This window comes from Sceloporus occidentalis, unplaced genomic scaffold (genome assembly GCF_023333645.1).
Source record: "Sceloporus occidentalis isolate IW3139 unplaced genomic scaffold, rSceOcc1.0.p SCAF_98, whole genome shotgun sequence".
Lineage (NCBI taxonomy): Eukaryota > Metazoa > Chordata > Lepidosauria > Squamata > Phrynosomatidae > Sceloporus > Sceloporus occidentalis.
This window is the reverse complement of record NW_028317078.1, coordinates 1,188,652-1,260,740: the sequence shown is the minus strand read 5'-3', so window position 1 is coordinate 1,260,740 and position 72,089 is coordinate 1,188,652.

Sequence of the window (72,089 nt, the reverse complement as noted above, 5' to 3'; positions counted from 1 at the left end):
CTCTTACACTCTGCTACTCTCTCTTTCACTTTGCTTCTGTCTCTTACACACTGCTACTGTCTCTTACGCTCTGTTACTGTCTCTTACACTCTACTACACTCTCGTATACTCTGTTACTGTCTCTTACACTCTGTTACTGTCTCTTACACTCTGTTACTGTCTCGTACACTCTGTTACTGTCTCTTACACTCTGTTACACTCTCTTACACTCTGTTACTGTCTCTTACACTCTCTTACACTCTGCTGCTGTCTCTTACACTCTGTTACTGTCTCTTACACTCTGTTACTGTCTATTACACTCTCTTACACTCTCCTACACTCTCCTACACTCTTCTACTGTCTCTTACACCCCCTTACACTCTGTTACTGTCTCTTACACTCCCTTACACTCTGTTACACTCTCTTACACGCTGTTACACTCTATTACACTCTGTTAATTTCTCTTACACTCTCTTACACTCTGCTACTGTCTCTTACACTCTGCTACTCTCTCTTTCACTCTGTTTCTGTCTCTTACACTCTGCTTCTGTCTCTTATGCTCTGTTACTGTCTCTTATGCTCTGTTACTGTCTCTTACACTCTACTACACTCTCGTACACTCTGTTACTGTCTCTTACACTCTGTTACACTCTCTTACACTCTGTTACTGTCTCTTACACTCTGCTGCTGTCTCTTACACTCTGTCACTGTCTCTTACACTCTCTTACACTCTCCTACACTCTGCTACTGTCTCTTACACCCTCTTACACTCTTACTGTCTCTTACACTCTGTTACTGTCTCTTAAACTCTGCTACTGTCTATAACACTCTCTTACACTCTATTACTGTCTATTACACTCTGCTACTGTCTCTTACACTCTCTTACACTATTTTACACTCTGCTACAGTCTATTACACTCTGCTACTGTCTCTTACACTCTGCTATTGTCCCTTACACTCTGCTACTGTCTATAACACTCTCTTACACTCTCTTACACTCTGCTACTGTCTCTTACACTCTGTTACTGTCTCTTACACTCTCCTACACTATGTTACTGTCTCTTACACTCTCTTACACTCTGTTACACTCTATTACACTCTGTAACTGTCTCTTACACTCTCTTACACTCTGCTACTGTCTATAACACTCTCTTACACTCTGTTACTGTCTATTACACTCTGCTACTGTCTCTTACACTCTCTTACACTATGTTACACTCTGCTACAGTCTATTACACTCTGCTACTGTCTCTTACACTCTGCTATTGTCTCTTACACTCTGCTACTGTCTATAACACTCTCTTACACTCTGTTACTGTCTATTACACTCTGCTACTGTCTCTTACACTCTCTTACACTCTGCTGCTGTCTATTACACTCTGCTACTGTCTCTTACACTCTGCTATTGTCTCTTACACTCTGCTACTGTCTATAACACTCTCTTACACTCTGTTACTGTCTATTACACTCTGCTACAGTCTCTTACACTGTCTTACACTATGTTACACTCTGCTCCAGTCTATTACACTCTGCTATTGTCTCTTACACTCTGCTACTGTCTATAACACTCTCTTACACTCTGTTACTGTCTATTACACTCTGCGACTGTCTCTTCAACTCTCTTACACTCTTCTGCTGTCTCTTACACTCTGTTACTGTCTCTTACACTATGTTACACTCTCTTACACTCTGTAACTGTCTCTTACACTCTCTTACACTATGTTACTGTCTCCTATACTCTGTTACTGTCTCCTATACTCTGTTATACTCTCTTACACTCTGCTGCTGTCTCTTACACTCTGTTACTGTCTCTTACACTCTGTTACTGTCTCTTACACTCTCTTACACTCTCTTACACTCTCTTACACTCTCCTACTGTCTCTTACACCCTCTTACACTCTGTTACTGTCTCTTACACTCTGTTACTGTCTCTTAAACTCTGCTACTGTCTATAACACTCTCGTACACTCTGTTACTGTCTATTACACTCTGCTACTGTCTCTTACACTCTCTTACACTATGTTACACTCTGCTACAGTCTATTACACTCTGCTACTGTCTCTTACACTCTGCTATTGTCTCTTACACTCTGCTACTGTCTATAACACTCTCTTACACTCTGTTACTGTCTATTACACTCTGCTACTGTCTCTTACACTCTCTTACACTCTGCTGCTGTCAATTACACTCTGCTACTGTCTCTTACACTCTGCTACTGTCTATAACACTCTCTTACACTCTGTTACTGTCTATTACACTCTGCTACTGTCTCTAACACTCTCTTACACTCTGCTGCTGTCTCTTACACTCTGTTACTGTCTCTTACACTCTGTTACACTCTCTTACACTCTCTTACACTCTGTAACTGTCTCTTACACTCTCTTACACTCTGTTACTGTCTCTTACACTCCGTTACTGTCTCTTACACTCTCCTACACTCTGTTACTGTCTCTTACACTCTGTTACACTCTCTTACTGTCTCTTACACTCTGTTACACTCTCTTACACGCTGTTACACTCTCTTACACTCTGTTACTGTCTCTTACACTCTTACACTCTGCTACTGTCTCTTACACTCTGCTACTGTCTCTTACACTCTGCTACTCTCTCTTTCACTTTGCTTCTGTCTCTTACACACTGCTACTGTCTCTTACGCTCTGTTACTGTCTCTTACACTCTACTACACTCTCGTATACTCTGTTACTGTCTCTTACACTCTGTTACTGTCTTGTACACTCTGTTACTGTCTCGTACACTCTGTTACTGTCTCTTACACTCTGTTACACTCTCTTACACTCTGTTACTGTCTCTTACACTCTTACACTCTGCTGCTGTCTCTTACACTCTGTTACTGTCTCTTACACTCTGTTACTGTCTATTACACTCTGCTACTGTCTCTTACACTCTGCTATTGTCTCTTGCACTCTGCTACTGTCTATAACACTCTCTTACACTCTGTTACTGTCTATTACACTCTGCTATTGTCTCTTACACTCTCTTACACTATGTTACACTCTGCTACAGTCTATTACACTCTGCTACTGTCTCTTACACTCTGCTATTGTCTCTTACACTCTGCTACTGTCTCTTACACTCTATTACACTCTGTTACTGTCTATTACACTCTGCTACTATCTCTTTCACTCTCTTACACTATGTTACACACTCTTACACTCTGCTGCTGTCTCTTACACTCTGTTACTGTCTCTTACACTCTCTTACACTCTGTTACACTCTCTTACATGCTGTTACACTCTCTTACACTCTGTTACTGTCTATTACACTCTCTTACACTCTGCTACTGTCTCTTACTCTCTGCTACTGTCTCTTACACTCTGCTACTCTCTCTTTCACTCTGCTTCTGTCTCTTACACTCTGCTACTGTCTCTTACGCTCTGTTACTGTCTCTTACACTCTGTTACACTCTCTTACACTCTGCTGCTGTCTCTTACACTCTGTTACTGTCTCTTACACTCTGTTACTGTCTCTTACACTCTCTTACACTCTCCTACACTCTGCTACTGTCTCTTACACCCTCTTACACTCTGTTACTGTCTCTTAAACTCTGCTACTGTCTATAACACTCTCTTACACTCTGTTAATGTCTATTACACTCTGCTACTGTCTCTTACACTCTCTTACACTGTTACACTCTGCTACAGTCTATTACACTCTGCTACTGTCTCTTACACTCTGCTATTGTCTCTTACACTCTGCTACTATCTATAACACTCTCTTACACTCTGTTACTGTCTATTACACTCTGCTACTGTTTCTTACACTCTCTTACACTCTGCTGCTGTCTATTACACTCTGCTACTGTCTCTTACACTCTGCTATTGTCTCTTACACTCTGCTACTGTCTATAACACTCTCTTACACTCTGTTACTGTCTATTACACTCTGCTACAGTCTCTTACACTCTCTTACACTATGTTACACTCTGCTCCAGTCTATTACACTCTGCTATTGTCTCTTACACTCTGCTACTGTCTATAACACTCTCTTAAACTCTGTTACTGTCTATTACACTCTGCGACTGTCTCTTCAACTCTCTTACACTCTTCTGCTGTCTCTTACACTCTGTTACTGTCTCTTACACTATGTTACACTCTCTTACACTCTGTAACTGTCTCTTACACTCTCTTACACTCTGTTACTGTCTCCTATACTCTGTTACTGTCTCCTATACTCTGTTACACTCTCTTACACTCTGCTGCTGTCTCTTACACTCTGTTACTGTCTCTTACACTCTGTTACTGTCTCTTACACTCTCTTACACTCTCTTACACTCTCCTACACTCTGCTACTGTCTCTTACACCCTCTTACACTCTGTTACTGTCTCTTAAACTCTGCTACTGTCTATAACACTCTCTTACACTCTGTTACTGTCTATTACACTCTGCTACTGTCTCTTACACTCTCTTACACTATGTTACACTCTGCTACAGTCTTTTACACTCTGCTACTGTCTCTTACACTCTGCTATTGTCTCTTACACTCTGCTACTGTCTATAACACTCTCTTACACTCTGTTACTGTCTATTACACTCTGCTACTGTCTCTTACACTCTCTTACACTCTGCTGCTGTCTATTACACTCTGATACTGTCTCTTACACTCTGCTATTGTCTATAACACTATGCTACTGTCTATAACACTCTCTTACACTCTGTTACTGTCTATTACACTCTGCTACTGTATCTTACACTCTCTTACACTCTGCTGCTGTCTCTTACACTCTGCTGCTGTCTCTTGCACTCTGTTACACTCTCTTACACTCTCTTACACTCTGTAACTGTCTCTTACACTCTCTTACACTCTGTTACTGTCTCCTATACTCTGTTACACTTTCTTACACTCCACTACTGTCTCATATACTCTTTTACTGTCTCTTACACAGGTTTACGAGGTCTACGCGAAGAGATCCCCAAAGACGTTCACAGTATACTGAGATCATTCAGGACTATGTGATCCTAGAGGACGGTATATGCCATGTGACACTCTCTTACACTCTACTACACTCTACTACTGTCTCTTTCACTCTGCTACTGTCTCTTACACTCTGTTACTGTCTTTTACACTCTGTTACTGTCTATTACACTCTGCTACTGTCTCTTACACTCTGCTATTGTCTCTTGCACTCTGCTACTGTCTATACCACTCTCTTACACTCTGTTACTGTCTATTACACTCTGCTACTGTCTCTTACACTCTCTTACACTATGTTACACTCTCTTACACTCTGCTGCTGACTCTTACACTCTGTTACTGTCTCTGACACTCTCCTACACTCTGTTACTGTCTATTACACTCTGCTACTGTCTCTTTCACTCTCTTACACTATGTTACACTCTCTTACACTCTGCTGCTGTCTCTTACACTCTGTTACTGTCTCTTACACTCTGTTACTGTCTCTTACACTCTGTTACTGTCTCTTACACTCTCCTACACTCTGTTACTGTCTCTTACACTCTCTTACACTCTGTTACACTCTCTTACACGCTGTTACACTCTCCTACACTCTGTTACTGTCTATTACACTCTGCTACTGTCTCTTTCACTCTCTTACACTATGTTACACTCTCTTACACTCTGCTGCTGTCTCTTACACTCTGTTACTGTCTCTTACACTCTGTTACTGTCTCTTACACTCTCTTACACTCTGTTACCGTCTCCTATACTCTGTTACTGTCTCCTATGCTCTGTCACACTCTCTTACACTCCGCTACTGTCTCATATACGCTTTTACTGTCTCTTACACAGGTTTACGATGTCTACGCGAAGAGATCCCCAAAGACGTTCACAGTATACTGAGATCATTCAGGACTATGTGATCCTAGAGGACGGTATATGCCATGTGACACTCTGGTACACTCTACTACACTCTACTACTGCCTCTTTCACTCTGCTACTGTCTCTTACACTCTGTTACTGTCTCTTACACTTTGCTACTGTATCTTACACTCTGCTATTGTCTCTTACACTCTGCTACTGTCTATAACACTCTCTTACACTCTGTTACTGTCTATTACACTCTGCTACTGTCTCTTTCACTCTCTTACACTATGTTACACTCTCTTACACTCTGCTGCTGTCTCTTACACTCTGTTACTGTCTCTTACACTCTGTTACTGTCTCTTACACTCTACTACACTCTGTTACTGTCTCTTACACTCTCTTACACTCTGTTATACTCTCTTACATGCTGTTACACTCTCTTACACTCTGTTACTGTCTCTTACACTCTCTTACACTCTGCTACTGTCTCTTACACTCTGCTACTGTCTCTTACACTCTGCTACTCTCTCTTTCACTCTGCTTCTGTCTCTTACACTCTGCTACTGTCTCTTACGCTCTGTTACTGTCTCTTACACTCTGTTACACTCTCTTACACTCTGCTGCTGTCTCTTACACTCTTTTACTGTCTCTTACACTCTTACTGTCTCTTACACTCTTACTGTCTCTTACACTCTCTTACACTCTCCTACACTCTGCTACTGTCTCTTACACCCTCTTACACTCTGTTACTGTCTCTTACACTCTGTTACTGTCTCTTACACTCTCCTACACTATGTTACTGTCTCTTACACTCTCTTACACTCTGTTACACTCTCTTACACTCTGTAACTGTCTCTTACACTCTCTTACACTCTGCTACTGTCTATAACACTCTCTTACACTATGTTACTGTCTATTACACTCTGCTACTGTCTCTTACACTCTCTTACACTATGTTACACTCTGCTACAGTCTATTACACTCTGCTACTGTCTCTTACACTCTGCTATTGTCTCTTACACTCTGATACTGTCTATAACACTCTCTTACACTCTGTTACTGTCTATTACACTCTGCTACTGTCTCTTACACTCTCTTACACTCTGCTGCTGTCAATTACACTCTGCTACTGTCTCTTACACTCTGCTATTGTCTATAACACTCTGCTACTTTCTATAACACTCTCTTACACTCTGTTACTGTCTATTACACTCCGCTACTGTCTCTTACACTCTCTTACACTCTGTTACACTCTGTTACAGTCTATTATACTCTGCTACTGTCTCTTACACTCTGCTATTGTCTCTTGCACTCTGCTACTGTCTATAACACTCTCTTACACTCTGTTACTGTCTATTACACTCTGCTATTGTCTCTTACACTCTCTTACACTCTGTTACACTCTGCTACAGTCTCTTACACTCTGCTACTGTCTCTTACACTCTATTACACTCTGTTACTGTCTATTACACTCTGCTACTGTCTCTTACACTCTCTTACACTATGTTACACTCTCTAACACTCTGCTGCTGTCTCTTACACTCTGTTACTGTCTCTTACACTCCGTTACTGTCTCTTACACTCTCCTACACTCTGTTACTGTCTCTTACACACTGTTACACTCTCTTAAAGTCTCTTACACTCTGTTACACTCTCTTACACGCTGTTACACTCTCTTACACTCTGTTACTGTCTCTTACACTCTTACACTCTGCTACTGTCTCTTACACTCTGCTACTGTGTCTTACACTCTGCTACTCTCTCTTTCACTTTGCTTCTGTCTCTTACACACTGCTACTGTCTCTTACGCTCTGTTACTGTCTCTTACACTCTACTACACTCTCGTATACTCTGTTACTGTCTCTTACACTCTGTTACTGTCTCGTACACTCTGTTACTGTCTCGTACACTCTGTTACTGTCTCTTACACTCTGTTACACTCTCTTACACTCTGTTACTGTCTCTTACACTCTTACACTCTGCTGCTGTCTCTTACACTCTGTTACTGTCTCTTACACTCTGTTACTGTCTATTACACTCTGCTACTGTCTCTTACACTCTGCTACTGTCTCTTGCACTCTGCTACTGTCTATAACACTCTCTTACACTCTGTTACTGTCTATTACACTCTGCTATTGTCTCTTACACTCTCTTACACTCTGTTACACTCTGCTACAGTCTATTACACTCTGCTACTGTCTCTTACACTCTGCTATTGTCTCTTACACTCTGCTACTGTCTCTTACACTCTATTACACTCTGTTACTGTCTATTACACTCTGCTACTATCTCTTTCACTCTCTTACACTATGTTACACACTCTTACACTCTGCTGCTGTCTCTTACACTCTGTTACTGTCTCTTACACTCTGTTACTGTCTCTTACACTCTCTTACACTCTGTTACACTCTCTTACATGCTGTTACACTCTCTTACACTCTGTTACTGTCTCTTACACTCTCTTACACTCTGCTACTGTCTCTTACTCTCTGCTACTGTCTCTTACACTCTGCTACTCTCTCTTTCACTCTGCTTCTGTCTCTTACACTCTGTTACTGTCTCTTACACTCTGTTACACTCTCTTACACTCTGCTGCTGTCTCTTACACTCTGTTACTGTCTCTTACACTCTGTTACTGTCTCTTACACTCTCTTACACTCTCCTACACTCTGCTACTGTCTCTTACACCCTCTTACACTCTGTTACTGTCTCTTACACTCTGTTACTGTCTCTTAAACTCTGCTACTGTCTATAACACTCTCTTACACTCTGTTAATGTCTATTACACTCTGCTACTGTCTCTTACACTCTCTTACACTGTTACACTCTGCTACAGTCTATTACACTCTGCTACTGTCTCTTACACTCTGCTATTGTCTCTTACACTCTGCTACTGTCTATAACACTCTCTTACACTCTGTTACTGTCTATTACACTCTGCTACTGTCTCTTACACTCTCTTACACTCTGCTGCTGTCTATTACACTCTGCTACTGTCTCTTACACTCTGCTATTGTCTCTTACACTCTGCTACTGTCTATAACACTCTCTTACACTCTGTTACTGTCTATTACACTCTGCTACAGTCTCTTACACTCTCTTACACTATGTTACACTCTGCTCCAGTCTATTACACTCTGCTATTGTCTCTTACACTCTGCTACTGTCTATAACACTCTCTTACACTCTGTTACTGTCTATTACACTCTGCGACTGTCTCTTCAACTCTCTTACACTCTTCTGCTGTCTCTTACACTCTGTTACTGTCTCTTACACTATGTTACACTCTCTTACACTCTGTAACTGTCTCTTACACTCTCTTACACTCTGTTACTGTCTCCTATACTCTGTTACTGTCTCCTATACTCTGTTACACTCTCTTACACTCTGCTGCTGTCTCTTACACTCTGTTACTGTCTCTTACACTCTCTTACTGTCTCTTACACTCTCTTACACTCTCTTACACTCTCCTACACTCTGCTACTGTCTCTTACACCCTCTTACACTCTGTTACTGTCTCTTAAACTCTGCTACTGTCTATAACACTCTCTTACACTCTGTTACTGTCTATTACACTCTGCTACTGTCTCTTACACTCTCTTACACTATGTTACACTCTGCTACAGTCTATTACACTCTGCTACTGTCTCTTACACTCTGCTATTGTCTCTTACACTCTGCTACTGTCTATAACACTCTCTTACACTCTGTTACTGTCTATTACACTCTGCTACTGTCTCTTACACTCTCTTACACTCTGCTGCTGTCTCTTACACTCTGCTATTGTCTATAACACTCTGCTACTGTCTATAACACTCTCTTACACTCTGTTACTGTCTATTACACTCTGCTACTATCTCTTACACTCTCTTACACTCTGCTGCTGTCTCTTACACTCTGTTACACTCTCTTAAACTCTCTAACACTCTGTAACTGTCTCTTACACTCTCTTACACTCTGTTACTGTCTCCTATACTCTGTTACACTTTCTTACACTCCACTACTGTCTCATATACTCTTTTACTGTCTCTTACACAGGTTTACGAGGTCTACGCGAAGAGATCCCCAAAGACGTTCACAGTATACTGAGATCATTCAGGACTATGTGATCCTAGAGGATGGTATATGCCATGTGACACTCTCTTACACTCTACTACACTCTACTACTGTCTCTTTCACTCTGCTACTGTCTCTTACACTCTGTTACTGTCTTTTACACTCTGTTACTGTCTCTTACACTCTGCTACTGTATCTTACACTCTGCTATTGTCTCTTACACTCTGCTACTGTCTATAACACTCTCTTACACTCTGTTACTGTCTATTACACTCTGCTACTGTCTCTTACACTCTCTTACATTATGTTACACTCTCTTACACTCTGCTGCTGACTCTTACACTCTGTTACTGTCTCTGACACTCTCCTACACTCTGTTACTGTCTATTACACTCTGCTACTGTCTCTTTCACTCTCTTACACTATGTTACACTCTCTTACACTCTGCTGCTGTCTCTTACACTCTGTTACTGTCTCTTACACTCTGTTACTGTCTCTTACACTCTCCTACACTCTGTTACTGTCTCTTACACTCTCTTACACTCTGTTACACTCTCTTACACGCTGTTACACTCTCCTACACTCTGTTACTGTCTATTACACTCTGCTACTGTCTCTTTCACTCTCTTACACTATGTTACACTCTCTTACACTCTGCTGCTGTCTCTTACACTCTGTTACTGTCTCTTACACTCTCTTACACTCTGTTACCGTCTCCTATACTCTGTTACTGTCTCCTATGCTCTGTCACACTCTCTTACACTCCACTACTGTCTCATATACTCTTTTACTGTCTCTTACACAGGTTTCAAATGTCTACGCGAAGTGATCCCCAAAGACGTTCACAGTATACTGAGATCATTCAGGACTATGTGATCCTAGAGGACGGTATATGCCATGTGACACTCTGGTACACTCTACTACACTCTACTACTGCCTCTTTCACTCTGCTACTGTCTCTTACACTCTGTTACTGTCTCTTACACTTTGCTACTGTATCTTACACTCTGCTATTGTCTCTTACACTCTGCTACTGTCTATAACACTCTCTTACACTCTGTTACTGTCTATTACACTCTGCTACTGTCTCTTTCACTCTCTTACACTATGTTACACTCTCTTACACTCTGCTGCTGTCTCTTACACTCTGTTACTGTCTCTTACACTCTGTTACTGTCTCTTACACTCTACTACACTCTGTTACTGTCTCTTACACTCTCTTACACTCTGTTACACTCTCTTACATGCTGTTACACTCTCTTACACTCTGTTACTGTCTCTTACATTCTCTTACACTCTGCTACTGTCTCTTACACTCTGCTACTGTCTCTTACACTCTGCTACTCTCTCTTTCACTCTGCTTCTGTCTCTTACACTCTGCTACTGTCTCTTACGCTCTGTTACTGTCTCTTACACTCTGTTATACTCTCTTACACTCTGCTGCTGTCTCTTACACTCTGTTACTGTCTCTTACACTCTTACTGTCTCTTACACTCTCTTACACTCTCCTACACTCTGCTACTGTCTCTTACACCCTCTTACACGCTGTTACTGTCTCTTACACTCTGTTACTGTCTCTTACACTCTGTTACTGTCTCTTACACTCTCCTACACTATGTTACTGTCTCTTACACTCTCTTACACTCTGTTACACTCTCTTACACTCTGTAACTGTCTCTTACACTCTCTTACACTCTGCTACTGGCTATAACACTCTCTTACACTCTGTTACTGTCTATTACACTCTGCTACTGTCTCTTACACTCTCTTACACTATGTTACACTCTGCTACAGTCTATTACACTCTGCTACTGTCTCTTACACTCTGCTATTGTCTCTTACACTCTGATACTGTCTATAACACTCTCTTACACTCTGTTACTGTCTATTACACTCTGCTACTGTCTCTTACACTCTCTTACACTCTGCTGCTGTCAATTACACTCTGCTACTGTCTCTTACACTCTGCTATTGTCTATAACACTCTGCTACTGTCTATAACACTCTCTTACACTCTGTTACTGTCTATTACACTCCGCTACTGTCTCTTACACTCTCTTACAGTCTATTACACTCTGCTACTGTCTCTTACACTCTGCTATTGTCTCTTGCACTCTGCTACTGTCTATAACACTCTCTTACACTCTGTTACTGTCTATTACACTCTGCTATTGTCTCTTACACTCTCTTACACTCTGTTACACTCTGCTACAGTCTATTACACTCTGCTACTGTCTCTTACACTCTGCTATTGTCTCTTACACTCTGCTACTGTCTATAACACTCTCTTACACTCTGTTACTGTCTATTACACTCTGCTACTGTCTCTTACACTCTCTTACACTCTGCTGCTGTCTATTACACTCTGCTACTGTCTCTTACACTCTGCTATTGTCTCTTACACTCTGCTACTGTCTATAACACTCTCTTACACTCTGTTACTGTCTATTACACTCTGCTACAGTCTCTTACACTGTCTTACACTATGTTACACTCTGCTCCAGTCTATTACACTCTGCTATTGTCTCTTACACTCTGCTACTGTCTATAACACTCTCTTACACTCTGTTACTGTCTATTACACTCTGCGACTGTCTCTTCAACTCTCTTACACTCTTCTGCTGTCTCTTACACTCTGTTACTGTCTCTTACACTATGTTACACTCTCTTACACTCTGTAACTGTCTCTTACACTCTCTTACACTATGTTACTGTCTCCTATACTCTGTTACTGTCTCCTATACTCTGTTATACTCTCTTACACTCTGCTGCTGTCTCTTACACTCTGTTACTGTCTCTTACACTCTGTTACTGTCTCTTACACTCTCTTACACTCTCTTACACTCTCTTACACTCTGTTACTGTCTATTACACTCTGCTACTGTCTCTTACACTCTCTTACACTATGTTACACTCTGCTACAGTCTATTACACTCTGCTACTGTCTCTTACACTCTGCTATTGTCTCTTACACTCTGCTACTGTCTATAACACTCTCTTACACTCTGTTACTGTCTATTACACTCTGCTACTGTCTCTTACACTCTCTTACACTCTGCTGCTGTCAATTACACTCTGCTACTGTCTCTTACACTCTGCTACTGTCTATAACACTCTCTTACACTCTGTTACTGTCTATTACACTCTGCTACTGTCTCTAACACTCTCTTACACTCTGCTGCTGTCTCTTACACTCTGTTACTGTCTCTTACACTCTGTTACACTCTCTTACACTCTCTTACACTCTGTAACTGTCTCTTACACTCTCTTACACTCTGTTACTGTCTCTTACACTCCGTTACTGTCTCTTACACTCTCCTACACTCTGTTACTGTCTCTTACACTCTGTTACACTCTCTTACTGTCTCTTACACTCTGTTACACTCTCTTACACGCTGTTACACTCTCTTACACTCTGTTACTGTCTCTTACACTCTTACACTCTGCTACTGTCTCTTACACTCTGCTACTGTCTCTTACACTCTGCTACTCTCTCTTTCACTTTGCTTCTGTCTCTTACACACTGCTACTGTCTCTTACGCTCTGTTACTGTCTCTTACACTCTACTACACTCTCGTATACTCTGTTACTGTCTCTTACACTCTGTTACTGTCTTGTACACTCTGTTACTGTCTCGTACACTCTGTTACTGTCTCTTACACTCTGTTACACTCTCTTACACTCTGTTACTGTCTCTTACACTCTTACACTCTGCTGCTGTCTCTTACACTCTGTTACTGTCTCTTACACTCTGTTACTGTCTATTACACTCTGCTACTGTCTCTTACACTCTGCTATTGTCTCTTGCACTCTGCTACTGTCTATAACACTCTCTTACACTCTGTTACTGTCTATTACACTCTGCTATTGTCTCTTACACTCTCTTACACTATGTTACACTCTGCTACAGTCTATTACACTCTGCTACTGTCTCTTACACTCTGCTATTGTCTCTTACACTCTGCTACTGTCTCTTACACTCTATTACACTCTGTTACTGTCTATTACACTCTGCTACTATCTCTTTCACTCTCTTACACTATGTTACACACTCTTACACTCTGCTGCTGTCTCTTACACTCTGTTACTGTCTCTTACACTCTCTTACACTCTGTTACACTCTCTTACACGCTGTTACACTCTCTTACACTCTGTTACTGTCTATTACACTCTCTTACACTCTGCTACTGTCTCTTACTCTCTGCTACTGTCTCTTACACTCTGCTACTCTCTCTTTCACTCTGCTTCTGTCTCTTACACTCTGCTACTGTCTCTTACGCTCTGTTACTGTCTCTTACACTCTGTTACACTCTCTTACACTCTGCTGCTGTCTCTTACACTCTGTTACTGTCTCTTACACTCTGTTACTGTCTCTTACACTCTCTTACACTCTCCTACACTCTGCTACTGTCTCTTACACCCTCTTACACTCTGTTACTGTCTCTTAAACTCTGCTACTGTCTATAACACTCTCTTACACTCTGTTAATGTCTATTACACTCTGCTACTGTCTCTTACACTCTCTTACACTGTTACACTCTGCTACAGTCTATTACACTCTGCTACTGTCTCTTACACTCTGCTATTGTCTCTTACACTCTGCTACTATCTATAACACTCTCTTACACTCTGTTACTGTCTATTACACTCTGCTACTGTTTCTTACACTCTCTTACACTCTGCTGCTGTCTATTACACTCTGCTACTGTCTCTTACACTCTGCTATTGTCTCTTACACTCTGCTACTGTCTATAACACTCTCTTACACTCTGTTACTGTCTATTACACTCTGCTACAGTCTCTTACACTCTCTTACACTATGTTACACTCTGCTCCAGTCTATTACACTCTGCTATTGTCTCTTACACTCTGCTACTGTCTATAACACTCTCTTAAACTCTGTTACTGTCTATTACACTCTGCGACTGTCTCTTCAACTCTCTTACACTCTTCTGCTGTCTCTTACACTCTGTTACTGTCTCTTACACTATGTTACACTCTCTTACACTCTGTAACTGTCTCTTACACTCTCTTACACTCTGTTACTGTCTCCTATACTCTGTTACTGTCTCCTATACTCTGTTACACTCTCTTACACTCTGCTGCTGTCTCTTACACTCTGTTACTGTCTCTTACACTCTGTTACTGTCTCTTACACTCTCTTACACTCTCTTACACTCTCCTACACTCTGCTACTGTCTCTTACACCCTCTTACACTCTGTTACTGTCTCTTAAACTCTGCTACTGTCTATAACACTCTCTTACACTCTGTTACTGTCTATTACACTCTGCTACTGTCTCTTACACTCTCTTACACTATGTTACACTCTGCTACAGTCTATTACACTCTGCTACTGTCTCTTACACTCTGCTATTGTCTCTTACACTCTGCTACTGTCTATAACACTCTCTTACACTCTGTTACTGTCTATTACACTCTGCTACTGTCTCTTACACTCTCTTACACTCTGCTGCTGTCTATTACACTCTGATACTGTCTCTTACACTCTGCTATTGTCTATAACACTATGCTACTGTCTATAACACTCTCTTACACTCTGTTACTGTCTATTACACTCTGCTACTGTATCTTACACTCTCTTACACTCTGCTGCTGTCTCTTACACTCTGCTGCTGTCTCTTGCACTCTGTTACACTCTCTTACACTCTCTTACACTCTGTAACTGTCTCTTACACTCTCTTACACTCTGTTACTGTCTCCTATACTCTGTTACACTTTCTTACACTCCACTACTGTCTCATATACTCTTTTACTGTCTCTTACACAGGTTTACGAGGTCTACGCGAAGAGATCCCCAAAGACGTTCACAGTATACTGAGATCATTCAGGACTATGTGATCCTAGAGGACGGTATATGCCATGTGACACTCTCTTAAACTCTACTACTGTCTCTTTCACTCTGCTACTGTCTCTTACACTCTGTTACTGTCTTTTACACTCTGTTACTGTCTATTACACTCTGCTACTGTCTCTTACACTCTGCTATTGTCTCTTGCACTCTGCTACTGTCTATACCACTCTCTTACACTCTGTTACTGTCTATTACACTCTGCTACTGTCTCTTACACTCTCTTACACTATGTTACACTCTCTTACACTCTGCTGCTGACTCTTACACTCTGTTACTGTCTCTGACACTCTCCTACACTCTGTTACTGTCTATTACACTCTGCTACTGTCTCTTTCACTCTCTTACACTATGTTACACTCTCTTACACTCTGCTGCTGTCTCTTACACTCTGTTACTGTCTCTTACACTCTGTTACTGTCTCTTACACTCTGTTACTGTCTCTTACACTCTCCTACACTCTGTTACTGTCTCTTACACTCTCTTACACTCTGTTACACTCTCTTACACGCTGTTACACTCTCCTACACTCTGTTACTGTCTATTACACTCTGCTACTGTCTCTTTCACTCTCTTACACTATGTTACACTCTCTTACACTCTGCTGCTGTCTCTTACACTCTGTTACTGTCTCTTACACTCTGTTACTGTCTCTTACACTCTCTTACACTCTGTTACCGTCTCCTATACTCTGTTACTGTCTCCTATGCTCTGTCACATTCTCTTACACTCCGCTACTGTCTCATATACTCTTTTACTGTCTCTTACACAGGTTTACGATGTCTACGCGAAGAGATCCCCAAAGACGTTCACAGTATACTGAGATCATTCAGGACTATGTGATCCAAGAGGACGGTATGTGCCATGTGACACTCTGGTACACTCTACTACACTCTACTACTGCCTCTTTCACTCTGCTACTGTCTCTTACACTCTGTTACTGTCTCTTACACTTTGCTACTGTATCTTACACTCTGCTATTGTCTCTTACACTCTGCTACTGTCTATAACACTCTCTTACACTCTGTTACCGTCTATTACACTCTGCTACTGTCTCTTTCACTCTCTTACACTATGTTACACTCTCTTACACTCTGCTGCTGTCTCTTACACTCTGTTACTGTCTCTTACACTCTGTTACTGTCTCTTACACTCTACTACACTCTGTTACTGTCTCTTACACTCTCTTACACTCTGTTACACTCTCTTACATGCTGTTACACTCTCTTACACTCTGTTACTGTCTCTTACACTCTCTTACACTCTGCTACTGTCTCTTACACTCTGCTACTGTCTCTTACACTCTGCTACTCTCTCTTTCACTCTGCTTCTGTCTCTTACACTCTGCTACTGTCTCTTACGCTCTGTTACTGTCTCTTACACTCTGTTACACTCTCTTACACTCTGCTGCTGTCTCTTACACTCTGTTACTGTCTCTTACACTCTTACTGTCTCTTACACTCTCTTACACTCTCCTACACTCTGCTACTGTTTCTTACACCCTCTTACACTCTGTTACTGTCTCTTACACTCTGTTACTGTCTCTTACACTCTGTTACTGTCTCTTAAACTCTGCTACTGTCTATAACACTCTCTTACACTCTGTTAATGTCTATTACACTCTGCTACTGTCTCTTACACTCTCTTACACTGTTACACTCTGCTACAGTCTATTACACTCTGCTACTGTCTCTTACACTCTGCTATTGTCTCTAACACTCTGCTACTGTCTATAACACTCTCTTACACTCTGTTACTGTCTATTACACTCTGCTACTGTCTCTTACACTCTCTTACACTCTGCTGCTGTCTATTACACTCTGCTACTGTCTCTTACACTCTGCTATTGTCTCTTACACTCTGCTACTGTCTATAACACTCTCTTACACTCTGTTACTGTCTATTACACTCTGCTACAGTCTCTTACACTCTCTTACACTATGTTACACTCTGCTCCAGTCTATTACACTCTGCTATTGTCTCTTACACTCTGCTACTGTCTATAACACTCTCTTACACTCTGTTACTGTCTATTACACTCTGCGACTGTCTCTTCAACTCTCTTACACTCTTCTGCTGTCTCTTACACTCTGTTACTGTCTCTTACACTATGTTACACTCTCTTACACTCTGTAACTGTCTCTTACACTCTCTTACACTCTGTTACTGTCTCCTATACTCTGTTACTGTCTCCTATAGTCTGTTACACTCTCTTACACTCTGCTGCTGTCTCTTACACTCTGTTACTGTCTCTTACACTCTGTTACTGTCTCTTACACTCTCTTACACTCTCTTACACTCTCCTACACTCTGCTACTGTCTCTTACACCCTCTTACACTCTGTTACTGTCTCTTACACTCTGTTACTGTCTCTTAAACTCTGCTACTGTCTATAACACTCTCTTACACTCTGTTACTGTCTATTACACTCTGCTACTGTCTCTTATACTCTCTTACACTATGTTACACTCTGCTACAGTCTATTACACTCTGCTACTGTCTCTTACACTCTGCTATTGTCTCTTACACTCTGCTACTGTCTATAACACTCTCTTACACTCTGTTACTGTCTATTACACTCTGCTACTGTCTCTTACACTCTCTTACACTCTGCTGCTGTCTATTACACTCTGCTACTGTCTCTTACACTCTGCTATTGTCTATAACACTCTGCTACTGTCTATAACGCTCTCTTACACTCTGTTACTGTCTATTACACTCCGCTACTGTCTCTTACACTCTCTTACACTCTGTTACACTCTGTTACAGTCTATTACATTCTGCTACTGTCTCTTACACTCTGCTATTGTCTCTTGCACTCTGCTACTGTCTATAACACTCTCTTACACTCTGTTACTGTCTATTACACTCTGCTATTGTCTCTTACACTCTCTTACACTCTGTTACACTCTGCTACAGTCTATTACACTCTGCTACTGTCTCTTACACTCTGCTACTGTCTCTTACACTCTATTACACTCTGTTACTGTCTATTACACTCTGCTACTGTCTCTTACACTCTCTTACACTATGTTACACTCTCTAACACTCTGCTGCTGTCTCTTACACTCTGTTACTGTCTCTTACACTCCGTTACTGTCTCTTACACTCTCCTACACTCTGTTACTGTCTCTTACACTCTGTTACACTCTCTTACTGTCTCTTACACTCTGTTACACTCTCTTACACGCTGTTACACTCTCTTACACTCTGTTACTGTCTCTTACACTCTTACACTCTGCTACTGTCTCTTACACTCTGCTACTGTCTCTTACACTCTGCTACTCTCTCTTTCACTTTGCTTCTGTCTCTTACACACTGCTACTGTCTCTTACGCTCTGTTACTGTCTCTTACACTCTACTACACTCTCGTATACTCTGTTACTGTCTCTTACACTCTGTTACTGTCTCGTACACTCTGTTACTGTCTCGTACACTCTGTTACTGTCTCTTACACTCTGTTACACTCTCTTACACTCTGTTACTGTCTCTTACACTCTTACACTCTGCTGCTGTCTCTTACACTCTGTTACTGTCTCTTACACTCTGTTACTGTCTATTACACTCTGCTACTGTCTCTTACACTCTGCTATTGTCTCTTGCACTCTGCTACTGTCTATAACACTCTCTTACACTCTGTTACTGTCTATTACACTCTGCTATTGTCTCTTACACTCTCTTACACTCTGTTACACTCTGCTACAGTCTATTACACTCTGCTACTGTCTCTTACACTCTGCTACTGTCTCTTACACTCTATTACACTCTGTTACTGTCTATTACACTCTGCTACTGTCTCTTACACTCTCTTACACTATGTTACACTCTCTAACACTCTGCTGCTGTCTCTTACACTCTGTTACTGTATCTTACACTCCGTTACTGTCTCTTACACTCTCCTACACTCTGTTACTGTCTCTTACACTCTGTTACACTCTCTTACTGTCTCTTACACTCTGTTACACTCTCTTACACGCTGTTACACTCTCTTACACTCTGTTACTGTCTCTTACACTCTTACACTCTGCTACTGTCTCTTACACTCTGCTACTGTCTCTTACACTCTGCTACTCTCTCTTTCACTTTGCTTCTGTCTCTTACACACTGCTACTGTCTCTTACGCTCTGTTACTGTCTCTTACACTCTACTACACTCTCGTATACTCTGTTACTGTCTCTTACACTCTGTTACTGTCTCGTACACTCTGTTACTGTCTCGTACACTCTGTTACTGTCTCTTACACTCTGTTACACTCTCTTACACTCTGTTACTGTCTCTTACACTCTTACACTCTGCTGCTGTCTCTTACACTCTGTTACTGTCTCTTACACTCTGTTACTGTCTATTACACTCTGCTACTGTCTCTTACACTCTGCTATTGTCTCTTGCACTCTGCTACTGTCTATAACACTCTCTTACACTCTGTTACTGTCTATTACACTCTGCTATTGTCTCTTACACTCTGTTACACTCTGCTACAGTCTATTACACTCTGCTACTGTCTCTTACACTCTGCTATTGTCTCTTACACTCTGCTACTGTCTCTTACACTCTATTACACTCTGTTACTGTCTATTACACTCTGCTACTATCTCTTTCACTCTCTTACACTGTTACACACTCTTACACTCTGCTGCTGTCTCTTACACTCTGTTACTGTCTCTTACACTCTGTTACTGTCTCTTACACTCTGTTACTGTCTCTTACACTCTCTTACACTCTGTTACACTCTCTTACATGCTGTTACACTCTCTTACACTCTGTTACTGTCTATTACACTCTCTTACACTCTGCTACTGTCTCTTACTCTCTGCTACTGTCTCTTACACTCTGCTACTCTCTCTTTCACTCTGCTTCTGTCTCTTACACTCTGCTACTGTCTCTTACGCTCTGTTACTGTCTCTTACACTCTGTTACACTCTCTTACACTCTGCTGCTGTCTCTTACACTCTGTTACTGTCTCTTACACTCTGTTACTGTCTCTTACACTCTCTTACACTCTCCTACACTCTGCTACTGTTTCTTACACCCTCTTACACTCTGTTACTGTCTCTTACACTCTGTTACTGTCTCTTACACTCTGTTACTGTCTCTTAAACTCTGCTACTGTCTATAACACTCTCTTACACTCTGTTAATGTCTATTACACTCTGCTACTGTCTCTTACACTCTCTTACACTGTTACACTCTGCTACAGTCTATTACACTCTGCTACTGTCTCTTACACTCTGCTATTGTCTCTAACACTCTGCTACTGTCTATAACACTCTCTTACACTCTGTTACTGTCTATTACACTCTGCTACTGTCTCTTACACTCTCTTACACTCTGCTGCTGTCTATTACACTCTGCTACTGTCTCTTACACTCTGCTATTGTCTCTTACACTCTGCTACTGTCTATAACACTCTCTTACACTCTGTTACTGTCTATTACACTCTGCTACAGTCTCTTACACTCTCTTACACTATGTTACACTCTGCTCCAGTCTATTACACTCTGCTATTGTCTCTTACACTCTGCTACTGTCTATAACACTCTCTTACACTCTGTTACTGTCTATTAAACTCTGCGACTGTCTCTTCAACTCTCTTACACTCTTCTGCTGTCTCTTACACTCTGTTACTGTCTCTTACACTATGTTACACTCTCTTACACTCTGTAACTGTCTCTTACACTCTCTTACACTCTGTTACTGTCTCCTATACTCTGTTACTGTCTCCTATAGTCTGTTACACTCTCTTACACTCTGCTGCTGTCTCTTACACTCTGTTACTGTCTCTTACACTCTGTTACTGTCTCTTACACTCTCTTACACTCTCTTACACTCTCCTACACTCTGCTACTGTCTCTTACACCCTCTTACACTCTGTTACTGTCTCTTACACTCTGTTACTGTCTCTTAAACTCTGCTACTGTCTATAACACTCTCTTACACTCTGTTACTGTCTATTACACTCTGCTACTGTCTCTTATACTCTCTTACACTATGTTACACTCTGCTACAGTCTATTACACTCTGCTACTGTCTCTTACACTCTGCTATTGTCTCTTACACTCTGCTACTGTCTATAACACTCTCTTACACTCTGTTACTGTCTATTACACTCTGCTACTGTCTCTTACACTCTCTTACACTCTGCTGCTGTCTATTACACTCTGCTACTGTCTCTTACACTCTGCTATTGTCTATAACACTCTGCTACTGTCTATAACGCTCTCTTACACTCTGTTACTGTCTATTACACTCCGCTACTGTCTCTTACACTCTCTTACACTCTGTTACACTCTGTTACAGTCTATTACATTCTGCTACTGTCTCTTACACTCTGCTATTGTCTCTTGCACTCTGCTACTGTCTATAACACTCTCTTACACTCTGTTACTGTCTATTACACTCTGCTATTGTCTCTTACACTCTCTTACACTCTGTTACACTCTGCTACAGTCTATTACACTCTGCTACTGTCTCTTACACTCTGCTACTGTCTCTTACACTCTATTACACTCTGTTACTGTCTATTACACTCTGCTACTGTCTCTTACACTCTCTTACACTATGTTACACTCTCTAACACTCTGCTGCTGTCTCTTACACTCTGTTACTGTCTCTTACACTCCGTTACTGTCTCTTACACTCTCCTACACTCTGTTACTGTCTCTTACACTCTGTTACACTCTCTTACTGTCTCTTACACTCTGTTACACTCTCTTACACGCTGTTACACTCTCTTACACTCTGTTACTGTCTCTTACACTCTTACACTCTGCTACTGTCTCTTACACTCTGCTACTGTCTCTTACACTCTGCTACTCTCTCTTTCACTTTGCTTCTGTCTCTTACACACTGCTACTGTCTCTTACGCTCTGTTACTGTCTCTTACACTCTACTACACTCTCGTATACTCTGTTACTGTCTCTTACACTCTGTTACTGTCTCGTACACTCTGTTACTGTCTCGTACACTCTGTTACTGTCTCTTACACTCTGTTACACTCTCTTACACTCTGTTACTGTCTCTTACACTCTTACACTCTGCTGCTGTCTCTTACACTCTGTTACTGTCTCTTACACTCTGTTACTGTCTATTACACTCTGCTACTGTCTCTTACACTCTGCTATTGTCTCTTGCACTCTGCTACTGTCTATAACACTCTCTTACACTCTGTTACTGTCTATTACACTCTGCTATTGTCTCTTACACTCTCTTACACTCTGTTACACTCTGCTACAGTCTATTACACTCTGCTACTGTCTCTTACACTCTGCTATTGTCTCTTACACTCTGCTACTGTCTCTTACACTCTATTACACTCTGTTACTGTCTATTACACTCTGCTACTATCTCTTTCACTCTCTTACACTGTTACACACTCTTACACTCTGCTGCTGTCTCTTACACTCTGTTACTGTCTCTTACACTCTGTTACTGTCTCTTACACTCTGTTACTGTCTCTTACACTCTCTTACACTCTGTTACACTCTCTTACATGCTGTTACACTCTCTTACACTCTGTTACTGTCTATTACACTCTCTTACACTCTGCTACTGTCTCTTACTCTCTGCTACTGTCTCTTACACTCTGCTACTCTCTCTTTCACTCTGCTTCTGTCTCTTACACTCTGCTACTGTCTCTTACGCTCTGTTACTGTCTCTTACACTCTGTTACACTCTCTTACACTCTGCTGCTGTCTCTTACACTCTGTTACTGTCTCTTACACTCTGTTACTGTCTCTTACACTCTCTTACACTCTCCTACACTCTGCTACTGTCTCTTACACCCTCTTACACTCTGTTACTGTCTCTTACACTCTGTTACTGTCTCTTACACTCTGTTACTGTCTCTTAAACTCTGCTACTGTCTATAACACTCTCTTACACTCTGTTAATGTCTATTACACTCTGCTACTGTCTCTTACACTCTCTTACACTGTTACACTCTGCTACAGTCTATTAGACTCTGCTACTGTCTCTTACACTCTGCTATTGTCTCTAACACTCTGCTACTGTCTATAACACTCTCTTACACTCTGTTACTGTCTATTACACTCTGCTACTGTCTCTTACACTCTCTTACACTCTGCTGCTGTCTATTACACTCTGCTACTGTCTCTTACACTCTGCTATTGTCTCTTACACTCTGCTACTGTCTATAACACTCTCTTACACTCTGTTACTGTCTATTACACTCTGCTACAGTCTCTTACACTCTCTTACACTATGTTACACTCTGCTCCAGTCTATTACACTCTGCTATTGTCTCTTACACTCTGCTACTGTCTATAACACTCTCTTACACTCTGTTACTGTCTATTACACTCTGCGACTGTCTCTTCAACTCTCTTACACTCTTCTGCTGTCTCTTACACTCTGTTACTGTCTCTTACACTATGTTACACTCTCTTACACTCTGTAACTGTCTCTTACACTCTCTTACACTCTGTTACTGTCTCCTATACTCTGTTACTGTCTCCTATACTCTGTTACACTCTCTTACACTCTGCTGCTGTCTCTTACACTCTGTTACTGTCTCTTACACTCTCTTACACTCTCCTACACTCTGCTACTGTCTCTTACACCCTCTTACACTCTGTTACTGTCTCTTAAACTCTGCTACTGTCTATAACACTCTCTTACACTCTGTTACTGTCTATTACACTCTGCTACTGTCTCTTACACTCTCTTACACTATGTTACACTCTGCTACAGTCTATTACACTCTGCTACTGTCTCTTACACTCTGCTATTGTCTCTTACACTCTGCTACTGTCTATAACACTCTCTTACACTATGTTACTGTCTATTACACTCTGCTACTGTCTCTTACACTCTCTTACACTCTGCTGCTGTCTATTACACTCTGCTACTGTCTCTTACACTCTGCTATTGTCTATAACACTCTGCTACTGTCTATAACACTCTCTTACACTCTGTTACTGTCTATTACACTCTGCTACTGTCTCTTACACTCTCTTACACTCTGCTGCTGTCTCTTACACTCTGTTACTGTCTCTTGCACTCTGTTACACTCTCTTACACTCTCTTACACTCTGTAACTGTCTCTTACACTCTCTTACACTCTGTTACTGTCTCCTATACTCTGTTACACTTTCTTACACTCCACTACTGTCTCATATACTCTTTTACTGTCTCTTACACAGGTTTACGAGGTCTACGCGAAGAGATCCCCAAAGACGTTCACAGTATACTGAGATCATTCAGGACTATGTGATCCTAGAGGACGGTATATGCCATGTGACACTCTCTTACACTCTACTACACTCTACTACTGTCTCTTTCACTCTGCTACTGTCTCTTACACTCTGTTACTGTCTTTTACACTCTGTTACTGTCTCTTACACTCTGCTACTGTATCTTACACTCTGCTATTGTCTCTTACACTCTGCTACTGTCTATAACACTCTCTTACACTCTGTTACTGTCTATTACACTCTGCTACTGTCTCTTACACTCTCTTACATTATGTTACACTCTCTTACACTCTGCTGCTGACTCTTACACTCTGTTACTGTCTCTGACACTCTCCTACACTCTGTTACTGTCTATTACACTCTGCTACTGTCTCTTTCACTCTCTTACACTATGTTACACTCTCTTACACTCTGCTGCTGTCTCTTACACTCTGTTACTGTCTCTTACACTCTGTTACTGTCTCTTACACTCTGTTACTGTCTCTTACACTCTCCTACACTCTGTTACTGTCTCTTACACTCTCTTACACTCTGTTACACTGTCTTACACGCTGTTACACTCTCCTACACTCTGTTACTGTCTATTACACTCTGCTACTGTCTCTTTCACTCTCTTACACTATGTTACACTCTCTTACACTCTGCTGCTGTCTCTTACACTCTGTTACTGTCTCTTGCACTCTGTTACACTCTCTTACACTCTCTTACACTCTGTAACTGTCTCTTACACTCTCTTACACTCTGTTACTGTCTCCTATACTCTGTTACACTTTCTTACACTCCACTACTGTCTCATATACTCTTTTACTGTCTCTTACACAGGTTTACGATGTCTACGCGAAGAGATCCCCAAAGACGTTCACAGTATACTGAGATCATTCAGGACTATGTGATCCTAGAGGACGGTATATGCCATGTGACACTCTGGTACACTCTACTACACTCTACTACTGCCTCTTTCACTCTGCTACTGTCTCTTACACTCTGTTACTGTCTCTTACACTTTGCTACTGTATCTTACACTCTGCTATTGTCTCTTACACTCTGCTACTGTCTATAACACTCTCTTACACTCTGTTACTGTCTATTACACTCTGCTACTGTCTCTTTCACTCTCTTACACTATGTTACACTCTCTTACACTCTGCTGCTGTCTCTTACACTCTGTTACTGTCTCTTACACTCTGTTACTGTCTCTTACACTCTACTACACTCTGTTACTGTCTCTTACACTCTCTTACACTCTGTTACACTCTCTTACATGCTGTTACACTCTCTTACACTCTGTTACTGTCTCTTACACTCTCTTACACTCTGCTACTGTCTCTTACACTCTGCTACTGTCTCTTACACTCTGCTACTCTCTCTTTCACTCTGCTTCTGTCTCTTACACTCTGCTACTGTCTCTTACGCTCTGTTACTGTCTCTTACACTCTGTTACACTCTCTTACACTCTGCTGCTGTCTCTTACACTCTGTTACTGTCTCTTACACTCCGTTACTGTCTCTTACACTCTCCTACACTCTGTTACTGTCTCTTACACTCTGTTACACTCTCTTACTGTCTCTTACACTCTGTTACACTCTCTTACACGCTGTTACACTCTCTTACACTCTGTTACTGTCTCTTACACTCTTACACTCTGCTACTGTCTCTTACACTCTGCTACTGTCTCTTACACTCTGCTACTCTCTCTTTCACTTTGCTTCTGTCTCTTACACACTGCTACTGTCTCTTACGCTCTGTTACTGTCTCTTACACTCTACTACACTCTCGTATACTCTGTTACTGTCTCTTACACTCTGTTACTGTCTCGTACACTCTGTTACTGTCTCGTACACTCTGTTACTGTCTCTTACACTCTGTTACACTCTCTTACACTCTGTTACTGTCTCTTACACTCTTACACTCTGCTGCTGTCTCTTACACTCTGTTACTGTCTCTTACACTCTGTTACTGTCTATTACACTCTGCTACTGTCTCTTACACTCTGCTATTGTCTCTTGCACTCTGCTACTGTCTATAACACTCTCTTACACTCTGTTACTGTCTATTACACTCTGCTATTGTCTCTTACACTCTCTTACACTCTGTTACACTCTGCTACAGTCTATTACACTCTGCTACTGTCTCTTACACTCTGCTATTGTCTCTTACACTCTGCTACTGTCTCTTACACTCTATTACACTCTGTTACTGTCTATTACACTCTGCTACTATCTCTTTCACTCTCTTACACTATGTTACACACTCTTACACTCTGCTGCTGTCTCTTACACTCTGTTACTGTCTCTTACACTCTTACTGTCTCTTACACTCTCTTACACTCTCCTACACTCTGCTACTGTCTCTTACACCCTCTTACACGCTGTTACTGTCTCTTACACGCTGTTACTGTCTCTTACACTCTGTTACTGTCTCTTACACTCTCCTACACTATGTTACTGTCTCTTACACTCTCTTACACTCTGTTACACTCTCTTACACTCTGTAACTGTCTCTTACACTCTCTTACACTCTGCTACTGGCTATAACACTCTCTTACACTCTGTTACTGTCTATTACACTCTGCTACTGTCTCTTACACTCTCTTACACTATGTTACACTCTGCTACAGTCTATTACACTCTGCTACTGTCTCTTACACTCTGCTATTGTCTCTTACACTCTGATACTGTCTATAACACTCTCTTACACTCTGTTACTGTCTATTACACTCTGCTACTGTCTCTTTCACTCTCTTACACTATGTTACACTCTCTTACACTCTGCTGCTGTCACTTACACTCTGTTACTGTCTCTTACACTCTGTTACTGTCTCTTACACTCTCTTACACTCTCCTACACTCTGCTACTGTCTCTTACACCCTCTTACACTCTGTTACTGTCTCTTACACTCTGTTACTGTCTTTTAAACTCTGCTACTGTCTATAACACTCTCTTACACTCTGTTACTGTCTATTACACTCTACTACACTCTGTTACTGTCTCTTACACTCTCTTACACTCTGTTACACTCTCTTACATGCTGTTACACTCTCTTACACTCTGTTACTGTCTCTTACACTCTCTTACACTCTGCTACTGTCTCTTACACTCTGCTACTGTCTCTTACACTCTGCTACTCTCTCTTTCACTCTGCTTCTGTCTCTTACACTCTGCTACTGTCTCTTACGCTCTGTTACTGTCTCTTACACTCTGTTACACTCTCTTACACTCTGCTGCTGTCTCTTACACTCTGTTACTGTCTCTTACACTCCGTTACTGTCTCTTACACTCTCCTACACTCTGTTACTGTCTCTTACACTCTGTTACACTCTCTTACTGTCTCTTACACTCTGTTACACTCTCTTACACGCTGTTACACTCTCTTACACTCTGTTACTGTCTCTTACACTCTTACACTCTGCTACTGTCTCTTACACTCTGCTACTGTCTCTTACACTCTGCTACTCTCTCTTTCACTTTGCTTCTGTCTCTTACACACTGCTACTGTCTCTTACGCTCTGTTACTGTCTCTTACACTCTACTACACTCTCGTATACTCTGTTACTGTCTCTTACACTCTGTTACTGTCTCGTACACTCTGTTACTGTCTCGTACACTCTGTTACTGTCTCTTACACTCTGTTACACTCTCTTACACTCTGTTACTGTCTCTTACACTCTTACACTCTGCTGCTGTCTCTTACACTCTGTTACTGTCTCTTACACTCTGTTACTGTCTATTACACTCTGCTACTGTCTCTTACACTCTGCTATTGTCTCTTGCACTCTGCTACTGTCTATAACACTCTCTTACACTCTGTTACTGTCTATTACACTCTGCTATTGTCTCTTACACTCTCTTACACTCTGTTACACTCTGCTACAGTCTATTACACTCTGCTACTGTCTCTTACACTCTGCTATTGTCTCTTACACTCTGCTACTGTCTCTTACACTCTATTACACTCTGTTACTGTCTATTACACTCTGCTACTATCTCTTTCACTCTCTTACACTATGTTACACACTCTTACACTCTGCTGCTGTCTCTTACACTCTGTTACTGTCTCTTACACTCTTACTGTCTCTTACACTCTCTTACACTCTCCTACACTCTGCTACTGTCTCTTACACCCTCTTACACGCTGTTACTGTCTCTTACACGCTGTTACTGTCTCTTACACTCTGTTACTGTCTCTTACACTCTCCTACACTATGTTACTGTCTCTTACACTCTCTTACACTCTGTTACACTCTCTTACACTCTGTAACTGTCTCTTACACTCTCTTACACTCTGCTACTGGCTATAACACTCTCTTACACTCTGTTACTGTCTATTACACTCTGCTACTGTCTCTTACACTCTCTTACACTATGTTACACTCTGCTACAGTCTATTACACTCTGCTACTGTCTCTTACACTCTGCTATTGTCTCTTACACTCTGATACTGTCTATAACACTCTCTTACACTCTGTTACTGTCTATTACACTCTGCTACTGTCTCTTTCACTCTCTTACACTATGTTACACTCTCTTACACTCTGCTGCTGTCACTTACACTCTGTTACTGTCTCTTACACTCTGTTACTGTCTCTTACACTCTCTTACACTCTCCTACACTCTGCTACTGTCTCTTACACCCTCTTACACTCTGTTACTGTCTCTTACACTCTGTTACTGTCTTTTAAACTCTGCTACTGTCTATAACACTCTCTTACACTCTGTTACTGTCTATTACACTCTGCTACTGTCTCTTACACTCTGTTACTGTCTCTTACACTCTGTTACTGTCTCTTACACTCTGTTACTGTCTCTTAAACTCTGCTACTGTCTATAACACTCTCTTACACTCTGTTACTGTCTCTTACACTCTGTTACTGTCTATTACACTCTCTTACACTCTGTTACTGTGTATTACACTCTGCTACTGTCTCTTACACTCTCTTACACTCTGCTGCTGTCTCTTACACTCTGTTACTGTCTCTTACACTCTGTTACACTCTCTTACACTCTGTAACTGTCTCCTATACTCTGTTACTGTCTCCTATACTCTGTTACTGTCTCCTATACTCTGTTACACTCTCTTACACTCTGCTACTGTCTCTTACACTCTGTTACTGTCTCTTACACTCTGCTACTGTATCTTACAGTCTGCTATTGTCTCTTACACTCTGCTACTGTCTATAACACTCTCTTACACTCTGTTACTGTCTATTACACTCTGCTACTGTCTCTTACACTCTCTTACACTATGTTACACTCTCTTACACTCTGCTGCTGTCTCATATACTCTGTTACTGTCTCTTACACAGGTTTACGATGTCTACGCGAAAAGATCCCCAAAGACGTTCACAGTATACTGAGATCATTCGGGACTATGTGGTCCTAGAGGACGGTATATGCCATGTGACACTCTCTTACACTCTTACACTCTACTACTGTCTCTTTCACTCTGCTACTGTATCTTACACTCTGCTATTGTCTCTTACACTCTGTTACTGTCTATTACACTCTGCTACTGTCTCTTACACTCTCTTACAGTATGTTACACTATCTTACACTCTGCTGCTGTCTCTTACACTCTGTTACTGTCTCTTACACACTGTTACTGTCTCTTACACTCTCCTACACTCTGTTACTGTCTTACACTCTCTTACACTCTGTTACACTCTCTTACACGCTGTTACACTCTCTTACAGTCTGTTTCTGTCTCTTACACTCTCTTACACTCTGCTACTGTCTCTTACACTCTGCTACTGTCTCTTACACTCTGCTACTGTCTCTTACACTCTGCTACTCTGTCTCTTACACTCTGCTTCTGTCTTACACTCTGCTACTGTCTCTTACGCTCTGTTACTGTCTCTTACACTCTACTATACTCTCGTACATTCTGTTACTGTCTGTTACACTCTCTTACACGCTGTTACACTCTCTTACACGCTGTTACACTCTGTTACTGTCTCTTACACTCTCTTACACTCTCTTACACTCTGCTACTGTCTCTTACACTCTGCTACTGTCTTTTACACTCTGCTACTCTCTCTTACACTCTGCTACTCTCTCTTTCACTCTGCTTCTGTCTCTTACACTCTGCTTCTGTCTCTTACACTCTGCTACTGTCGCTTACGCTCTACTACACTCTTGTACACTCTGTTACTGTCTCGTACACTCTTTTACTGTCTCTTACACTCTTACGCTCTACTACACTCTGTTACTGTCTCTTACACTCTCTTACACTCTGCTGCTGTCTCTTACACTCTGTTACTGTCTCTTACACTCTGTTACTGTCTCTTACACTCTGTTACTGTCTCTTACACTCTGCTGCTGTCTCTTACACTCTGTTACTGTCTCTTACACTATGCTACTGTCTCTTACACTCTCTTACACTATGTTACAGTCTGCTACAGTCTATTACACTCTGCTACTGTCTCTTTTAAGTGTTCAAGCTACCTGTGCCATCCCCCTCAGTCCTTTTGTCCCCTCCATCACAGTGACCCAAATCTCTTTTCCTCTACCATGTAGTTGCAGGTATAACGTAAATAAATAACCCAAGGAAACACAGCATTGGAGGTACAGATTAAGCACTGCAGGCTGTATGTGGGATATGCTGTCACCCTGTGGACAAAAAGCAGAACAGACTGAGCGCGATATAAATTAGTAAATATAAAATTATGGAGGAAATTCTCATTGCTACACAAGGGCTTTAATGTTAATCCACCGGGGCCTATGTGTTTTATTTAATTTTATAAACACGTTAGATGTGCGAGCAACAGGATGTTACAGGATGACCGACAGAAACTGGGTGTTCCAAGATGGCCGACGGCATCCGGGTGTTCCAAGATGTCGTATTGCAACTCATTAAATATCACAAAAGCCATCTATCGAGACACAAGCTACGGGGTGCAATCACAATATGTCCACACGAGGGCGCTATATTATAAGAAATGACAATGCCATAGCAACTTTACTAATAAAAGGAATGCCAAATATTATTACAAGCTATGCCCACACGAGGGTGCTATCGGATAAGAAATGACAACGCCATAGCAGCTTTACTAATAGAATGAATGCCAAATATTATTACGAGCTATGGCCGCTGGGAGGCTGTTCCATTTATCTACCACTCAGGGAGTGAGGTAAAACTTTCTTAAATTGCATTTAAACCTCTAACCTAACTATAAATTTATAGTTCAATTAAGGAGCCTGCCCTGTATGTTGTATACTTTAATAGGAGTCAGCCCTGTAAGATATATATATAAGTAATCAGAAGCCTGCAGAGTTTTTTTTCCTTCTTCCTTTGGAATTAATTTAATATGCATTCTCGTACCCAAAGTAGTTTGCCAGAGAGGGAAGTGTTAATGTGTGTAACCATTGCATTGCGTATTATTTCTGTGTTTTCAGCCTTTGTCATTGTGGGGACTCCCTGATCCAGACACCGTCCTAGACCATTGGAGACAGAACTGTTATCGCTTTTGATCGCGTGCGTTGCTGCGTAACTAGAAAATTCCTGGTTAAACTGAGCAGGTGAGCTCTTTATTGAGCAGACATGGCATGTTTGCTTTCCCGGGGTCTTGTAAACTAAGAGCTATTTCTCTACTCTCATGCTCTGCTGTCTCTGCTGCCATCTCTCAGTCTCTGCTGCCATCTCACAGTCTCCCCCTAGTCTCTGCTGCCATCTCTGTGTCCCCCTAGTCTCTGCTGCCATCTCCTAGTCTCCCCCCAGTCTCTGCTGCCATCTCCCAGTCTCTGCTACCATCTCCCAGTCTCTGCTCCCAGTCTCCTCCTAGTCTCTGCTGCCATCTCCCAGTCCCCCCTAGTCTCTGCTGCCATCTCTCAGTCTCCCCCTAGTCTCTGCTGCCATCTCCCAGTCTCTGCTGCCGTCTCTGTCTCCCCCTTCTCTCTGCTGCCATCTCCCAGTCTCCCCCTAGTCTCTGTTGCCATCTCCCAGTCTCCCCCTAGTCTCTGTTGCCATCTCTCAGTCTCTGCTGCCATCTCACAGTCTCCCCCTAGTCTCTGCTGCCATCTCTGTGTCCCCCTAGTCTCTGCTGCCATCTCCTAGTCTCCCCCCCAGTCTCTGCTGCCATCTCCCAGTCTCCCCCCCAGTCTCTGCTGCCATCTCCCAGTCTCTGCTGCCATCTCCCAGTCCCCCCTAGTCTCTGCTGCCATCTCTCAGTCTCCCCCTAGTCTCTGCTGCCATCTCCCAGTCTCTGCTGCCATCTTCTAGTCTCCCCCCACTCTCTGCTGCCATCTCCCACTCTCTGCTGCCATCTCCCACTTTCCCCCCAGTCTCTGCTGTCGTCTCCCTAGACTTCTCTGCCATTTGCTCGTCTCCGCTGACGCCTGACAGTTTCCCAGGAGTCGCTGCCGTTTGACAGCCCCCTACGCTCTGCTGCCTGCTGCCATCTCTGTGTCCCCCAGTCTCTGCTGCCATCTCCCAGTCTCTGCTGCCATCTCCCAGTCTCCTCCTAGTCTCTGCTGCCATCTCCCAGTCTCCTCCTAGTCTCTGCTGCCATCTCCCAGTCTCCTCCTAGTCTCTGCTGCCATCTCCTAGTGTCCTCCTAGTCTCTGCTGCCATCTCCCAGTCTCCTCCTAGTCTCGTAATCTAAGAGCTATTTCTCTACTCTCATGCTCTGCTGTCTCTGCTGCCGTCTCCCAGTCCCTGCTGCCGTCTCCCAGTCCCTGCTGCCGTCTCCCACTCTCTGCTGCCGTCTCCCCAGACTTCTCTGCCATTTGCTTGTCTCCTCTGACACCTGACAGTTTTCCAGGAGTCTCTGCCGTTTGACAGCCCCCTACACTCTGCTGCCTTTTGCCAGCCTCTTCATACTCCAGTGCCATTGGCCCTTCTCCGCTACCGTCTCAGTCTCCCTACACTCCACTAACTTCTGCCGGTCTCTTCAGAGTCCCCTACGATCTGCCAGTCTCCCCAGACTCAACTACTGTCTTCTGTGACTCCACTACCATTTCCCGGTCTTCTCAGCTGTCAGCCAGGCTCTGCTGCCGTCTCCCAGGCTTTGCTGCCGTCTCCCCAGACTTCTCTGCCATTTGCTCGTCTCCGCTGACGCCTAACAGTTTCCCAGGAGTCGCTGCCGTTTGACAGCACCCTACGCTCCACTAACTTCTGCTGGTCTCTTCAGAGTCCCCTACGATCTGTCAGTCTCCCCAGACTCTGCTGCCTTGTGCCAGTCTCCCCATACTCAACTACTGTCTTCTCTGACTCCGTCTGCCAGTCTCTTCTGCTGTCACGGAAGAAGGCTAAGGCTGCAGCAAACAACCATCTGCTTCCACATACACCTTAACCTAACCCTGACCTTTCTGCCTCATCCTGAATCAATTCCTGCACCGAGTCCTACCAGACCCTTTTCCCGCTACCCTGACACCGCATGGACTGTCATAGATTCCGCAAAATCACATTGTCATACACGCACGCAGTCACACACAGTAAGTCACTGCTGGTCAGGTCACCGGAGAATGGCAGCTTCAGGTGTCACCAGGACTGGCTTTTAAGTGTTCAGGCTACCTGTGCAATCCCCCTGAGTCCTTCTGTCCCCTCCATCACAGTGACGCATCTCTCTTTTCCTCCACAGTGTATTTTCAGGTATAAAGTCTGTAAATATCCCAAGGAAACACAGCATTGGCGTTACAGATCAACTGAAAATCACACGCAGACGCAGTATTCAAGGTAAAGCTCAAAAAAAGTGTGCCTTCTGCTGGCAGAAAGTCGGCACTGCAGGCTGTATGTGTGATATGCTGCCACCCTGTGGACAAAAAGCAGAACCGACTGAGCGCGATATCAATCAGTAAATATAAAATTAGAGGACTTTTTTATTGTTTTTGCACAAATTGTACCCTGTATGATGTATATTTCAATTAGTGAGCCAATCCTGTCTAAAACATAGTTTAACCAGCCCTCTATAGTGTATATTTTAATGAAGGAGCCAGCCCGGTAGGGTGTATAGTTCAATTTGTGAGTCAACCCTGTATGATGTATAGTTTCATCAGTAGGCAAGCACAGCTTTTTTTCTCTTCTCCCTTTGAAAGTGATTTAAAATGTATTCTCTTACCCAAAGTATTTTGATGTGCATTTTTATTGGTGGGGCCCTAAAGTGTTCCTCTAAAGTCAACCCAGAGAGGGAAGTGTTGATGTGTTTAACCATTGCATTGTGTATTATTTCTGTGTTATCAGCCTTTTTCATCACATGGTCTCCGGGATCCAGACACCGTGCTAGACCTTTGAAGACAAAACTGTTATGGCTCCTGATCGCACACAGTCAGTCACTGCTGGTCACGGTCACCGGAGAATGGCAGCTTCAGGTGTCACCAGGACTGGCTTTTAAGTGTTCAGGCTACCTGTGCAATCCCCCTGAGTCCTTCTGTCCCCTCCATCACAGTGACGCATCTCTCTTTTCCTCCACCGTGTATTTGCAGGTATAAAGTAAATAAATATCCCAAGGAAACACAGCATTGGAGGTACAGATCAACTGAAAAATCACACGCAGACGCAGTATTCAAGGTAAAGCTCAAAAAAATGTGTGCCATCTGCTGGCGGAAAGTCTGCACTGCAGGCTGTATGTGTGATATTACACTCTGCTATTGTCTCTTACACTCTGCTACTGTCTATAACACTCTCTTACACTCTGTTACTGTCTATTACACTCTGCTACTGTCTCTTACACTCTCTTACACTATGTTACACTCACTTACACTCTGCTGCTGTCTCTTACACTCTGTTACTGTCTCTTACACTCTCCTACACTCTGTTACTGTCTCTTACACTCTGTTACACTCTCTTACACGCTGTTACACTCTCTTACACTCTGTTACTGTCTCTTACACTCTCTTACACTCTGCTACTGTCTCTTACACTCTGCTACTCTCTCTTTCACTCTGCTACTGTCTCTTACACTCTACTACACTCTCGTACACTCTGTTACTGTCTCTTACACTCTGTTACTGTCTTGTACACTCTGTTACTGTCTCTTACACTCTGTTACACTCTCTTACACTCTGTTACTGTCTCTTACACTCTCTTACACTCTGCTGCTGTCTCTTACACTCTGTTACTGTCTCTTACACTCTCTTATACTCTCTTACACTCTCCTACACTCTGCTACTGTCTCTTACACCCTCTTACACTCTGTTACTGTCTCTTACACTCTGTTACTGTCTCTTAAACTCTGCTACTGTCTATAACACTCTCTTACACTCTGCTACTGTCTCTTACACTCTCTTACACTATGTTACACTCTGCTACAGTCTATTACACTCTGCTACTGTCTCTTACACTCTGCTATTGTCTCTTACACTCTGCTACTGTCTATAACACTCTCTTACACTCTGTTACTGTCTATTACACTCTGCTACTGTCTCTTACACTCTCTTACACTCTGCTGCTGTCTCTTACACTTTGTTACTGTCTCTTACACTCTGTTACACTCTCTTACACTCTGTTACACTCTCTTACACTCTGTTACTGTCTCCTATACTCTGTTACTGTCTCCTATACTCTGTTACACTCTCTTACACTCTGCTACTGTCTCTTACACTCTCTTACACTCTGCTGCTGTCTCTTACACTTTGTTACTGTCTCGTACACTCTGTTACTGTCTCTTACACTCTGTTACACTCTCTTACACTCTGTTACACTCTCTTACACTCTGTTACTGTCTCTTACACTCTGTTACTGTCTCGTACACTCTGTTACTGTCTCTTACACTCTGCTACTGTCTCTTACACCCTCTTACTGTCTCTTACACTCTCTTACACTCTGTTACACTCTCTTACACAGTATATGAGACAGTAGCAGAGTGTCTCTTACACTCTGTTACTGTCTCTTACACTCTGCTACTGTCTCTTACACCCTCTTACACTCTGTTACTGTCTCTTACACTCTCTTACACTCTGTTACACTCTCGTACACGCTGTTACACTCTCTTACACGCTGTTACACCCTCTTACACGCTGTTACACCCTCTTACACACTGTTACTGTCTCTTACACTCTCTTACACTCTGCTACTGTCTCTTACACTCTGTTACTGTCTCTTACACTCTGCTACTGTCTCTTACACTCTGCTACTGTCTCTTTCACTTTGCTACTGTCTCTTACACTCTGCTACTATCTCTTACGCTCTGTTACTGTCTCTTACACTCTACTACACTGTCATACACTCTGTTACTGTATCTTACACTCTGTTACTGTATCTTACACTCTGTTACTGTCTCGTACACTCTGTTACTGTCTCTTACACTCTGTTAGTGTCTCCTATACTCTGTTACTGTCTCCTATACTCTGTTACACTCTCGTATACTCTGTTACTGTCTCTTACACTCTGTTACTGTCTCTTACACTCTCTTACACTCTCTTACACTCTCTTACACTCTCTTACACTCTCCTACACTCTGCTACTGTCTCTTACACCCTCTTACACTCTGTTACTGTCTCTTACACTCTGTTACACTCTCTTACACTCTGTTACTGTCTCTTACATTCTCTTACACTATGTTACTGTCTCCTATACTCTGTTACTGTCTCCTGTACTCTGTTACCGTCTCTTACACTCTGCTACTGTCTCTTACACAGGTTTACGATGTCTACGCGAAGAGATCCCCAAAGACGTTCACAGTATACTGAGATCATTCGGGACTATGTGATCCTAGAGGACGGTATATGCCATGTGACACTCTCTTACACTCTACTACACTGTACTACACTCTACTACTGTTTCTTTCACTCTGTTACTGTCTCTTAAACTCTGCTACTGTCTATAACACTCTCTTACACTCTGTTACTGTCTATTACACTCTGCTACTGTCTCTTACACTCTCGTACACTATGTTACACTCTGCTACAGTCTATTACACTCTGCTTCTGTCTCTTACACTCTGCTATTGTCTCTTACACTCTGCTTCTGTCTATAACACTCTCTTACACTCTGTTACTGTCTATTACACTCTGCTACTGTCTCTTACACTCTTTTACAATCTGCTGCTGTCTCTTACACTTTGTTACTGTCTCTTACACTCTGTTACACTTTCTTACACTCTGTAACTGTCTCTTACACTCTCTTACACTCTGTTACTGTCTCCTATACTCTGTTACTGTCTCTTACACAGGTTTACGATGTCTACGCGAAGAGATCCCCAAAGACGTTCACAGTATACTGAGATCATTCGGGACTATGTGATCCTAGAGGACGGTATATGCCATGTGACACTCTCTTACACTCTACTACACTCTACTACACTCTACTACTGTCTCTTTCACTCTGCTACTGTCTCTTACACTCTGTTACTGTCTCTTACACTCTGTTACTGTCTCTTACACTCTGCTACTGTCTCTTACACTCTATTCCTGTCTCTTACACTCTGTTACTGTCTATTACACTCTGCTACTGTCTCTTACACTCTGTTACTGTCTCTTACACTCTGTTACTGTCTCTTACACTCTGCTACTGTATCTTACACTCTGCTATTGTCTCTTACACTCTGCTACTGTCTATAACACTCTCTTACACTCTGTTACTGTCTATTACACTCTGCTACTGTCTCTTACACTCTCTTACACTATGTTACACTCTCTTACACTCTGCTGCTGTCTCTTACACTCTGTTACTGTCTATTACACTCTGCTACTGTCTCTTACACTCTCCTACACTCTGTTACTGTCTCTTACACTCTCTTATGCTCTGTTACACTCTCTTACACGCTGTTACACTCTCTTACACTCTGTTACTGTCTCTTACACTCTCTTACACTCTGCTACTGTCTCTTACACTCTGCTACTGTCTCTTACACTCTGTTACTGTCTCTTACACTCTGTTACTGTCTCTTACACTCTGTTACTGTCTCTTACACTCTGCTACTGTATCTTACATTCTGCTATTGTCTCTTACACTCTGCTACTGTCTATAACACTCTCTTACACTCTGTTACTGCCTATTACACTCTGCTACTGTCTCTTACACTCTCTTACACTCTGCTGCTGTCTCTTACACTCTGTTAAACTCTCTTACACTCTGTAACTGTCTCTTACACTCTGTTACACTCTCTTACACTCTGTTACTGTCTCCTATACTCTGTTACTGTCTCCTATACTTTGTTACACTCTCTTACACTATGCTTCTGTCTCATATACTCTGTTACTGTCTATTACACTCTCTTACACTCTGTTACTGTCTCCTATACTCTGTTACTGTCTCCTATACTCTGCTACAGTCTATTACACTCTGCTACTGTCTCATATACTCTGTTACCGTCTCTTACTCTCTGCTACTGTCTCTTACACAGGTTTACGATGTCTACGCGAAGAGATCCCCAAAGACGTTCACAGTATACTGAGATCATTCGGGACTATGTGATCCTAGAGGACGGTATATGCCATGTGACACTCTCTTACACTCTACTACTGTCTCTTTCACTCTGCTACTGTCTCTTACACTCTGTTACTGTCTCTTACACTCTGCTACTGTATCTTACACTCTGCTATTGTCTCTTACACTCTGCTACTGTCTCTTACACTCTCTTACACTCTGCTGCTGTCTCTTACACTCTGTTACTGTCTCTTACACTCTCCTACACTCTGTTACTGTCTCTTACACTCTCTTACACTCTCTTACCCGCAGTTACACTCTCTTACACTCTGTTACTGTCTCTTACACTCTCTTACACTCTGCTACTGTCTCTTACACTCTGCTACTGTCTCTTACACTCTGCTACTCTCTCTTTCACTCTGCTACTCTCTCTTTCACTCTGCTACTCTCTCTTTCGCTCTGCTTCTGTCTCTTACTCTCTGCTACTGTCTCTTACGCTCTGTTACTGTCTCTTACACGCTACTACACTCTCGTACACTCTGTTACTGTCTCTTACACTCTGCTACTGTCTCGTACACTCTGTTACTGTCTCGTACACTCTGTTACTGTCTCTTACACTCTGTTACACTCTCTTACACTCTGTTACTGTCTCTTACACTCTCTTACACTCTGCTGCTGTCTCTTACACTCTGTTACTGTCTCTTACACACTCTTACACTCTCTTACACTCTCCTACACTCTGCTACTGTCTCTTACACCCTCTTACACTCTGTTACTGTCTCTTACACTCTGTTACTGTCTCTTAAACTCTGCTACTGTCTATAACACTCTCTTACACTCTGTTACTGTCTATTACACTCTGCTACTGTCTCTTACACTCTCTTACACTATGTTACAGTCTGCTACAGTCTATTACACTCTGCTACTGTCTCTTACACTCTGCTATTGTCTCTTACACTCTGCTACTGTCTATAACACTCTCTTACACTCTGTTACTGTCTATTACACTCTGCTGCTGTCTCTTACACTCTGTTACTGTCTCTTACACTCGGTTACACTCTCTTACACTCTGCAACTGTCTCTTACACTCTCTTACACTCTGTTACTGTCTCCTATACTCTGTTACTGTCTCCTATACTCTGTTACACTCTCTTACACTCTGCTACTGTCTCAGATACTCTGTTACTGTCTCTTACTCTCTGCTACTGTCTCTTACACAGGTTTACGATGTCTACGCGAAGAGATCCCCAAAGACGTTCACAGTATACTGAGATCATTCGGGACTATGTGATCCTAGAGGACGGTATATGCCATGTGACACTCTCTTACACTCTACTACACTCTACTACTGTCTCTTTCACTCTGCTACTGTCTCTTACACTCTGCTACTGTATCTTACACTCTGCTATTGTCTCTTACACTCTGCTACTGTCTATAACACTCTCTTACACTCTGTTACTGTCTATTACACTCTGCTACTGTCTCTTACACTCTCTTACACTCTACTACACTCTGCTACACTCTACTACTGTCTCTTTCACTCTGTTACTGTCTCTTACACTCTTACTGTCTCTTACACTCTGCTACTGTATCTTACACTCTGCTATTGTCTCTTACACTCTGCTACTGTCTATAACACTCTCGTACACTCTGTTACTGTCTATTACACTCTGCTACTGTCTCTTACACTCTCTTACACTATGTTACACTCTGCTACAGTCTATTACACTCTGCTACTGTCTCTTACACTCTGCTATTGTCTCTTACACTCTGCTATTGTCTCTTACACTCTGCTACTGTCTATAACACTCTTTTACACTCTGTTACTGTCTATTACACTCTGCTACTGTCTCTTACACTCTCTTACACTCTGCTGCTGTCTCTTACACTCTGTTACTGTCTCTTACACTCTTACACTCTCTTACACTCTGTAACTGTCTCTTACACTCTCTTACACTCTGTTACTGTCTCCTATACTCTGTTACTGTCTCCTATACTCTGTTACACTATCTTACACTCTGCTACTGTCTCATATACTCTGTTACTGTCTCTTACTCTCTGTTACTGTCTCTTACACAGGTTTACGATGTCTACGCGAAGAGATCCCCAAAGACGTTCACAGTATACTGAGATCATTCGGGACTATGTGGTCCTAGAGGACGGTATATGCCATGTGACACTCTCTTACACTCTACTACACTCTACTACACTCTACTGCTGTCTCTTTCACTCTGCTACTGTCTCTTACACCCTGTTACTGTCTCTTACACTCTGTTACTGTCTCTTACACTCTGCTATTGTCTCTTACACTCTGCTACTGTCTATAACACTCTCTTACACTCTGTTACTGTCTATTACATTCTGCTACTGTCTCTTACACTCTCTTACACTCTGTTACACTCTGCTACAGTCTATTACACTCTGCTACTGTCTCTTACACTCTGCTATTGTCTCTTACACTCTGCTACTGTATATAACACTCTCTTACACTCTGTTACTGTCTATTACACTCTGCTACTGTCTCTTACACTCTCTTACACTCTGCTACAGTCTATTACACTCTGCTACTGTCTCTTACACTCTGCTACTGTCTAACACACTCTTACACTCTGTTACTGTCTATTACACTCTGCTACTTTTTCTTACACTCTCTTACACTGTTACACTCTCTTACACTCTGCTGCTGTCTCTTACACTCTGTTACTGTCTCTTACACTCTGCTACTGTATCTTACACTCTGCTATTGTCTCTTACACTCTTCTACTGTCTATAACACTCTCTTACACTCTGTTACTGTGTATTGCACTCTGCTACTGTCTCTTACACTCTCTTACACTCTACTACACTCTGCTACACTCTACTACTGTCTCTTTCACTCTGCTACTGTCTCTTACACTCTGTTACTGTCTCTTACACGCTGCTACTGTATCTTACACTCTGCTATTGTCTCTTACACTCTTCTACTGTCTATAACACTCTCTTACACTCTGCTACTGTCTCTTACACTCTCTTACACTATGTTACACTCTGCTGCTGTCTCTTACACGCTGTTACTGTCTTACACTCTGTTACTGTCTCTTACACTCTCCTACACTCTGTTACTGTCTCTTACACTCTCTTATGCTCTGTTACACTCTCTTATGCTCTGTTACACTCTCTTACGCTCTGTTACACTCTCTTACACTCTGTTACACTCTCTTACACTCTGTTACTGTCTCTTACACTCTGCTACTGTCTCTTACACTCTGTTACTGTCTCTTTCACTCTGCTTCTTTCTCTTACACTCTGCTACTGTCTCTTACGCTCTGTTACTGTCTCTTACACTCTACTACACTCTCGTACACTCTGTTACTGTCTCTTACACTCTGTTACACTCTCTTACACTCTGTTACTGTCTCTTACACTCTCTTACACTCTGTTACTGTCTCTTACACTCTGTTACTGTCTCTTACACTCTCTTACACTCTCCTACACTCTGCTACTGTCTCTTACACCCTCTTACACTATGTTACTGTCTCTTACACTCTGTTACGGTCTCTTAAACTCTGCTACTGTCTATAACACTCTCTTACACTCTGTTACTGTCTATTACACTCTGCTACTGTCTCTTACACTCTCTTACACTATGTTACACTCTGCTACTGTCTCTTATACTCTGCTACTGTCTCTTATACTCTGCTATTGTCTCTTACACTCTGCTACTGTCTATAACATTCTCTTACACTCTGTTACTGTCTATTACACTCTGCTACTGTCTCTTACACTCTCTTACACTCTGCTGCTGTCTCTTACACTCTGTTACTGTCTCTTACACTCTGTTACACTCTCTTACACTCTGTAACTGTCTCTTACACTCTCTTACACTCTGTTACTGTCTCCTATACTCTGTTACTGTTTCATATACTCTGTTACACTCTCTTACACTCTGCTACTGTCTCATATACTCTGTTACTGTCTCTTACTCTCTGTTACTGTCTCTTACACAGGTTTACGATGTCTACGCGAAGAGATCCCCAAAGACGTTCACAGTATACTGAGATCATTCGGGACTATGTGATCCTAGAGGACGGTATATGCCATGTGACACTCTCTTACACTCTACTACACTCTACTACACTCTACTGCTGTCTCTTTCACTCTGCTACTGTCTCTTACACCCTGTTACTGTCTCTTACACTCTGTTACTGTCTCTTACACTCTGCTATTGTCTCTTACACTCTGCTACTGTCTATAACACTCTCTTACACTCTGTTACTGTCTCTTATACTCTGTTACTGTCTCTTACACTCTCCTACACTCTGTTACTGTCTCTTACACTCTCTTACACTCTGCTGCTGTCTCTTACACTCTGCTACCGTCTCTTACACTCTGCTACTCTCTCTTACACTCTGCTACTCTCTCTTTCACTCTGCTTCTGTCTCTTACACTCTGCTACTGTCTCTTACACTCTACTACACTCTCGTACACTCTGTTACTGTCTCTTACACTCTGTTACTGTCTCTTACACTCTGCTACTCTCTCTTACACTCTGCTACTCTCTCTTTCACTCTGCTTCTGTCTCTTACGCTCTGTTACTGTCTCTTACACTCTACTACACTCTCGTACACTCTGTTACTGTCTCTTACACTCTGTTACTGTCTCGTAGACTCTGTTACTGTCTCTTACACTCTGTTACTGTCTCTTACACTCTCTTACACTCTGCTGCTGTCTCTTACACTCTGTTACTGTCTCTTACACTCTGTTACTGTCTCTTACACTCTCTTACACTCTCCTACACTCTGCTACTGTCTCTTACACCCTCTTACACTCTGTTACCGTCTCTTACACTCTGTTACTGTCTCTTAAACTCTGCTACTGTCTATAACACTCTCTTACACTCTGTTACTGTCTATTACACTCTGCTACTGTCTCTTACACTCTCTTACACTATGTTACACTCTGCTACAGTCTATTGCACTCTGCTACTGTCTCTTACACTCTGCTATTGTCTCTTACACTCTGCTACTGTCTATAACACTCTCTTACACTCTGTTACTGTCTCTTACACTCTGCTACTGTATCTTACACTCTGCTATTGTCTCTTACACACTGCTACTGTCTCTTACACGATCTTACACTCTGCTACTGTCTCTTACACGATCTTACACTCTGCTACTGTCTCTTACACTCTGCTACTGTCTCTTACACTCTGCTACTCTCTCTTTCACTTTGCTTCTGTCTCTTACACTCTGCTAATGTCTCTTACGCTCTGTTACTGTCTCTTACACTCTACTACACTCTCGTACACTCTGTTACTGTCTCTTACACTCTGCTACTGTATCTTACACTCTGCTACTGTCTATAACACTCTCTTACACTCTGTTACTGTCTTTTACACTCTGTTACTGTCTCTTACACTCTCTTACACTCTGCTGCTGTCTCTTACACTCTGTTACTGTCTCTTACACTCTCTTACACTCTCTTACACTCTCCTACACTCTGCTACTGTCTCTTACACCCTCTTACACTCTGTTACTGTCTCTTACACTCTGTTACTGTCTCTTACACTCTGTTACTGTCTCTTACACTCTCTTACACTCTCCTACACTCTGTTACTGTCTCTTACACCCTCTTACACTCTGTTACTGTCTCTTACACTCTGTTACTGTCTATTACACTCTGCTACTTTTTCTTACACTCTCTTACACTGTTACACTCTCTTACACTCTGCTGCTGTCTCTTACACTCTGTTACTGTCTCTTATACTCTGTTACTGTCTCTTACACTCTCCTACACTCTGTTACTGTCTCTTACACTCTCTTACACTCTGCTACTGTCTCTTACACTCTGCTACTCTCTCTTACACTCTGCTACTCTCTCTTTCACTCTGCTTCTGTCTCTTACACTCTGCTACTGTCTCTTACGCTCTGTTACTGTCTCTTACACTCTACTACACTCTCGTACACTCTGTTACTGTCTCTTACACTCTGTTACTGTCTCGTACACTCTGTTACTGTCTCTTACACTCTCTTACACTCTGCTGCTGTCTCTTACACTCTGTTACTGTCTCTTACACTCTGTTACTGTCTCTTACACTCTCTTACACTCTCCTACACTCTGCTACTGTCTCTTACACCCTCTTACACTCTGTTACCGTCTCTTACACTCTGTTACTGTCTCTTAAACTCTGCTACTGTCTATAACACTCTCTTACACTCTGTTACTGTCTATTACACTCTGCTACTGTCTCTTACACTCTCTTACACTATGTTACACTCTGCTACAGTCTATTGCACTCTGCTACTGTCTCTTACACTCTGCTATTGTCTCTTACACTCTGTTACTGTCTCTTACAGTCTGCTACTGTATCTTACACTCTGCTATTGTCTCTTACACACTGCTACTGTCTATAACACTCTCTTACACTCTGTTACTGTCTCTTACACGATCTTACACTCTGCTACTGTCTCTTACACTCTGCTACTCTCTCTTTCACTTTGCTTCTGTCTCTTACACTCTGCTAATGTCTCTTACGCTCTGTTACTGTCTCTTACACTCTACTACACTCTCGTACACTCTGTTACTGTCTCTTACACTCTGTTACTGTCTCTTACACTCTGTTACTGTCTCGTACACTCTGTTACTGTCTCTTACACTCTGTTACACTCTGTTACTGTCTCCTATACTCTGTTACTGTTTCATATACTCTGTTACACTCTGCTACTGTCTCATATACTCTGTTACTGTCTCTTACTCTCTGTTACTGTCTCTTACACAGGTTTACGATGTCTACGCGAAGAGATCCCCAAAGATTTTCACAGTATACTGAGATCATTCGGGACTATGTGATCCTAGAGGACGGTATATGCCATGTGACACTCTCTTACACTCTACTACACTCTACTACACTCTACTGCTGTCTCTTTCACTCTGCTACTGTCTCTTACACCCTGTTACTGTCTCTTACACTCTCTTACACTCTCTTACACTCTCTTACACTCTCCTACACTCTGCTACTGTCTCTTACACCCTCTTACACTCTGGTACTGTCTCTTACACTCTCTTACACTCTGTTACACTCTTGTACACGCTGTTACACTCTCTTTCACTCTGTTACTGTCTCTTACACTCTCTTACACTCTGCTACTGTCTCTTACACTCTGCTACTGTCTCTTACACTCTGCTACTCTCTCTTTCACTCTGCTTCTGTCTCTTACACTCTGCTACTGTCTCTTACGCTCTGTTACTGTCTCTTACACTCTACTACACTCTCGTACACTCTGTTACTGTCTCTTACACTCTGTTACACTCTCTTACACTCTGTTACTGTTTCTTACACTCTGTTACTGTCTCGTACACTCTGTTACTGTCTCTTACACTCTGTTACACTCTCTTACACTCTGCTGATGTCTCTTACACTCTGTTACTGTCTCTTACACTCTGTTACTGTCTCTTACACTCTCCTACACTCTCTTACACTCTCTTACACTCTCTTACACTCTCCTGCACTCTGCTACTGTCTCTTACACCCTCTTACACTCTGTTACTGTCTCTTACACTCTGCTACTGTCTCTTACACTCTGCTACTGTCTCTTTCACTCTGCTACTGTCTCTTACACTCTGTTACAATCTCTTACACTCTGCTACTGTCTCATATACTCTGTTACCGTCTCTTACTCTCTGCTACTGTCTCTTAAACAGGTTTACGTTGTCTACGCGAAGAGATCCCCAAAGACGTTCACAGTATACTGAGATCATTCGGGACTATGTGATCCTAGAGGACGGTATATGCCATGTGACACTCTCTTACACTCTGTTACTGTCTCTTACACTCTGTTACTGTCTCTTACCCTCTGCTACTGTATCTTACACTCTGCTATTGTCTCTTACACTCTGCTACTGTCTATAACACTCTCTTACACTCTGTTACTGTCTATTACACTCTGCTACTGTCTCTTTCACTCTCTTACACTATGTTACACTCTCTTACACTCTGCTGCTGTCTCTTACACTCTGTTACTGTCTCTTACACTCTGTTACTGTCTCTTACACTCTCCTACACTCTGTTACTGTCTCTTACACTCTCTTACACTCTGTTACACTCTCTTACACGCTGTTACACTCTCCTACACTCTGTTACTGTCTATTACACTCTGCTACTGTCTCTTTCACTCTCTTACACTATGTTACACTCTCTTACACTCTGCTGCTGTCTCTTACACTCTGTTACTGTCTCTTACACTCTGTTACTGTCTCTTACACTCTCTTACACTCTGTTACCGTCTCCTATACTCTGTTACTGTCTCCTATGCTCTGTCACACTCTCTTAAACTCCGCTACTGTCTCATATACTCTTTTACTGTCTCTTACACAGGCTTACAATGTCTACGCGAAGAGATCCCCAAAGACGTTCACAGTATACTGAGATCATTCAGGACTATGTGATCCTAGAGGACGGTATATGCCATGTGACACTCTGGTACACTCTACTACTGCCTCTTTCACTCTGCTACTGTCTCTTACACTCTGTTACTGTCTCTTACACTTTGCTACTGTATTTTACACTCTGCTATTGTCTCTTACACTCTGCTACTGTCTATAACACTCTCTTACACTCTGTTACTGTCTATTACACTCTGCTACTGTCTCTTTCACTCTCTTACACTATGTTACACTCTCTTACACTCTGCTGCTGTCTCTTACACTCTGTTACTGTCTCTTACACTCTGTTACTGTCTCTTACACTCTCCCACACTCTGTTACTGTCTCTTACACTCTCTTACACGCTGTTACACTCTCTTACACTCTGTTACTGTCTATTACACTCTCTTACACTCTGCTACTGTCTCTTACTCTCTGCTACTGTCTCTTACACTCTGCTACTCTCTCTTTCACTCTGCTTCTGTCTCTTACACTCTGCTACTGTCTCTTACGCTCTGTTACTGTCTCTTACACTCTGTTACACTCTCTTACACTCTGCTGCTGTCTCTTACACTCTGTTACTGTCTCTTACACTCTGTTACTGTCTCTTACACTCTCTTACACTCTCTTACACTCTCCTACACTCTGCTACTGTCTCTTACACCCTCTTACACTCTGTTACTGTCTCTTACACTCTGTTACTGTCTCTTAAACTCTGCTACTGTCTATAACACTCTCTTACACTCTGTTACTGTCTATTACACTCTGCTACTGTCTCTTACACTCTCTTACACTATGTTACACTCTGCTACAGTCTATTACACTCTGCTACTGTCTCTTACACTCTGCTATTGTCTCTTACACTCTGCTACTGTCTATAACACTCTCTTACACTCTGTTACTGTCTATTACACTCTGCTACTGTCTCTTACACTCTCTTACACTATGTTACACTCTCTTACACTCTGCTGCTGACTCTTACACTCTGTTACTGTCTCTGACACTCTCCTACACTCTGTTACTGTCTATTACACTCTGCTACTGTCTCTTTCACTCTCTTACACTATGTTACACTCTCTTACACTCTGCTGCTGTCTCTTACACTCTGTTACTGTCCCTTACACTCTGTTACTGTCTCTTACACTCTGTTACTGTCTCTTACACTCTCCTACACTCTGTTACTGTCTCTTACACTCTGCTGCTGACTCTTACACTCTGTTACTGTCTCTGACACTCTCCTACACTCTGTTACTGTCTATTACACTCTGCTACTGTCTCTTTCACTCTCTTACACTATGTTACACTCTCTTACACTCTGCTGCTGTCTCTTACACTCTGTTACTGTCTCTTACACTCTGTTACTGTCTCTTACACTCTCTTACACTCTGTTACCGTCTCCTATACTCTGTTACTGTCTCCTATGCTCTGTCACACTCTCTTACACTCCGCTACTGTCTCATATACTCTTTTACTGTCTCTTACACAGGTTTACGATGTCTACGCGAAGAGATCCCCAAAGACGTTCACAGTATACTGAGATCATTCAGGACTATGTGATCCTAGAGGACGGTATATGCCATGTGACACTCTGGTACACTCTACTACACTCTACTACTGCCTCTTTCACTCTGCTACTGTCTCTTACACTCTGTTACTGTCTCTTACACTTTACTACTGTATCTTACACTCTGCTATTGTCTCTTACACTCTGCTACTGTCTATAACACTCTCTTACACTCTGTTACTGTCTATTACACTCTGCTACTGTCTCTTACACTCTCTTACACTCTGCTGCTGTCTCTTACACTCTGTTACACTCTCTTACACTCTGTAACTGTCTCTTACACTCTCTTACACTCTGTTACTGTCTCCTATACTCTGTTACACTTTCTTACACTCCACTACTGTCTCATATACTCTTTTACTGTCTCTTACACAGGTTTACGAGGTCTACGCGAAGAGATCCCCAAAGACGTTCACAGTATACTGAGATCATTCAGGACTATGTGATCCTAGAGGACGGTATATGCCATGTGACACTCTCTTACACTCTACTACACTCTACTACTGTCTCTTTCACTCTGCTACTGTCTCTTACACTCTGTTACTGTCTTTTACACTCTGTTACTGTCTCTTACACTCTGCTACTGTATCTTACACTCTGCTATTGTCTCTTACACTCTGCTACTGTCTATAACACTCTCTTACACTCTGTTACTGTCTATTACACTCTGCTACTGTCTCTTACACTCTCTTACACTATGTACACTCTCTTACACTCTGCTGCTGACTCTTACACTCTGTTACTGTCTCTGACACTCTCCTACACTCTGTTACTGTCTATTACACTCTGCTACTGTCTCTTTCACTCTCTTACACTATGTTACACTCTCTTACACTCTGCTGCTGTCTCTTACACTCTGTTACTGTCTCTTACACTCTGTTACTGTCTCTTACACTCTCCTACACTCTGTTACTGTCTCTTACACTCTCTTACACTCTGTTACACTCTCTTACACGCTGTTACACTCTCCTACACTCTGTTACTGTCTATTACACTCTGCTACTGTCTCTTTCACTCTCTTACACTATGTTACACTCTCTTACACTCTGCTGCTGTCTCTTACACTCTGTTACTGTCTCTTACACTCTGTTACTGTCTCTTACACTCTCTTACACTCTGTTACCGTCTCCTATACTCTGTTACTGTCTCCTATGCTCTGTCACACTCTCTTACACTCCGCTACTGTCTCATATACTCTTTTACTGTCTCTTACACAGGTTTACGATGTCTACGCGAAGAGATCCCCAAAGACGTTCACAGTATACTGAGATCATTCAGGACTATGTGATCCTAGAGGACGGTATATGCCATGTGACACTCTGGTACACTCTACTACACTCTACTACTGCCTCTTTCACTCTGCTACTGTCTCTTACACTCTGTTACTGTCTCTTACACTTTGCTACTGTATCTTACACTCTGCTATTGTCTCTTACACTCTGCTACTGTCTATAACACTCTCTTACACTCTGTTACTGTCTATTACACTCTGCTACTGTCTCTTTCACTCTCTTACACTATGTTACACTCTCTTACACTCTGCTGCTGTCTCTTACACTCTGTTACTGTCTCTTACACTCTGTTACTGTCTCTTACACTCTACTACACTCTGTTACTGTCTCTTACACTCTCTTACACTCTGTTACACTCTCTTACATGCTGTTACACTCTCTTACACTCTGTTACTGTCTCTTACACTCTCTTACACTCTGCTACTGTCTCTTACACTCTGCTACTGTCTCTTACACTCTGCTACTCTCTCTTTCACTCTGCTTCTGTCTCTTATACTCTGCTACTGTCTCTTACGCTCTGTTACTGTCTCTTACACTCTGTTACACTCTCTTACACTCTGCTGCTGTCTCTTACACTCTGTTACTGTCTCTTACACTCTTACTGTCTCTTACACTCTCCTACACTCTGCTACTGTCTCTTACACCCTCTTACACTCTGTTACTGTCTCTTACACTCTCCTACACTATGTTACTGTCTCTTACACTCTGTTACACTCTCTTACACTCTGTAACTGTCTCTTACACTCTCTTACACTCTGCTACTGTCTATAACACTCTCTTACACTCTGTTACTGTCTATTACACTCTGCTACTGTCTCTTACACTCTCTTACACTATGTTACACTCTGCTACAGTCTATTACACTCTGCTACTGTCTCTTACACTCTGCTACTGTCTATAACACTCTCTTACACTCTGTTACTGTCTATTACACTCTGCTACTGTCTCTTACACTCTCTTAAACTCTGCTGCTGTCTATTACACTCTGCTACTGTCTCTTACACTCTGCTATTGTCTCTTACACTCTGCTACTGTCTATAACACTCTCTTACACTCTGTTACTGTCTATTACACTCTGCTACAGTCTCTTACACTGTCTTACACTATGTTACACTCTGCTCCAGTCTATTACACTCTGCTATTGTCTCTTACACTCTGCTACTGTCTATAACACTCTCTTACACTCTGTTACTGTCTATTACACTCTGCGACTGTCTCTTCAACTCTCTTACACTCTTCTGCTGTCTCTTACACTCTGTTACTGTCTCTTACACTATGTTACACTCTCTTACACTCTGTAACTGTCTCTTACACTCTCTTACACTCTGTTACTGTCTCCTATACTCTGTTACTGTCTCCTATACTCTGTTACACTCTCTTACACTCTGCTGCTGTCTCTTACACTCTGTTACTGTCTCTTAAACTCTCTTACACTCTCTTACACTCTCTTACACTCTCTTACACTCTCCTACTGTCTCTTACACACTCTTACACTCTGTTACTGTCTCTTACACTCTGTTACTGTCTCTTAAACTCTGCTACTGTCTATAACACTCTCGTACACTCTGTTACTGTCTATTACACTCTGCTACTGTCTCTTACACTCTCTTACACTATGTTACACTCTGCTACAGTCTATTACACTCTGCTACTGTCTCTTACACTCTGCTATTGTCTCTTACACTCTGCTACTGTCTCTTACACTCTGCTACTGTCTATAACACTCTCTTACACTCTGTTACTGTCTATTACACTCTGCTACTGTCTCTTACACTCTCTTACACTGTTACACTCTGCTACTGTCTCTTACACTCTGCTACTGTCTCTTACACTCTGCTATTGTCTCTTACACTCTGCTACTGTCTATAACACTCTCTTACACTCTCTTACACTCTGCTACTGTCTCTTACACCCTCTTACACTCTGTTACTGTCTCTTACACTCTCTTACACTCTGTTACACTCTCTTACACGCTGTTACACTCTCTTACACGCTGTTACACCCTCTTACACACTGTTACTGTCTCTTACACTCTCTTACACTCTGCTACTGTCTCTTACACTCTGTTACTGTTTCTTACACTCTGCTACTGTCTCTAACACTCTGCTACTGTCTCTTTCACTCTGCTACTGTCTCTTACACTCTGCTACTATCTCTTACGCTCTGTTACTGTGTCTTACACTGTACTACACTGTCATACACTCTGTTACTGTATCTTACACTATGTTACTGTCTCGTACACTCTGTTACTGTCTCTTACACTCTGTTACTGTCTCCTATACTCTGTTACTGTCTCTTACACCCTGTTACACTCTCTTACACTCTGCTACTGTCTCTTACACTCTACTACACTCTCGTACACTCTGTTACTGTCTATTACACTCTCTTACACTCTGCTGCTGTCTCTTACACTCTGTTACTGTCTCTTACACTCTGTTACTGTCTCTTACACTCCTATATCTTACACTCTACTACACTCTACTACTGTCTCTTTCACTCTGCTACTGTCTCTTTCACTCTGTTACTGTCTCTTACACTCTGTTACTGTCTCTTACACTCTGCTACTGTCTATAACACTCTCTTACACTATGTTACACTCTGCTACTGTCTCTTACACTCTGCTATTGTCTCTTACACTCTGCTACTGTCTCTTACACTCTATTACACTCTGTTACTGTCTATTACACTCTGCTACTGTCTCTTACACTCTCTTACACTATGTTACACTCTCTTACACTCTGCTGCTGTCTCTTACACTCTGTTACTGTCTCTTACACTCTCCTACACTCTGTTACTGTCTCTTACACTCTGTTACACTCTCTTACTGTCTCTTACACTCTGTTACACTCTCTTACACGCTGTTACACTCTCTTACACTCTGTTACTGTCTCTTACACTCTCTTACACTCTGCTACTGTCTCTTACACTCTGCTACTGTCTCTTACACTCTGCTACTCTCTCTTTCACTTTGCTTCTGTCTCTTACACACTGCTACTGTCTCTTACGCTCTGTTACTGTCTCTTACACTCTACTACACTCTCGTATACTCTGTTACTGTCTCTTACACTCTGTTACTGTCTCGTACACTCTGTTACTGTCTCGTACACTCTGTTACTGTCTCGTACACTCTGTTACTGTCTTTTACACTCTGTTACACTCTCTTACACTCTGTTACTGTCTCTTACACTCTTACACTCTGCTGCTGTCTCTTACACTCTGTTACTGTCTCTTACACTCTGTTACTGTCTATTACACTCTGCTACTGTCTCTTACACTCTGCTGTTGTCTCTTGCACTCTGCTACTGTCTATAACACTCTCTTACACTCTGTTACTGTCTATTACACTCTGCTATTGTCTCTTACACTCTCTTACACTCTGTTACACTCTGCTACAGTCTATTACACTCTGCTACTGTCTCTTACACTCTGCTATTGTCTCTTACACTCTGCTACTGTCTCTTACACTCTATTACACTCTGTTACTGTCTATTACACTCTGCTACTGTCTCTTTCACTCTCTTACACTCTGTTACACACTCTTACACTCTGCTGCTGTCTCTAACACTCTGTTACTGTCTCTTACACTCTGTTACTGTCTCTTACACTCTCTTACACTCTGTTACACTCTCTTACATGCTGTTACACTCTCTTACACTCTGTTACTGTCTATTACACTCTCTTACACTCTGCTACTGTCTCTTACTCTCTGCTACTGTCTCTTACACTCTGCTACTCTCTCTTTCACTCTGCTTCTGTCTCTTACACTCTGCTACTGTCTCTTACGCTCTGTTACTGTCTCTTACACTCTGTTACACTCTCTTACACTCTGCTGCTGTCTCTTACACTCTGTTACTGTCTCTTACACTCTGTTACTGTCTCTTAAACTCTGCTACTGTCTATAACACTCTCTTACACTCTGTTAATGTCTATTACACTCTGCTACTGTCTCTTACACTCTCTTACACTGTTACACTCTGCTACAGTCTATTACACTCTGCTACTGTCTCTTACACTCTGCTATTGTCTCTTACACTCTGCTACTGTCTATAACACTCTCTTACACTCTGTTACTGTCTATTACACTCTGCTACTGTCTCTTACACTCTCTTACACTCTGCTGCTGTCTATTACACTCTGCTACTGTCTCTTACACTCTGCTATTGTCTCTTACACTCTGCTACTGTCTATAACACTCTCTTACACTCTGTTACTGTCTATTACACTCTGCTACAGTCTCTTACACTCTCTTACACTATGTTACACTCTGCTCCAGTCTATTACACTCTGCTATTGTCTCTTACACTCTGCTACTGTCTATAACACTCTCTTACACTCTGTTACTGTCTATTACACTCTGCGACTGTCTCTTCAACTCTCTTACACTCTTCTGCTGTCTCTTACACTCTGTTACTGTCTCTTACACTATGTTACACTCTCTTACACTCTGTAACTGTCTCTTACACCCTCTTACACTCTGTTACTGTCTCTTACACTCTGTTACTGTCTCTTAAACTCTGCTACTGTCTATAACACTCTCTTACACTCTGTTAATGTCTATTACACTCTGCTACTGTCTCTTACACTCTCTTACACTGTTACACTCTGCTACAGTCTATTACACTCTGCTACTGTCTCTTACACTCTGCTATTGTCTCTTACACTCTGCTACTGTCTATAACACTCTCTTACACTCTGTTACTGTCTATTACACTCTGCTACTGTCTCTTACACTCTCTTACACTCTGCTGCTGTCTATTACACTCTGCTACTGTCTCTTACACTCTGCTATTGTCTCTTACACTCTGCTACTGTCTATAACACTCTCTTACACTCTGTTACTGTCTATTACACTCTGCTACAGTCTCTTACACTCTCTTACACTATGTTACACTCTGCTCCAGTCTATTACACTCTGCTATTGTCTCTTACACTCTGCTACTGTCTATAACACTCTCTTACACTCTGTTACTGTCTATTACACTCTGCGACTGTCTCTTCAACTCTCTTACACTCTTCTGCTGTCTCTTACACTCTGTTACTGTCTCTTACACTATGTTACACTCTCTTACACTCTGTAACTGTCTCTTACACTCTCTTACACTCTGTTACTGTCTCCTATACTCTGTTACTGTCTCCTATACTCTGTTACACTCTCTTACACTCTGCTGCTGTCTCTTACACTATGTTACTGTCTCTTACACTCTGTTACTGTCTCTTACACTCTCTTACACTCTCCTACACTCTGCGACTGTCTCTTACACCCTCTTACACTCTGTTACTGTCTCTTACACTCTGTTACTGTCTCTTAAACTCTGCTACTGTCTATAACACTCTCTTACACTCTGCTACTGTCTCTTACACTCTGCTACTGTCTCTTACACTCTCTTACACTATGTTACACTCTGCTACAGTCTATTACACTCTGCTACTGTCTCTTACACTCTGCTATTGTCTCTTACACTCTGCTACTGTCTATAACACTCTCTTACACTCTGTTACTGTCTATTACACTCTGCTACTGTCTCTTACACTCTCTTACACTCTGCTGCTGTCTATTACACTCTGCTACTGTCTCTTACACTCTGCTATTGTCTATAACACTCTGCTACTGTCTATAACACTCTCTTACACTCTGTTACTGTCTATTACACTCTGCTACTGTCTCTCACACTCTCTTACACTCTGCTGCTGTCTCTTACACTCTGTTACTGTCTCTTACACTCTGTTACACTCTCTTACACTCTCTTACACTTTGTAACTGTCTCTTACACTCTCTTACACTCTGTTACTGTCTCCTATACTCTGTTACACTTTCTTACACTCCACTACTGTCTCATATACTCTTTTACTGTCTCTTACACAGGTTTACGAGGTCTACGCGAAGAGATCCCCAAAGACGTTCACAGTATACTGAGATCATTCAGGACTATGTGATCCTAGAGGACGGTATATGCCATGTGACACTCTCTTACACTCTACTACACTCTACTACTGTCTCTTTCACTCTGCTACTGTCTCTTACACTCTGTTACTGTCTTTTACACTCTGTTACTGTCTCTTACACTCTGCTACTGTATCTTACACTCTGCTATTGTCTCTTACACTCTGCTACTGTCTATAACACTCTCTTACACTCTGTTACTGTCTATTACACTCTGCTACTGTCTCTTACACTCTCTTACACTATGTTACACTCTCTTACACTCTGCTGCTGACTCTTACACTCTGTTACTGTCTCTGACACTCTCCTACACTCTGTTACTGTCTATTACACTCTGCTACTGTCTCTTTCACTCTCTTACACTATGTTACACTCTCTTACACTCTGCTGCTGTCTCTTACACTCTGTTACTGTCTCTTACACTCTGTTACTGTCTCTTACACTCTCCTACACTCTGTTACTGTCTCTTACACTCTCTTACACTCTGTTACACTCTCTTACACGCTGTTACACTCTCCTACACTCTGTTACTGTCTATTACACTCTGCTACTGTCTCTTTCACTCTCTTACACTATGTTACACTCTCTTACACTCTGCTGCTGTCTCTTACACTCTGTTACTGTCTCTTACACTCTGTTACTGTCTCTTACACTCTCTTACACTCTGTTACCGTCTCCTATACTCTGTCACTGTCTCCTATGCTCTGTCACACTCTCTTACACTCCGCTACTGTCTCATATACTCTTTTACTGTCTCTTACACAGGTTTACGATGTCTACGCGAAGAGATCCCCAAAAACGTTCACAGTATACTGAGATCATTCAGGACTATGTGATCCTAGAGGATGGTATATGCCATGTGACACTCTGGTACACTCTACTACACTCTACTACTGCCTCTTTCACTCTGCTACTGTCTCTTACACTCTGTTACTGTCTCTTACACTTTGCTACTGTATCTTACACTCTGCTATTGTCTCTTACACTCTGCTACTGTCTATAACACTCTCTTACACTCTGTTACTGTCTATTACACTCTGCTACTGTCTCTTTCACTCTCTTACACTATGTTACACTCTCTTACACTCTGCTGCTGTCTCTTACACTCTGTTACTGTCTCTTACACTCTCCTACACTCTGTTACTGTCTCTTACACTCTCTTACACTCTGTTACACTCTCTTACATGCTGTTACACTCTCTTACACTCTATTACTGTCTCTTACACTCTCTTACACTCTGCTACTGTCTCTTACACTCTGCTACTGTCTCTTACACTCTGCTACTCTCTCTTTCACTCTGCTTCTGTCTCTTACACTCTGCTACTGTCTCTTACGCTCTGTTACTGTCTCTTACACTCTGTTACACTCTCTTACACTCTGCTGCTGTCTCTTACACTCTGTTACTGTCTCTTACACTCTTACTGTCTCTTACACTCTCTTACACTCTCCTACACTCTGCTACTGTCTCTTACACCCTCTTACACTCTGTTACTGTCTCTTACACTCTGTTACTGTCTCTTACACTCTCCTACACTATGTTACTGTCTCTTACACTCTCTTACACTCTGTTACACTCTCTTACACTCTGTAACTGTCTCTTACACTCTCTTACACTCTGCTACTGTCTATAACACTCTCTTACACTCTGTTACTGTCTATTACACTCTGCTACTGTCTCTTACACTCTCTTACACTATGTTACACTCTGCTACAGTCTATTACACTCTGCTACTGTCTCTTACACTCTGCTATTGTCTCTTACACTCTGATACTGTCTATAACACTCTCTTACACTCTGTTACTGTCTATTACACTCTGCTACTGTCTCTTACACTCTGCTGCTGTCTATTACACTCTGCTACTGTCTCTTACACTCTGCTATTGTCTATAACACTCTGCTACTGTCTATAACACTCTCTTACACTCTGTTACTGTCTATTACACTCCGCTACTGTCTCTTACACTCTCTTACAATCTGTTACACTCTGTTACAGTCTATTACACTCTGCTACTGTCTCTTACACTCTGCTATTGTCTCTTGCACTCTGCTACTGTCTATAACACTCTCTTACACTCTGTTACTGTCTATTACACTCTGCTATTGTCTCTTACACTCTCTTACACTCTGTTACACTCTGCTACAGTCTATTACACTCTGCTACTGTCTCTTACACTCTGCTACTGTCTCTTACACTCTATTACACTCTGTTACTGTCTATTACACTCTGCTACTGTCTCTTACACTCTCTTACACTATGTTACACTCTCTAACACTCTGCTGCTGTCTCTTACACTCTGTTACTGTCTCTTACACTCCGTTACTGTCTCTTACACTCTCCTACACTCTGTTACTGTCTCTTACACTCTGTTACACTCTCTTACTGTCTCTTACACTCTGTTACACTCTCTTACACGCTGTTACACTCTCTTACACTCTGTTACTGTCTCTTACACTCTTACACTCTGCTACTGTCTCTTACACTCTGCTACTGTCTCTTACACTCTGCTACTCTCTCTTTCACTTTGCTTCTGTCTCTTACACACTGCTACTGTCTCTTACGCTCTGTTACTGTCTCTTACACTCTACTACACTCTCGTATACTCTGTTACTGTCTCTTACACTCTGTTACTGTCTCGTACACTCTGTTACTGTCTCGTACACTCTGTTACTGTCTCTTACACTCTGTTACACTCTCTTACACTCTGTTACTGTCTCTTACACTCTTACACTCTGCTGCTGTCTCTTACACTCTGTTACTGTCTCTTACACTCTGTTACTGTCTATTACACTCTGCTACTGTCTCTTACACTCTGCTATTGTCTCTTGCACTCTGCTACTGTCTATAACACTCTCTTACACTCTGTTACTGTCTATTACACTCTGCTATTGTCTCTTACACTCTCTTACACTCTGTTACACTCTGCTACAGTCTATTACACTCTGCTACTGTCTCTTACACTCTGCTATTGTCTCTTACACTCTGCTACTGTCTCTTACACTCTATTACACTCTGTTACTGTCCATTACACTCTGCTACTGTCTCTTTCACTCTCTTACACTATGTTACACACTCTTACACTCTGCTGCTGTCTCTTACACTCTGTTACTGTCTCTTACACTCTGTTACTGTCTCTTACACTCTCTTACACTCTGTTACACTCTCTTACATGCTGTTACACTCTCTTACACTCTGTTACTGTCTATTACACTCTCTTACACTCTGCTACTGTCTCTTACTCTCTGCTACTGTCTCTTACACTCTGCTACTCTCTCTTTCACTCTGCTTCTGTCTCTTACACTCTGCTACTGTCTCTTACGCTCTGTTACTGTCTCTTACACTCTGTTACACTCTCTTACACTCTGCTGCTGTCTCTTACACTCTGTTACTGTCTCTTACACTCTGTTACTGTCTCTTACACTCTCTTACACTCTCCTACACTCTGCTACTGTCTCTTACACCCTCTTACACTCTGTTACTGTCTCTTACACTCTGTTACTGTCTCTTAAACTCTGCTACTGTCTATAACACTCTCTTACACTCTGTTACTGTCTATTACACTCTGCTACTGTCTCTTACACTCTCTTACACTATGTTACACTCTGCTACAGTCTATTACACTCTGCTACTGTCTCTTACACTCTGCTATTGTCTCTTGCACTCTGCTACTGTCTATAACACTCTCTTACACTCTGCTACTGTCTCTTACACTCTGCTATTGTCTCTTACACTCTGCTACTGTCTCTTACACTCTATTACACTCTGTTACTGTCCATTACACTCTGCTACTGTCTCTTACACTCTCTTACACTATTTTACACTCTCTTACACTCTGCTGCTGTCTCTTACACTCTGTTACTGTCTCTTACACTCCGTTACTGTCTCTTACACTCTCCTACACTCTGTTACTGTCTCTTACACTCTGTTACACTCTCTTACACGCTGTTACACTCTCTTACACTCTGTTACTGTCTCTTACACTCTCTTACACTCTGCTACTGTCTCTTACACTCTGCTACTGTCTCTTACACTCTCTTACACTCTGTTACACTCTGCTACAGTCTATTACACTCTGCTACTGTCTCTTACACTCTGCTATTGTCTCTTACACTCTGCTACTGTCTATAACACTCTCTTACACTCTGTTACTGTCTCTTACACTCTGTTACTGTCTCTTACACTCTTCTACTGTATCTTACACTCTGCTATTGTCTCTTACACTCTGCTACTGTCTTTAACACTCTCTTACACTCTGTTACTGTCTATTACACTCTGCTACTGTCTCTTACACTCTCTTACACTCTGCTACACTCGATTACACTCTGCTATTGTCTCTTACACTCTGCTACTGTCTAACACTCTCTTACACTCTGTTACTGTCTATTACACTCTGCTACTGTCTCTTACACTCTCTTACACTCTGTTACACTCTGCTACAGTCTATTACACTCTGCTACTGTCTATAACACTCTCTTACACTCTGTTACTGTCTATTACACTCTGTTACTGTCTCTTACACTCTGTTACTGTCTCTTACACTCTCCTACACTCTGTTACTGTCTCTTACACTCTCTTACACTCTGTTACACTCTCTTACATGCTGTTACACTCTCTTACATGCTGTTACTGTCTCTTACACTCTCTTACACTCTGCTACTCTCTCTTACACTCTGCTACTATCTCTTACACTCTGCTACTGTCTCTTACACTCTGTTACTGTCTCTTACACTCTGTTACTGTATCTTACACTCTGCTATTGTCTCTTACACTCTGCTACTGTCTATAACACTCTCTTACACTCTGTTACTGTCTATTACACTCTGCTACTGTCTCTTACACTCTCTTACACTATGTTACACTCTCTTACACTCTGCTGCTGTCTCTTACACTCTGTTACTGTCCTTACACTCTGTTACTGTCTCTTACACTCTCTTACACTCTGCTACTGTCTCTTACACTCTGCTACTGTCTCTTACACTCTGCTACTCTCTCTTTCACTCTGCTTCTGTCTCTGACACTCTTCTACTGTCTCTTATGCTCTGTTACTGTCTCTTACACTCTACTACACTCTCGTACACTCTGTTACTGTCTCTTACACTCTGTTACTGTCTCGTACACTCTGTTACTGTCTCTTACACTCTGTTACACTCTCTTACACTCTGTTACTGTCTCTTACACTCTCTTACACTCTGCTGCTGTCTCTTACACTCTGCTGCTGTCTCTTACACTCTGTTACTGTCTCTTACTCTCTTACACTCTCTTACATGCTGTTACACCCTCTTACACACTGTTACTGTCTCTTACACTCTCTTACACTCTGCTACTGTCTCTTACACTCTGCTACTGTCTCTTACACTCTGCTACTGTCTCTTTCACTCTGTTACTGTCTCTTTCACTCTGCTACTGTCTCTTACACTCTGCTACTATCTCTTACGCTCTGTTACTGTCTCTTACACTCTACTACACTCTCATACACTCTGTTACTGTATCTTACACTCTGTTACTGTCTCGTACACTCTGTTACTGTCTCTTACACTCTGTTTCTGTCTCCTATACTCTGTTACTGTCTCCTATACTCTGTTACAATCTCTTACACTCTGCTGCTGTCTCATATACTCTGTTACTGTCTCTTACACTCTGTTACTGTCTCTTACACTCTCTTACACTCTCCTACACTCTCCTACACTCTGCTACTGTCTCTTACACCCTCTTACAATCTGTTACTGTCTCTTACACTCTGTTACACTCTCTTACACTCTCCTACACTCTGTTACTGTCTCTTACATTCTCTTACACTCTGTTACTGTCTCCTATACTCTGTTACTGTCTCCTATACTCTGTTACACTCTCTTACACTCTGCTACTGTCTCATATACTCTGTTACTGTCTCTTACACTCTGATACACTCTCTTACACTCTGTTACTGTCTCTTACATTCTCTTACACTCTGTTACACTCTCTTACACTCTGTTACTGTCTCCTATACTCTGTTACACTCTCTTACACTCTGCTACTGTCTCATATACTCTGTTACCGTCTCTTACTCTCTGCTACTGTCTCTTACACAGGTTTACGATGTCTACGCGAAGAGATCCCCAAAGATGTTCACAGTTTACTGATATCATTCGGGACTATGTGATCCTAGAGGACAGTATATGCTATGTGACACTCTCTTACACTCTACTACACTCTACTACACTCTACTACTGTTTCTTTCACTCTGCTACTGTCTCTGACACTCTGTTACTGTCTCTTACACTCTGCTACTGTCTATAACACTCTCTTACACTCTGTTACTGTCTATTACACTCTGCGACTGTCTCTTACACTCTCCTACACTCTGTTACTGTCTATTACACTCTGCTACTGTCTCTTTCACTCTCTTACACTATGTTACACTCTCTTACACTCTGCTGCTGTCTCTTACACTCTGCTGCTGTCTCGTACACTCTGTTACTGTCTCGTACACTCTGTTACTGTCTCCTATACTCTGTTACTGTCTCCTATACTCTGTTACACTCTCTTACACTCCGCTGCTGTCTCATATACTCTTTTACTGTCTCTTACACAGGTTTACGAGGTCTACGCGAAGAGATCCCCAAAGACGTTCACAGTATACTGAGATCATTCAGGACTATGTGATCCTAGAGGACGGTATATGCCATGTGACACTCTGTTACACTCTACTACACTCTACTACTGTCTCTTACACTCTGTTACCGTCTCTTACACTCTGTTACTGTCTCTTACACTCTGCTACTGTATCTTACACTCTGCTATTGTCTCTTACACTCTGCTACTGTCTATAAACTCTCTTACACTCTGTTACTGTCTATTACACTCCGCTACTGTCGCTTACACTCTCTTACACTCTGTTACAGTCTATTACAGTCTATTACACTCTGCTACTGTCTCTTACACTCTGCTATTGTCTCTTGCACTCTGCTACTGTCTATAACACTCTCTTACACTCTGTTACTGTCTATTACACTCTGCTATTGTCTCTTACACTCTCTTACACTCTGTTACACTCTGCTACAGTCTATTACACTCTGCTACTGTCTCTTACACTCTGCTATTGTCTCTTACACTCTGCTACTGTCTCTTACACTCTATTACACTCTGTTACTGTCCATTACACTCTGCTACTGTCTCTTTCACTCTCTTACACTATGTTACACACTCTTACACTCTGCTGCTGTCTCTTACACTCTGTTACTGTCTCTTACACTCTGTTACTGTCTCTTACACTCTGTTACACTCTCTTACATGCTGTTACACTCTCTTACACTCTGTTACTGTCTATTACACTCTCTTACACTCTCTTACACTCTGCTACTGTCTCTTACTCTCTGCTACTGTCTCTTACACTCTGCTACTCTCTCTTTCACTCTGCTTCTGTCTCTTACACTCTGCTACTGTCTCTTACGCTCTGTTACTGTCTCTTACACTCTGTTACACTCTCTTACACTCTGCTGCTGTCTCTTACACTCTGTTACTGTCTCTTACACTCTGTTACTGTCTCTTACACTCTCTTACACTCTCCTACACTCTGCTACTGTCTCTTACACCCTCTTACACTCTGTTACTGTCTCTTACACTCTGTTACTGTCTCTTAAACTCTGCTACTGTCTATAACACTCTCTTACACTCTGTTAATGTCTATTACACTCTGCTACTGTCTCTTACACTCTCTTACACGGTTACACTCTGCTACAGTCTATTACACTCTGCTACTGTCTCTTACACTCTGCTATTGTCTCTTACACTCTGCTACTGTCTATAACACTCTCTTACACTCTGTTACTGTCTATTACACTCTGCTACTGTCTCTTACACTCTCTTACACTCTGCTGCTGTCTATTACACTCTGCTACTGTCTCTTACACTCTGCTATTGTCTCTTACACTCTGCTACTGTCTATAACACTCTCTTACACTCTGTTACTGTCTATTACACTCTGCGACTATCTCTTCAACTCTCTTACACTCTTCTGCTGTCTCTTACACTCTGTTACTGTCTCTTACACTATGTTACACTCTCTTACACTCTGTAACTGTCTCTTACACTCTGTTACTGTCTCCTATACTCTGTTACTGTCTCCTATACTCTGTTACACTCTCCTACACTCTGCTGCTGTCTCTTACACTCTGTTACTGTCTCTTACACTCTGTTACTGTCTCTTACACTCTCTTACACTCTCTTACACTCTCCTACACTCTGCTACTGTCTCTTACACCCTCTTACACTCTGTTACTGTCTCTTACACTCTGTTACTGTCTCTTACACTCTCCTACACTATGTTACTGTCTCTTACACTCTCTTACACTCTGTTACACTCTCTTACACTCTGTAACTGTCTCTTATACTCTCTTACACTCTGCTACTGTCTATAACACTCTCTTACACTCTGTTACTGTCTATTACACTCTGCTACTGTCTCTTACACTCTCTTACACTATGTTACACTCTGCTACAGTCTATTACACTCTGCTACTGTCTCTTACACTCTGATATTGTCTCTTACACTCTGATACTGTCTATAACACTCTCTTACACTCTGTTACTGTCTATTACACTCTGCTACTGTCTCTTACACTCTCTTACACTCTGCTGCTGTCTATTACACTCTGCTACTGTCTCTTACACTCTGCTATTGTCTATAACACTCTGCTACTGTCTATAACACTCTCTTACACTCTGTTACTGTCTATTACACTCCGCTACTGTCTCTTACACTCTCTTACACTCTGTTACACTCTGTTACAGTCTATTACACTCTGCTACTGTCTCTTACACTCTGCTATTGTCTCTTGCACTCTGCTACTGTCTATAACACTCTCTTACACTCTGTTACTGTCTATTACACTCTGCTATTGTCTCTTACACTCTCTTACACTCTGTTACACTCTGCTACTGTCTCTTACACTCTGCTATTGTCTCTTACACTCTGCTACTGTCTCTTACACTCTATTACACTCTGTTACTGTCTATTACACTCTGCTACTGTCTCTTACACTCTCTTACACTATGTTACACTCTCTTACACTCTGCTGCTGTCTCTTACACTCTGTTACTGTCTCTTACACTCTGTTACTGTCTCTTACACTCTGTTACACTCTCTTACTGTCTCTTACACCCTGTTACACTCTCTTACACGCTGTTACACTCTCTTACACTCTGTTACTGTCTCTTACACTCTCTTACACTCTGTTACTGTCTCTTACACTCTCTTACACTCTGCTACTGTCTCTTACACTCTGCTACTGTCTCTTACACTCTGCTACTCTCTCTTTCACTTTGCTTCTGTCTCTTACACACTGCTACTGTCTCTTACGCTCTGTTACTGTCTCTTACACTCTACTACACTCTCGTATACTCTGTTACTGTCTCTTACACTCTGTTACTGTCTCTTACACTCTGTTACTGTCTCTTACACTCTGCTACTGTCTCTTACACTCTGCTACTGTCTCTTTCACTCTGCTACTGTCTCTTACACTGTCTTACACTGTGTTACACTCTCTTACACTCTGCTGCTGTCTCATATACTCTGTTACTGTCTCTTACACAGGTTTACGATGTCTACGCGAAGAGATACCCAAAGACGTTCACAGTATACTGAGATCATTCGGGACCATGTGGTCCTAGGGGACGGTATATGCCATGTGACGCTCTCTTACACTCTACTACACTCTACTACTGTCTCTTTCACTCTGCTACTGTCTCTTACACTCTGTTACTGTCTCTTACACTCTGTTACTGTCTCTTACACTCTTCTACTGTATCTTACACTCTGCTATTGTCTCTTACACTCTGCAACTGTCTATAACACTCTCTTACACTCTGTTACTGTCTATTACACTCTGCTACTGTCTCTTACACTCTCTTACACTCTGCTACACTCTATTACACTCTGCTACACTCTATTACACTCTGCTATTGTCTCTTACACTCTGCTACTGTCTATAACACTCTCTTACACTCTGTTACTGTCTATTACACTCTGCTACTGTCTCTTACACTCTCTTACACTATGTTACACTCTGCTACAGTCTATTACACTCTGCTACTGTCTCTTACACTCTGCTATTGTCTCTTACACTCTGCGACTGTCTCTTCAACTCTCTTACACTCTTCTGCTGTCTCTTACACTCTGTTACTGTCTCTTACACTATGTTACACTCTCTTACACTCTGTAACTGTCTCTTACACTCTCTTACACTCTGTTACTGTCTCCTATACTCTGTTACTGTCTCCTATACTCTGTTACACTCTCTTACACTCTGCTGCTGTCTCTTACTCTCTGTTACTGTCTCTTACACTCTGTTACTGTCTCTTACACTCTCTTACACTCTCTTACACTCTCCTACACTCTGCTACTGTCTCTTACACCCTCTTACACTCTGTTACTGTCTCTTACACTCTGTTACTGTCTCTTAAACTCTGCTACTGTCTATAACACTCTCTTACACTCTGTTACTGTCTATTACACTCTGCTACTGTCTCTTACACTCTGCTATTGTCTCTTGCACTCTGCTACTGTCTATAACACTCTCTTACACTCTGTTACTGTCTATTACACTCTGCTACTGTCTCTTACACTCTGCTATTGTCTCTTACACTCTGCTACTGTCTCTTACACTCTATTACACTCTGCTACTGTCTATTACACTCTGCTACTGTCTCTTTCACTCTCTTACACTATGTTACACACTCTTATACTCTGCTGCTGTCTCTTACACTCTGTTACTGTCTCTTACACTCTGTTACTGTCTCTTACACTCTCTTACACTCTGTTACACTCTCTTACACGCTGTTACACTCTCTTACACTCTGTTACTGTCTATTACACTCTCTTACACTCTGCTACTGTCTCTTACTCTCTGCTACTGTCTCTTACACTCTGCTACTCTCTCTTTCACTCTGCTTCTGTCTCTTACACTCTGCTACTGTCTCTTACGCTCTGTTACTGTCTCTTACACTCTGTTACACTCTCTTACACTCTGCTGCTGTCTCTTACACTCTGTTACTGTCTCTTACACTCTCTTACTGTCTCTTACACTCTCTTACTGTCTCTTACACTCTCTTACACTCTCCTACACTCTGCTACTGTCTCTTACACCCTCTTACACTCTGTTACTGTCTCTTACACTCTGTTACTGTCTCTTAAACTCTGCTACTGTCTATAACACTCTCTTACACTCTGTTAATGTCTATTACACTCTGCTACTGTCTCTTACACTCTCTTACACTGTTACACTCTGCTACAGTCTATTACACTCTGCTACTGTCTCTTACACTCTGCTATTGTCTCTTACACTCTGCTACTGTCTATAACACTCTCTTACACTCTGTTACTGTCTATTACACTCTGCTACTGTCTCTTACACTCTCTTACACTCTGCTGCTGTCTATTACACTCTGCTACTGTCTCTTACACTCTGCTATTGTCTCTTACACTCTGCTACTGTCTATAACACTCTCTTACACTCTGTTACTGTCTATTACACTCTGCTACAGTCTCTTACACTCTCTTACACTATGTTACACTCTGCTCCAGTCTATTACACTCTGCTATTGTCTCTTACACTCTGCTACTGTCTATAACACTCTCTTACACTCTGTTACTGTCTATTACACTCTGCGACTGTCTCTTCAACTCTCTTACACTCTTCTGCTGTCTCTTACACTCTGTTACTGTCTCTTACACTATGTTACACTCTCTTACACTCTGTAACTGTCTCTTACACTCTCTTACACTCTGTTACTGTCTCCTATACTCTGTTACTGTCTCCTATACTCTGTTACACTCTCTTACACTCTGCTGCTGTCTCTTACACTCTGTTACTGTCTCTTACACTCTGTTACTGTCTCTTACACTCTCTTACACTCTCCTACACTCTGCTACTGTCTCTTACACCCTCTTACACTCTGTTACTGTCTCTTACACTCTGTTACTGTCTCTTAAACTCTGCTACGGTCTATAACACTCTCTTACACTCTGTTACTGTCTATTACACTCTGCTACTGTCTCTTACACTCTCTTACACTATGTTACACTCTGCTACAGTCTATTACACTCTGCTACTGTCTCTTACACTCTGCTATTGTCTCTTACACTCTGCTACTGTATATAACACTCTCTTACACTCTGTTACTGTCTATTACACTCTGCTACTGTCTCTTACACTCTCTTACACTCTGCTGCTGTCTATTACACTCTGCTACTGTCTCTTACACTCTGCTATTGTCTATAACACTCTGCTACTGTCTATAACACTCTCTTACACTCTGTTACTGTCTATTACACTCTGCTACTGTCTCTTACACTCTCTTACACTCTGCTGCTGTCTCTTACACTCTGTTACTGTCTCTTACACTCTGTTACACTCTGTTACACTCTCTTACACTCTGTAACTGTCTCTTACACTCTCTTACACTCTGTTACTGTCTCCTATACTCTGTCACACTCTCTTACACTCCACTACTGTCTCATATACTCTTTTACTGTCTCTTACAAAGGTTTACGAGGTCTACGCGAAGAGATCCCCAAAGACGTTCACAGTATACTGAGATCATTCAGGACTATGTGATCCTAGAGGACGGTATATGCCATGTGACACTCTCTTACACTCTACTACACTCTACTACTGTCTCTTTCACTCTGCTACTGTCTCTTACACTCTGTTACTGTCTTTTACACTCTGTTACTGTCTCTTACACTCTGCTACTGTATCTTACACTCTGCTATTGTCTCTTACACTCTGTTACTGTCTATTACACTCTGCTACTGTCTCTTACACTCTCTTACACTATGTTACACTCTCTTACACTCTGCTGCTGACTTTTACACTCTGTTACTGTCTCTGACACTCTCCTACACTCTGTTACTGTCTATTACACTCTGCTACTGTCTCTTTCACTCTCTTACACTATGTTACACTCTCTTACACTCTGCTGCTGTCTCTTACACTCTGTTACTGTCTCTTACACTCTGTTACTGTCTCTTACACTCTGTTACTGTCTCTTACACTCTCCTACACTCTGTTACTGTCTCTTACACTCTCTTACACTCTGTTACACTCTCTTACACGCTGTTACACTCTCCTACACTCTGTTACTGTCTATTACACTCTGCTACTGTCTCTTTCACTCTCTTACACTATGTTACACTCTCTTACACTCTGCTGCTGTCTCTTACACTCTGTTACTGTCTCTTACACTCTGTTACTGTCTCTTACACTCTCTTACACTCTGTTACCGTCTCCTATACTCTGTTACTGTCTCCTATGCTCTGTCACACTCTCTTACACTCCGCTACTGTCTCATATACTCTTTTACTGTCTCTTACACAGGTTTACGATGTCTACGCGAAGAGATCCCCAAAGACGTTCACAGTATACTGAGATCATTCAGGACTATGTGATCCTAGAGGACGGTATATGCCATGTGACACTCTGGTACACTCTACTACACTCTACTACTGCCTCTTTCACTCTGCTACTGTCTCTTACACTCTGTTACTGTCTCTTACACTTTGCTACTGTATCTTACACTCTGCTATTGTCTCTTACACTCTGCTACTGTCTATAACACTCTCTTACACTCTGTTACTGTCTATTACACTCTGCTACTGTCTCTTTCACTCTCTTACACTATGTTACACTCTCTTACACTCTGCTGCTGTCTCTTACACTCTGTTACTGTCTCTTACACTCTGTTACTGTCTCTTACACTCTACTACACTCTGTTACTGTCTCTTACACTCTCTTACACTCTGTTACACTCTCTTACATGCTGTTACACTCTCTTACACTCTGTTACTGTCTCTTACACTCTCTTACACTCTGCTACTGTCTCTTACACTCTGCTACTGTCTCTTACACTCTGCTACTCTCTCTTTCACTCTGCTTCTGTCTCTTATACTCTGCTACTGTCTCTTACGCTCTGTTACTGTCTCTTACACTCTGTTACACTCTCTTACACTCTGCTGCTGTCTCTTACACTCTGTTACTGTCTCTTACACTCTTACTGTCTCTTACACTCTCCTACACTCTGCTACTGTCTCTTACACCCTCTTACACTCTGTTACTGTCTCTTACACTCTCCTACACTATGTTACTGTCTCTTACACTCTGTTACACTCTCTTACACTCTGTAACTGTCTCTTACACTCTCTTACACTCTGCTACTGTCTATAACACTCTCTTACACTCTGTTACTGTCTATTACACTCTGCTACTGTCTCTTACACTCTCTTACACTATGTTACACTCTGCTACAGTCTATTACACTCTGCTACTGTCTCTTACACTCTGCTACTGTCTATAACACTCTCTTACACTCTGTTACTGTCTATTACACTCTGCTACTGTCTCTTACACTCTCTTAAACTCTGCTGCTGTCTATTACACTCTGCTACTGTCTCTTACACTCTGCTATTGTCTCTTACACTCTGCTACTGTCTATAACACTCTCTTACACTCTGTTACTGTCTATTACACTCTGCTACAGTCTCTTACACTGTCTTACACTATGTTACACTCTGCTCCAGTCTATTACACTCTGCTATTGTCTCTTACACTCTGCTACTGTCTATAACACTCTCTTACACTCTGTTACTGTCTATTACACTCTGCGACTGTCTCTTCAACTCTCTTACACTCTTCTGCTGTCTCTTACACTCTGTTACTGTCTCTTACACTATGTTACACTCTCTTACACTCTGTAACTGTCTCTTACACTCTCTTACACTCTGTTACTGTCTCCTATACTCTGTTACTGTCTCCTATACTCTGTTACACTCTCTTACACTCTGCTGCTGTCTCTTACACTCTGTTACTGTCTCTTAAACTCTCTTACACTCTCTTACACTCTCTTACACTCTCTTACACTCTCCTACTGTCTCTTACACACTCTTACACTCTGTTACTGTCTCTTACACTCTGTTACTGTCTCTTAAACTCTGCTACTGTCTATAACACTCTCGTACACTCTGTTACTGTCTATTACACTCTGCTACTGTCTCTTACACTCTCTTACACTATGTTACACTCTGCTACAGTCTATTACACTCTGCTACTGTCTCTTACACTCTGCTATTGTCTCTTACACTCTGCTACTGTCTCTTACACTCTGCTACTGTCTATAACACTCTCTTACACTCTGTTACTGTCTATTACACTCTGCTACTGTCTCTTACACTCTCTTACACTGTTACACTCTGCTACTGTCTCTTACACTCTGCTACTGTCTCTTACACTCTGCTATTGTCTCTTACACTCTGCTACTGTCTATAACACTCTCTTACACTCTCTTACACTCTGCTACTGTCTCTTACACCCTCTTACACTCTGTTACTGTCTCTTACACTCTCTTACACTCTGTTACACTCTCTTACACGCTGTTACACTCTCTTACACGCTGTTACACCCTCTTACACACTGTTACTGTCTCTTACACTCTCTTACACTCTGCTACTGTCTCTTACACTCTGTTACTGTTTCTTACACTCTGCTACTGTCTCTAACACTCTGCTACTGTCTCTTTCACTCTGCTACTGTCTCTTACACTCTGCTACTATCTCTTACGCTCTGTTACTGTGTCTTACACTGTACTACACTGTCATACACTCTGTTACTGTATCTTACACTATGTTACTGTCTCGTACACTCTGTTACTGTCTCTTACACTC